At 36.4% G+C, this 60,948-nt stretch overlaps 8 protein-coding genes and 1 long non-coding RNA gene across 9 annotated transcripts; 8 read left to right on the top strand and 1 right to left on the bottom strand.

Annotated features, from left to right (window-relative positions):
- Positions 1-13,653: 13,653 nt before the first annotated feature.
- On the top strand, positions 13,654-16,482 carry LOC110690815 (heat shock 70 kDa protein-like). Its single transcript, XM_021867700.1, has 3 exons — positions 13,654-13,763; positions 13,975-14,199; positions 14,683-16,482. The coding sequence occupies exons 1-3, from the start codon at positions 13,736-13,738 to the stop codon at positions 16,203-16,205; spliced, it is 1,776 nt and encodes a 591-aa protein (XP_021723392.1). The 5' UTR covers positions 13,654-13,735; the 3' UTR covers positions 16,206-16,482.
- Positions 16,483-19,278: 2,796 nt separating this feature from the next.
- On the top strand, positions 19,279-20,406 carry LOC110690670 (non-specific lipid-transfer protein 1-like). Its single transcript, XM_021867526.1, has 2 exons — positions 19,279-19,734; positions 20,126-20,406. Exons 1-2 carry the CDS (start codon positions 19,379-19,381, stop codon positions 20,133-20,135), a joined length of 366 nt encoding a protein of 121 aa, XP_021723218.1. The 5' UTR covers positions 19,279-19,378; the 3' UTR covers positions 20,136-20,406.
- Positions 20,407-31,752: 11,346 nt separating this feature from the next.
- On the top strand, positions 31,753-32,575 carry LOC110690671 (non-specific lipid-transfer protein-like). The gene is made up of 2 exons (XM_021867527.1): positions 31,753-32,209; positions 32,489-32,575. The coding sequence occupies exons 1-2, from the start codon at positions 31,863-31,865 to the stop codon at positions 32,496-32,498; spliced, it is 357 nt and encodes a 118-aa protein (XP_021723219.1). The 5' UTR covers positions 31,753-31,862; the 3' UTR covers positions 32,499-32,575.
- A 3,182-nt stretch (positions 32,576-35,757) lies between these two features.
- LOC110690672 (non-specific lipid-transfer protein-like) lies at positions 35,758-36,839 on the top strand. Its single transcript, XM_021867528.1, has 2 exons — positions 35,758-36,205; positions 36,609-36,839. The coding sequence occupies exons 1-2, from the start codon at positions 35,859-35,861 to the stop codon at positions 36,616-36,618; spliced, it is 357 nt and encodes a 118-aa protein (XP_021723220.1). The 5' UTR covers positions 35,758-35,858; the 3' UTR covers positions 36,619-36,839.
- Positions 36,840-42,737: 5,898 nt separating this feature from the next.
- Positions 42,738-43,883, top strand: LOC110690673 (non-specific lipid-transfer protein-like). Its single transcript, XM_021867530.1, has 2 exons — positions 42,738-43,189; positions 43,659-43,883. The coding sequence occupies exons 1-2, from the start codon at positions 42,846-42,848 to the stop codon at positions 43,666-43,668; spliced, it is 354 nt and encodes a 117-aa protein (XP_021723222.1). The 5' UTR covers positions 42,738-42,845; the 3' UTR covers positions 43,669-43,883.
- Positions 43,884-46,952: 3,069 nt separating this feature from the next.
- LOC110690674 (non-specific lipid-transfer protein-like) lies at positions 46,953-50,388 on the top strand. The gene is made up of 2 exons (XM_021867531.1): positions 46,953-47,823; positions 47,946-50,388. Exons 1-2 carry the CDS (start codon positions 47,474-47,476, stop codon positions 47,953-47,955), a joined length of 360 nt encoding a protein of 119 aa, XP_021723223.1. The 5' UTR covers positions 46,953-47,473; the 3' UTR covers positions 47,956-50,388.
- Positions 50,389-52,342: 1,954 nt separating this feature from the next.
- LOC110690676 (non-specific lipid-transfer protein-like) lies at positions 52,343-53,709 on the top strand. The gene is made up of 2 exons (XM_021867533.1): positions 52,343-52,846; positions 53,492-53,709. The coding sequence occupies exons 1-2, from the start codon at positions 52,500-52,502 to the stop codon at positions 53,499-53,501; spliced, it is 357 nt and encodes a 118-aa protein (XP_021723225.1). The 5' UTR covers positions 52,343-52,499; the 3' UTR covers positions 53,502-53,709.
- A 93-nt stretch (positions 53,710-53,802) lies between these two features.
- Positions 53,803-60,066, bottom strand: LOC110690677. Its single transcript, XR_002505136.1, has 3 exons — positions 59,875-60,066; positions 59,060-59,159; positions 53,803-55,212 (listed from the first exon to the last, which is right to left on the bottom strand). It is a non-coding gene; the product is annotated as an uncharacterized LOC110690677 (long non-coding RNA).
- Positions 55,476-56,446, top strand: LOC110690675 (non-specific lipid-transfer protein-like). Its single transcript, XM_021867532.1, has 2 exons — positions 55,476-55,918; positions 56,162-56,446. Exons 1-2 carry the CDS (start codon positions 55,572-55,574, stop codon positions 56,169-56,171), a joined length of 357 nt encoding a protein of 118 aa, XP_021723224.1. The 5' UTR covers positions 55,476-55,571; the 3' UTR covers positions 56,172-56,446.
- Positions 60,067-60,948: the final 882 nt, after the last annotated feature.

The raw sequence follows: 60,948 nt of genomic DNA on the forward strand, positions 1-60,948 counted from the left end.
TGTTCCCTTCTTGTTTCGGGGTTTTCTGATGTCCTGCGGGAGAGTTACAATTCCGAGACTGGAACCGGACGCCTGTACCTGCAAAATAACGGAGACTCCTGGGAGCTCCGCCTCCAACGATCAAGTTAGTACCTGATTAAGGAGTAATTAATGCGGAAATTAAAGTAATAAGGTCTCTCTAGGTGAGAGTGTTTAATGTAGGTAATCTGCTTTGTTAGCGAGATCAGCCGGTTATTAGTGTGTTCCGTAATGTTTCTGTTCTGTTCTCCCCTCCCCTTAATGAGGATTAAGGGAGGTATTTATAACCTTGGGAAACGTGCCCATCCTAGGTTTAGGTAAACCTAGGGCCGATTGGGCTTCCCTCGGAAGTTGGGCCTGGGTGGCCGGTTTTCCCATTTGGCATGGGTGGACACGTGGCGTGTCTCAATTGGTCCGTAGAGGACGTATCTGTGATTGACACGTGGCAGGCTCCTATTGGCCTACGTGAAGGACACGTGGCGGAACCTGGTTGGTCCACTTGTCAGACGGTGATTGGTGGATAAAAATCCCCTAATCATTTTCCCCTCACAGGTGGCACGTGACTGGTCACGTGTCACCTGTGACAGGTGCCGCACGATGACAGGCGACGGCCTGCTACAGGTGTCACCTTGCAAATGGCCGAGAGATTTTCCCGCCCAAATTTTGAATTTGGAAGCGACCCTTCGCCTTCTCACTTTGCCTATATAAGGAGGTGCTGACTTCGGTCATTTTCACATTTGAGAACTTTGCGAGAACATTCGGACCCCTGAACTTGCTCTGACACTTTGGACTTTTGTTGCCTACCGCCTGCTCTGACAAGCCGTTTGCAAAGGATTTCAGAATTTCATCAGTCGTCACTCGTTCAGGTAACCGTCGGTTCTCTTATTCTTAATTTTTTTTTCTTATTATTATTTTTTGAAATGGCACCATGGAAGCACACGACACGACCTAAGTTAGTGATCAGCCGGTCACCGGGGACGGCTGAATCTAGGACTAGGAGTGCCGCCTGCCCTTTTCTGGACCCATCTTTGCCCTTTATACAAAGTCCGACTGTATCTGTGTCTATGCAGAACGTGATGGCCAGAACAAAGAAGACTGCTAGGATCTCAAACTCGGACGGCTCCTCCCAAAGGGTGCCCATTAGTGAAACATCTGACCAGGCGCCAGATGTAGATGGGAAACAAGGCGGCTGCCAAGCCGACAGTTCTGAGGGAGGGGTCAAGGTGATTCCTTCCCATTTGACCGTTGATATGTCTAACTTTTCTCCTGCTCCTTCTAAGGGAGAGGAGGCGGGCCCCTCGGGGAGAGGGGAGGAGTCGTCCTCTTCGGACTCGTCAGAGGACGAGTCCGAGTCCAGCTCTTCTGGCCACGCTTCTCCAGGCTCAGAAGAAAGAAACAGCCGCCTACAAGAGGCGAGGCTTTCTCATGCAGTTGAGAAGGGGGGCAATTGGGCGGAGCCGTCCGCCTCTTACAGAGAGGAAAACACCCCCTACTACTGCACGGTACCCCGGGGCCGGATCGCGGCCATGAAAGACAAAGTGGAGAGCTTTATAGCTAACCACAGAATGGGCCCCGGATTTTTACTGTTCGTGCCGGATCCAGAAGACACTGTCGTCTGGCCGGCTGGTACCAGCTATGATAGCGGCTGCTTTGGCTGCTATGAGGCGGCCATCAAAGCTGGGCTGCGCTTCCCATTACATCCGGCTGTTCAGCGGATTTTAGACGGGTATGATTTGGGGTTATGGCAGTTAGCCCCCAACTCTTGGGTAAACGTACTCGGCTATGTGGCCGGGTGCGAAATGTACGGGGTGGAGCCAAACTTTGAGGCTTTCGCCCACATGAACTATCTCAGCCGGACCCCTAAGTCGGGAGGTACCGGCTGGTATCAATTAACAAGCCATAGGGGCTACCTCATGACGAGAGGTAAGGCGAACAAATGGAAGGATTGGCGGAACACCTTCCTTATCATCGAGGGTTCAGACACGGAGCTGAACAAACGCTTTAACAAGTGGAATAGGGATCCGCCTCTTCTCGCAGGCGGCCGCAGCATGCCGCCTGTTCCCCCAACGGCTAAAAAAGAGATCCTAGACAAAGGACTCTTCAAAGTAGAGACTAGGGTGAACTCTACTTCAGGGGTACGAGAGCAAGTACCCCTGAACTGCGTCCCGAGCTTCAAGTGGCTCTATGACGAGTACTTTTTGGCCGCCTGTGGCCTCAGCAGTCGGTGCTCTAGAGGTAGCCGGCCTGACGAATACTCTGTTTTTCACGCCTTGTTTACTTGGAATTTTTACTAACTTTGCTGTTTATTTTTTGCAGCTGACGCCATGAGTAAAATAACAGCATCCAAGACTGCGGCGGCCATGTTGCGGGCCTCTCTCATGCAACAGTCCTGTACCGACTCCCCCAACAAGGGGGCACCCTTGGTAGGCCTCGAAACTCTTCCTCTTTTAGGAGTTGTTGTCTTATGCATATACTAACTTTTTTTTTTTTTTTTTTTCAGTCGGGCACTCCAAGAGCTTCTTCCTCGCAACAGCCGGACCCCAAGGCCCGGAGGACGACTGTTGCTAGCTCTCCTGGGTCTTCCAGGAAAACAGTGGCGGCTGAGAAGCAGCCGGCCACTTCTTCTAAAACTCCGGCGGGGCCGCCTAGAAGTATGGACAATTACTTGTATTAACTTTCACTTGCTTCCTTCTTGAGTAGGTCTAACTTGCTTTTTTACGCTTGATGCAGCCGCCTCCTCTCCCTTAGAGGCGGCCCAGAAGAGGAACAGCGAGCTGGAGGCGACCGTCTCCAATCTCAAGGCCGAGCTTAAACCTCTCCGCCAAAAGATACTCTCATACGATGCCATGGAGAAATCCTTGGCTAATGTAAAGGAACGCCTGGTGACCCAGGAGAAGAGTCTAACTAAAGAGCTCTCGGAGAAGGCTGAGCAAGAGAAGAGAGAGCTCGTCCGAGAGATGATTGAAGACTCTTCCCAGATCCAGCGCATGACCTGGAGCCGCCTCTTCCCCAGTGCCGACTTTGCCTCTTGGGAAAGAACGTACCGTCAGTGTTCGGAAACATATAATCAAGAGATCCTGACGGCTGCTGAAGAAGAGGCGTTGGGAGAAGCGTCGGAGGAGGAGGAGGAGCCGGTTGTGGCGCTTGTGCCACTTGGGGGTAAGGCATAAAAAAAGGATGCAGCTGAAGCCGAGTCCAGCAAGAAGAGTGCTGACCAGGCGGCAGCTGCTAATACCGTACTGCCCCCTTCTTAAGCTTAATGTATTCTTTCCACGGCCTGCGTGCCGTTTGCTTTGTATTTACCCGGCCAGGGGTTCTGAATATTTTTATCTTCATTAATGAAATCATTTTTTGCTTGAAATTTGTCTAAGTGTTGAATATTTGATATTGCATTGTACACTATATCGACTGTTTTGCATGGCCGATTGTAGACAGGTACGGATGGTCCGCCTATGCCCCTGGACGACTGGTTGTCTGTTTCCAAGCTGGGCGATCAGTCGGCCATTTGTTCAAACGGTTTTGGTCCCGTTTAAGACTGGATTGCCTTTAGGCAAGCGGTCCTTTTATTTGTAAAATTAACCAAGGATTTTCTTTCTTGTATTTTGTAGGCTAGACTTGTTACAAGTCTATGACTGGGTTACCTTTAGGCAGGCGGTCTTAGTCGCCGAGTGATTTGAGTAGTAGAGGTATCAAGCGGTGGGCACCGGTTGTTCCTCTTTATTCGCCAATGTTTGTTGGCGATTAACTCGAAAGTTGTTAACCTAGCAGGAGTAGTGGTTGAGAGCCCCTGTTTGCTAAAAACAGGCGGACGACTCATACCTTTTAGGCTCCATACTAAGTTTGAGAGAGAGACTATGAGTTAACTTTGGTGTTACTCAGTTGCCGTCACTCCTGCTTGAGTAGTAAAGGTACCAGGCGGCGGAGGCCGGCTGAATCTTTTGATTCGCCAATGTTTGTTGGCTATTAACTCAAGAGGTACCCCCTGCATTTATCCCAAGGAATACAGGCGGTAATCCGACTCAGATGTCAACTGTTACCACTAGTTTGGTTAGTGATAAAGTTATCCTTGTCTCAAAAACGGCTACGTGGTTGCCCTTGGGGACAGTCGTATAGGTGCCGTGTAATTAGTTTATAGAACAATGTTCCACCCAAAAGGGAGCTGCTCTCTGCGACGAATTTCATCCGGAGGGATGCCGTCGGACGCCTGCTATGATGTTGGGACAGGTCGTATTAGTTTTGTAGATTTGATCAGTTGGCTTGGCGCCTGGTCTGATCATTCGGCCTGTGGCCTTGGTAAAAGGAGGGTAGCCGCCTGTTAGGCACAGGGTCGACCAGGCCCTAATCTTTTTAGCTAAGTATTAGGGGGGTGGCTATGTGTTTGGAACCAGTCGGCCATCTTCTTATGGAGAGTAGCCGACTATATGTCCATACGACATGCCCCTATTGTGAGTGAAATACTCAATGGAGAGTAGCCGACTGTAAAGGTACAGACGGCATGCCCCTCTGAAGATAGAGTGTAAAACTCAATGGAGAGTAGCCGACTGTAAAGGTACAGACGGCATGCCCCTCGTAATACAAAATTGAATAGTAAGTGCAAACTTTTATTAAGTAGCTCTTTACTTTACATCATTCAAAAGAAATATTTTTTAAGATTATCTACATTCCAAGTTCGAGGCAACGGTTGTCCATCTGGTGTTTCCAGACGGTAGGTACCGTCCCTGACTTCCTCATATATTCGGTAGGGTCCTTCCCAGTTGGGAGTTAGTTTGCCAGACTCATTAGCCCTACCAACTGCTTCCATTTTTCTAAGTACAAAGTCCCCTACTTTGAGTGGACGCCTGTGTACTTTTTTGTTGTATGATCTAGTCATTCTCAGGCGATAGATCTCATGGCGCAAGACAGCATTGCCCCTCTTTTCAGGAAGTGAGTCTAATGCCAGGCGCATGGCTTCCCAGTTTGCCTCTTCGTCATATAGCATTACTCGAAGAGTCGGCTCGTAGTGTTCTATTGGAAGAACAGCTTCCGCACCATAAGTTAGGAGGAATGGAGTTTCTCCAGTCGCCCCTTTTTCAGTCGTCCTAATGGCCCAGAGAACATGTGGTAGTTCATCCGCCCATAGGCCGCCTGCTCGTTCAATCTTTTTCTTGAGACCGTCTGAGATGATTTTATTAAAGGCTTCTACCTGGCCGTTTGCTTGTGGACGGCCGACAGATGCAAAGTAGTTTGCAATTCCTTGGTCACCCAACCAGCTTTTGAGAACAGGCGTCTCAAATTGGGGACCATTATCAAAAACCATAGACATGGGAACCCCGAACCGAGTGATGACATTTTTCCAAATGAATGAAATTACATCTTTCGTCTTGATTCCCTTTACAGCCTCCGCCTCTACCCATTTAGTGAAGTAGTCGACGGCAACAAGTATGTACTTCCTGCCGCCTGTAGCAGGCGTATATGGACCCAGAATGTCCATGCCCCACTTAGCAAACGGTAGTGGGCTGTGAATGGTAGTGAGGTCAGTAGCCGGACGGTGAATTAGTTTGCCAAACCTTTGGCACTTGTCACATTTTTTCACCATCTCCATTGCATCTGCTTCCAAAGTAGGCCAAAAGTAGCTCTGCCGCCTTGCCCTTTGAGCAAGCATCCTACCACCTATATGAGAAGCACAGTAACCAGAGTGAAGATCATCTAGTATCTCTCGTCCCTTTCCTGGAGTAACACACTTTAAGAAGGGTTGAAGGTACCCCCTCTTGTGAAGTTCTCCCTTTATCATTTCAAAACAGGTGGCTCGTTTTTTTCAGTGCTGCCGCCTGTTGAGGATCATCCGGCAGTGTACCGTTTGTCAGGTATGCCCTGATTGAATCCATCCAGGTTGAGCTTCTGTCTAGGATTCCAATAGGGTTTTCCTCGATGCTTCTCTTCTCCATTACTTCCCAAAAAAACAGTTCGAGGAGTATCAGAGGAGGCGGATGATGCTAATTTTGACAGTGCATCCGCCTGGTTGTTTTATGATCTCGGCACTTGGATCAGATGGAAATCCTCAAGAGAGCCGACTGCTTGTCGGACCGCCTGTAAATACTTGATCATGGCCGGATGGGTTGCTTCGTATTCGCCATTGTACTGACTCACTATCAATTGTGAATCGGAACAGGCGTCTATTTTTCTTGCCCCTGCCGCCTTGCACATGCGGATCCCGGCTAGTAAAGCTTCATATTCTGCCTCATTGTTTGAGGCCTGAAAACTGAAGCGTAGAGCATACTCGAATCTGTCGCCCTCTGGCGACTGACATATGACGCCTGCTCCACAACCATTTGAAGTAGAGCTTCCGTCCACATATACCTTCCATACTTGGTCTGGAACTTGAGAGTCAGGAGGACGAGTCATCTCTACAATAAAGTCAGCAAAGGCTTGCCCCTTCACTGCTTTTCTAGGCTCGAAAGTAACTTCGAGGCTCTGTATTTCTATGGCCCATTTGATCATTCGGCCTGACGACTCCATGATGGTAAGGGGCCGCTTGATAGGTTGGTCTGTATACACGACGACTGCATGTGCCAAAAAGTAGGGCTTCAATTTTTTAACAGCCATGAAGAGTGCAAGACCAAATTTCTCCACTAGGGGATACCTCAACTCGGCATTTTTCAGTACGTGACTGACAAAGTAGACCGGGAGCTGACAGCCGTCCCTTTCAGCAAGGAGAACAGCGCTTAACGCATGATCAGAGACGGCCAAGTACATGTAGAGAACCTCTTTGGGCAAAGGGCTGACCAGCCTCGGCAAGGAATGCAAGTGAACTTTTAATTTCTGGAAGGCGGCCTCAGCATCCGGCCCCCATTCAAACCTTGCCTTTTTCTTAATTGCCTGGAAAAAGTATAGGCATTTGTCGCCTGATCGGCTTAGAAATCTTTCCAAGGCCGCCAGACAACCTGTTAACTTCTGAACCTCTCGGATGGTACGAGGCGACTGCATGTCAATGACCGCCTGCACCTTCTCAGGGTTCGCTTCTATTCCTCTCTGATTGATAAGGAATCCGAGAAATTTCCCAGACTCAACTCCAAATACACATTTCTTGGGATTGAGCATGACATGGTGCCGCCTGAGTGTGGCGAAAGTTTCTCGGAGGTCCGACAGATGATCTTTCTGAAGTTTAGTCTTGACAATCATATCATCAATATATGCCTCGACATTTCTCCCAATCTGATCAAAGAACACTGTGTTTATCATTCGTTGGAAGGTAGCCGGGGCATTCTTAAGACCAAACGGCATGACCGTGTAACAGTATAACCCTTGATCAGTGACGAAGGCCGTCTTCTCCTGATCTTTCTTCCATAAGGGAATTTGATGGAAACCAGAATAGGCGTCCATGAAACTCATCAAGGCATGGCCGGCTGTTGAGTCGACCAGGTTATCAATTTTAGGCAGAGGGTAACTGTCTTTGGGGCACTCCTTGTTTAAGTCTGTGTAGTCTACACACATTCGCCAGGAGCCATTCGGCTTTTTAACAAGCACCACATTTGCAACCCAGTCTGGGAAGTAACATTGCCGAATGAACCCTGCATCAAGTAATTTTTTAACTTCGGCAGCTGCCGCCTGACTTCTTTCTTCGCCATGGTTCCGCTTCTTTTGCCGTACCGGCTTCTTTTTCGGATCCACGGCGAGTTTATGTACCGCCAGATCAGGACTAATGCCTGGCATTTCATGGACCTCAAATGCAAAGATGTCCTTGTATTCTTTCAATAGGTTGTGAAAGTCGTCACCAAGGTTTCTCAGAGCATTCGTCCCAACTTTGACTGTTCGGTCAGGACGTGAGTCGTCTAAGATCAAGTCCGCATGCTCACCAGCCGGCTGAGGGCGGAACTCATCCGGCCGCTCCTCTGCCAATGATTGCTATTTTCTTGCTTTTCTTGCGGACTCAGTCTGGGACGCCTTTCTCTTTTTGCCGCCTGCTTCTTGAACAGGCGCACTCTCCTTGACATTGTCAAGGTCTGTTTTTTCACCACTTGACCCAGTGGCCATAACAGTGGGCTTGACATCCGAGAGATAGCACTCTCGGGCCATCCTCTGATCTCCCCTTAGGGAGCCGACTGTCCCATTATCCCTCTCAAACTTGAGCAACATAAGAGACGGGATTATAACAGCCTTGGAATTATTCAGGGTTGGTCGACCCAGAATCATGTTGTAGGCCGAGAGTTCCTCTATTACTAGGAACCGGACTACCATGTGTCGTCCTTCCCCTTTTTCGCCCAGGCGAATGGGTAGATCCACTCGTCCCAGTGGGTGGACGACTCCTCCTCCAAACCCTATTAAAGGGTGGGAGGCCGGATGTATGCAGTCTGTCTGATATTTCAATTTCGACAGACATTTGCTGCTGATGAGATCTGAGGAGCTCCCGGTATCTATGAGGATTCGGCCAACTCTCTGGTTGGCCACTTTACATTCAATAACGAGAGGGTCGTCATGCGGCCCCCTTACCCCTCCTAGATCCTCTTCAGTGATGACAATCTCAGGAAATGTATATTTGGACGGCCGTTCTTGGTGAACGGAATTTACATCTAACCGCCTTATATTATCTTTGTTGCCCCTAATAGTGGGACCGCCTCCTGAGAAGCCGCCTGCAATAGTGTAGACGACTGCATCATCTGTATCAGAGCTGTCGGCCTGTTGATTCTTTTTGGCCGACTGTTTTTTCGAGGAAGTGCTCCCCTTGGATTTCTTGACAAAAGAGTCAAGATCACCTTGCTCAGCCAGGCGGTCTAGGTACCGTATGAGACTGATGCATTCGTTGGTGTGATGACCAACGTCTTCATGATAATCACAGAATTTATCTTGGTTCCGGTTGCTTGCAGAACCCTTCATGGGGACCGGCTTCTCAATAGAGATCCGTCCCTTGATTTCTTTTAGGATAAACTGGCTATCCTTGCTAAACGCATACTTTGGGGAGTACGGTTTGAATTCTTTTTTCTTCTTCTGGGCCGGCTGTTTAGAGGAATCAGCCGCCCAGACCTCTTTTCTCTTCTTATCTTTGTTTGACGACTGTATCTGTCGTCCTTCTTTTTTGTCGAACTTTTTTCCGTCCGACTGTTTTACTGTACTACAAAGGTCAGTCGCCTGTATATAGGCTTCTGCTTCAATCAAGGCCTCTTGAAGAGTCGCCACCCTTTTTCGAACCAAATCAAATTTGAAGGTAGACCCGTCTTTGAGACCTCTAAAAAAGTCGGTATAAGCTACCTCATCCGGTAACCCTTGAATTTGTATTCTCATCAGGTTAAACCGCCTGATGTAAGAACGAATCCCCTCCTTCTCGCCCTGCTGAATTGTTCCCAAATCAAGGGTCGTTTTCTTCGCAGGGATGTTCATGGCGAAGTTGGAGGCAAATAAATAAGCAAGCGTCCTGAATCTATTTACACAACCAGTCGGCAGGTTGCCGAACCATTGCTGTGCGATTCCTTTGAGAGTCGCTGGGAAACACTTGCACCAAGTGGGATCATCCAACCCTTGAAGGTACATCAGGTTGGTGAATGCCATCAGATGGTCTTCTGGGTTAGTAGTGCCATCATAGGCGCCTACTAACACATTTTTCACTTTGGCCGGCTGAGCGGCTTCAGTGATTTCCTAGGAGAAGGCCGACGGCTGTTCCCCAAGTCTAAGCAACCGTAGCTGCCAGTCCAAAGGTTGGACATGTTTAGCTGTGTGTCCACCAAATGGAGGTGGCTGCATAAAATACTGTTGTTGCGGCACAAATGGTAGGTTTGGTACCGCCTGGTCGCTATGAAAGCCTGACCGACGGGAGGTGCCGCCTGACTGACTCTCATGACACGACTGGGTATGCCTCATCGAGGTATTTCGCAGACTTTCTTGAAAATCTGAAGTAGAGGCCGACTCTGACAGTCGGTCACTCTTCTTCTGCTCTAACAACAGACGAGCGTCTGTGTATGTTTTCTTCGACCCGTCCGCTTGAATGTGACGAACAGGTTTCCTACTTCCTGTAGGAAAACGGAATTTTGCGAAATCAAGAGCAGGCGGCTCCTGCTTCCTTGATTTAGGATGAGGAGTCGCCTCCCGCCCTTGAACTGGCTTCCTCTTCAGTGAAGTGGAGGGTTTCTTGGCCGACTGCTCCTTGACTGAAGCAGGCGGCTTCTTGTTGATCAACTCTTGAATCTCTCCCTTGAAGTCCCTCATGAAGGTTATGAGTTCGTTCCTTGTGATGGGAGCAGACCCATCAGTCGGCTGTTGCCGAACAGGCGGTGCGCCTGCCGGCTCGCTTCCTGTTTGAAGATGCTCCCGTTCCCTCCTTTCGGTATGACGGGTACGTCGGGCCCTTAGGGTCCCGTCTGAAGCTGTATGAGTTTCAACTTCAAATTCACTTTCGGTGTCATGGTCCGACTGAACTTGAGGGTCGTTTAGGGGACGCCTCTCTTCAGGAGTCGGTACAGACTTGGATGCCATCTCTGAAGTACTCTCCCCACAGACGGCGCCAGATGTTTCGGGGTTTCTGATGTCCTGCGGGAGAGTTACAATTCCGAGACTGGAACCGGACGCCTGTACCTGCAAAATAACGGAGACTCCTGGGAGCTCCGCCTCCAACAGTCAAGTTAGTACCTGATTAAGGAGTAATTAATGCGGAAATTAAAGTAATAAGGTCTCTCTAGGTGAGAGTGTTTAATGTAGGTAATCTGCTTTGTTAGCGAGATCAACCGGTTATTAGTGTGTTCCGTAATGTTTCTGTTCTGTTCTCCCCTCCCCTTAATGAGGATTAAGGGAGGTATTTATAACCTTGGGAAACGTGCCCATCCTAGGTTTAGGTAAACCTAGGGCCGATTGGGCTTCCCTCGGAAGTTGGGCCTAGGTGGCCGGTTTTCCCATTTGGCATGGGTGGACACGTGGCGTGTCTCAATTAGTCCGTAGAGGACGTATCTGTGATTGACACGTGGCAGGCTCCTATTGGCCTACGTGAAGGACACGTGGCGGAACCTGGTTGGTCCACTTGTCAGACGGTGATTGGTGGATAAAAATCCCCTAATCACTTCTTTTGCAACATTTAAACTCGAACTTCACCAAAAACATTCCTACAATCATTTCTTGTTAACTACTTTCTTTGTGAGAGAGTAAGATATTGAGAAAGGAGAATTGAGAATTAGGTTTTTTTTAAAGTTTATATATGAAAGGGGAAAGTGGTTGGATAATTTGAAAAAGAAAATGGGCTTAAAGTATTGGGTCGAAATTCGATTTGTAATTCGTTTTTTTTTAAACTCCAAACCGAATCCAATCCGTAATCCATATTTTTTAATATTTCCAATCCGATCCAATTCAAATTCAAACAAAATCCAAACCGAATTACTAATTCGGTTTGATTTTCGGTTCGGTTTGGTTTTAATTAGAATTACTTTCACCCCTACTCTTGATAAAAATTTTCCTGCCTAAATGCAATGATGATGTCATCTCTTTTTTTTGTTGGTAGAGCTATCCTATTTAACATTTTTGAAAATTAAATATTAGAAGTTTAATTTCCATCTTACAACTAAAACCTATCATTTTATCGTAGGAAATTGAAACAATTTTAAATAGCACACTAATAAATGAACTCCTACATTAAACTAAGAATTAGACGACATCAAACAAATACTATATCATAATTTTGATGATGATAAATGATTTTAAATTACAAAATGTACGTAATTGTTATTTATATTAATGTATAATAGCGATTTATTATTAAAATGTACAAATTAAAAATAGGTTTTATATAAACCGTACATTGCACGGGTTCTAACCTAGTATATACTAAGGGGCCGTTTGGTTCGCCCAAGGGAATCAGAATGGAATGAAGAAAGGTAATCAAAGAGAATGGAATGAAACCCATTCTTTTTAACATGTTGTTTGTTTTAAAAAAAATACCCAAGAATCACACCACCACAACACAACCGCAACACCTCCAATTTCAACAGTTTTAGCTACCCACATCCTAGCCGCCGCCCCTCCCGCCGTCGCCGCCCCTGCGGAAATTGTTAAATCAAGATAATTGCGTCGTGTTCAGTTCATGAAGGTGTTGGGAGGACGTTGAAAGGGAGAGATTTGCATAAGGTTAGGAGTGCAATTTGGGAGAAAACTGGGTTTCAAGATTAGATTGAATTTAAATTTTTGGGATGAGAGAGAAAATAATTTACCGGCGATATTGGTACTAAGGCCTAATGGATGATGAAAGGTTGGTACCAAGAGGGGTGGCGTGGGTCAAGGCAAGGGAGGGGTGGAGAATTGAAAGAGCGAGATCTCCGGTGACCATGGGGGGAGGAGCGACAATCTCCGGCGACCATGGGGGGCGGCGGCGACGACGGAGCAACGATGACTGGGGAGAGGCAGCAAGGTGGCTGGACGGTGGGGTAGGGCAGCAAGGTGGTGGTTGGTGTGAGGTTGGTGGTGTGGTGGTGTAGTGGTGATCCGGGGAATGGGAATGCAAAAGGGGAGGGGGGTGGGGAATGAGTGTAGAGGGAAAATGGGTAAACCCAAAAATAAAAAGGGGTAAAGGGAATGGGAAAATGTGGCAAACAAACAATAACAAAGGGAATGAAACCCTCTCATTCTCATTCCCTTTATTTATTACCCCCAACCAAACGCCCCCTAATTAACTTGAGCAAATTATTATGAGTTTTGTTAATTAGTTTTGTTATTGTCATTTATTTTTATTTATATGAAGAGAGTTGATATTGTTAATATTATTAGTGTGTTTTTTTTCTTTTTTTTTTTACATGGGCTTAATTAATATGTATATTGCCGTTCAAAATTCATTAGCAAAGCTTTTGGGATAACTAATCAACTTAAATTTAAATTATTTACCAAAATTTTATACATTTTTTTTTGTCTAGGGGCTTAATTACTAGAGATTGATCGAAATCAGCGTCGATTGAGTAAGTCTCGGTTTTCTCGGGGAATCAATGATGTAGAGGTGGAATATGCATCGGATAAGAAACGTAATAACTCGGCATTTAAGCTGTGGGATTGGTTGTTTGAGGGTAAGAGAAGCCGATTAGGGCAATTTCGGTGTGGGAGCAAGGTGCTGGCGTGGGCTGGCGTAAGGCCGGGGACCTAGGCTAGGTGGCAGGCCTGATGCCGATGGTGGTTGTCGTAGGGGCTTGGGGTTGGGAATTTTGTTTTAGTTTTTTTTTAAACGCGATGACATGTGTCAATTAGCTTAAAAAAAATCGGTCACATGAGCCTTGGTGTGAGTGAATATATTTCAAAGTTGGGATTATATGAAGCGAAATCCAAAATTGGGATTATTCAAAGCGAATACGTGAATGTTTGGATTATTTTATGCAATTTTTTCCTTTTTAAAATAGAAATTGAAGTAATTATTACTAATCAAACCAATTTATGCCTTTTGTAATATGTACAATAAAGCGTCCCTATTCTTTATAATTATCCATTTATACTTGATCATGTTTAACTACATATTCTAAGTTTCCCTAAATACCGTTCTAAGGTGTAACCAAACTCCAAATTTGAAGTATTATTGTATATTATAATATCATAAAACCCTCGAAAATCTCCTTCAATTGTGCTGAATTTCTAACTTCCCTTTAGAATTGCAACGAACCTCTCTTCTAAACTCGACTACTATAAGATAGTTTAAAATGTGAGCGAACTAGTAAAAAAAATTAAAAATCCAGTGAGATAACACAATATTAGAGAGAAAATATCCTACTATTAAGTCAATTGATTAAGAAGAATGAAAGTTCATAAGAAGAATAATAAGGGTATAATCATTATCCTTTGTTAATTGTTTATATTATACACGCTTGCTTAATTAACGTAGTACAATTTATAGATTTATAATTGTGATTTTCATGTTCAATTGATTATTGTTACATAAAGTTTTATGAAAAACTAATTCTTTGATCTAAATCCTTATGTTAAATGCTGAGTGTCACAATTTCTAATCAGTGTTATGTTTTTGTGTTTCCTTAGTTATACCTGTGCCAAAAAAGGAATACTCGAACGGGGCGATCGGGATTGATCTAGGTGCTACGTACTCTTGTGTGGGTGTATGGCAAAATGGTGGTGTTAAGATTGTTCCTAATAACAAAGGCAACGGAACCACACCATCCTGTGTCTCTTTCACCAATGGCGACCCCCTCGTTGGTGATTCGGCCAAGGCTCGAATGGGTTCACACCCTACTAGCACCGTCTACGGTCCGTTTAATTTTTGAATGATTTACAAGTATTTTGGTTTGATTCTAAGAGTTATCAACACTTTCACTTTATTTAGTACATCATTGACATTAATATTGTTCCAATATTCCCTTTTACAATGTGAATATATATGTGATCATAACATAAATCAAACATTGCGTTACAAAGTGTCATAAATAGTTTGATAATAATAGCATTAAATTAGTGATACATTGTTAATGTTATGCATCAATATCATAGAGTTTTTGCATTCTATATTTTATAGCGTCATATGGATTTTCAATTTACGCCTGTCAATGCTGGACTAATTATATATGCCTATATGGTCAATAATTCAGAGTAGATTTTATAATTACGAAGTATATAAAGTTGAAAATTTATATATATAAATTGAGAATTTAAGGAAAATTGTATGTGCTACTTTATATATATGAGTTGCACTTTTTTGATCTAGTATTGTTTCTTGTATGTGATGTATAATAGGTGTAAAAAGGCTGATTGGAAGGAAATATAGTGATCCAGTAGTAGGTTTGTACAAGAGATTCTGGCCGTTTAAGGTTGTTAATCATCAGTCGAAGCCTATGATCATCGCGGTCACCTACAATGACGAAGAGGTGCAGTTTTCTGCAGAGGATATCTCTGCTATGGTGCTAAAGAAGTTGAAGGAGAATGCAGAGTCTTATCTTGGCTCGAAAGTAACAAGCGCGGTTATAACTGTCCCGGCAGACTTTAATGTGTCACAAAGGCAGGCAACCAAATCCGCTGGGGAGCTTGCAGGACTTGAGGGTATTCGTCTTATCAATGAGCCAGTTGCAGCTGCAGTCGCGTATGCTTTTAACAGAAAAAAGCAGGACATAAGGTTGTCTGGGCATACTGTTGTGGTGTTTGACTTTGGCGGGGACTGTCTTGATGTGTCAATGGTTAGTATATGCTCGAATAAATTCGAGGTCATGGCTACCAAAGGTGAAGCTTGCATAGGTGGAGATGATATTGACAAAGGACTGTTGGAGCACTTTATGGAAGTGTTTCGAAGGAAGCATGGTAAGAACATGAGTCAGAATGCTAGGGCTGTTGCGAGGTTGAGAGCTGCGTGTGAGCGAGCTAAGAGAGTGCTGTCATGGGCTCTTGTGACTACAATTGAAATTGATTGTCTCTTCGAGAACACTGATTTCTATTCTCTTGTAAGTCGTCGACTTCTTGAGAAGTTGAGTATGAATGTGTTCAAAAGGAGTATAGATTGTGTGGCTAAGTGTATGGAAAAAAGTTGTACAGAATTGAACGATGTTAACTCTGTTATACTTGTTGGTGGATCGTCTAAGATTCCGAAAGTGCAGCAAATGTTGCAGGACTATTTTAAGGATGTTAAGCTCTTTAAAGACATTAACCCTGATGAAGTAGTTGCTTATGGAGCAACAATCATCTCCGAAATGCTGGCTACTAAGCGAAACGCTATAAGATCTGAGGTGGTTGATTTAGTCCCAACAAGTCTCGGTATTGAGGTTTATGGTGAAAAAATGAGTGTAATGGTTTCAAAGAATGCAAGTTTACCAATCGAGGTGTCTAAGGTGTACACAACTGTCTTCGACAATCAGAAAGCTGCAAAATTCGCGGTGTATGAAGGTGAGAAATACATGATCAAGGATAACAATTTCTTAGGCAAGTTTATTCTCACTGACCTTCCTAAAGCACCTGCAAAAGAGCCTAAATTCGATGTTACTTTTACTATGAATAGCTCCGGTATCCTGACCATGTCATCCAAGCTTAGAGGTACCATCAATAGAAAAGAAATCGCTCTTGCTAGTAGTGAAAGCACGAGTCACGTAATCCAACTCGAAAGGATGGTTGCTGATGCAAAGAGGAATAAGAGTGAGGATGTATCATATGATGTTGTGAAGGTGAACATGTTCAATCATAGCTTAAAGGTGTATGCAAGTGTAACGTTGAAGTGTATTCGTAAGAAGTTGAAGCAGATTCGCTTCCTCAACTGTTTCGATATTCGAGATTGATCGATCAGGGTAGTATGAGAGTCTTCCTTTGATGAACTATATCGATCTGCAGGGTGAATAATAGTTTGATTAGTTTTCGACATTAGTATTTTTTTATGTTGTTTTTCAATTTGTTTTTGTTATATCTTGTAGATTTTACCTATTGCATTTGTTTGTTTATGTTGGTGTTTCATTTTGTAGCATGTATCGTTTTGCATAGTTGGATAAAATTTGCTTTGTAAGCAATCGAGTAAGCTAAGGAATTCCTTTCTATGCTTTTTTTTTTTTTTTATATTTTTTTTTTCATTTTTTTTTCGGAACTTGTTATTATATACTTCCTCCATTCTTTTTTACTTGACCCGCTTTGACTTTTACACTATTCACCACACCTTCTTTGACCGTGTTTTGTGAATAATAATAAAAGAAAAACATATTCATGTAAGATATTTTTAAATTCGTCTCAACAAGTACTATCATAATATATAACTTTTATAATTTTTACTTATCGACAATTAAAGTTATTGATCGTTAAAGTTTTGCATTGGCAAGCGTGATAAAAGAAACAGGTCAAGTAAAAAAGAACAGAGGAAGTACTTTGTAATGTGGATCGATAAAGGTGCAGACCAATAATTGGCAGTAAAATTGGTGATTCATTTTGAAACTGATAGAATGTATATCAGAAGAATTGCACAAAATTTAAATATTTTTAGTATAATTAGGGCAATGAAAATTTTACATAAATACTACAATACGTATTACGTACGTGGTAGTAACAATTTATACTACCTCCGTTACATGTTAAGTGCAACAAAGAGGCTTGCACACTTCCCAAGAAAAAAAATGAAAAAGTTGATTAGCAAAAATATGGGCATGTGATTATGACAGGATTAGTAAATTAAAATCTCAACCCAACCATCATTATCACCCACTGCATCACCACCACCACCCATTTTCGCCACTATCAACAGATACACCACCAACCACCGTACGAACCACCAAAAGTACCATACCAGCCGCCGAAACCACCATACCAACCCACCACACTACCACCAAGATCCTAAAACCCACCTTAGAACTACCGAAAACCCCGCCATAACCACCAAAAACCACCACCCATCCCGAAGCCACCACAAACCCACTTATAAAACCGGTCATAATTCCCCCAAATTCACCTCCCATATTTGCCAATTTTGCTTTAGATTTGAGTTTTCAAACTTAATATTTCATTCCGATCCCCTTTTGGGTTTTCAATTTCTAGGGTTTTAATTTCAATTTCGACAAGGGGGGCGGGGACTCTCACGAGGAGGGGCAGCGACTCTAACGGGAGGGGTTAGAGGTCGAAAGGGCGGACTTTGGTGGTCGTAGTCGCAGCGATCGATGGTTGTGGTGGTCGTGGTGTCGGTGGTGAACGGGTGGTGTTGGTGGTATGGTTTCGATGGTGTTGATGGTAGAATTGATGATCTTGGGTTGGTGGTGTTTGCGGTGGTCGTTGATGATGATGGTGGTTCTGTTTTCAGGTATAAGAGAAGAAAGGGGGTAGGAGAGAGAAGGGGGTGATTATTTGATTAATTGAATTTGGGTTAGTAAATTAAGTATTGTTATTGATTTTAAATTGGGGGTATTGTGGTAATTTCATTATAAAAAATTTACCTAAAAAGGAAAGAAATTTTTTGTTGCACATAAAGTGTAGCATCCGTTTTTGAAAAATGTTGCACAAAACATGTAACGAAGGTAGTATTTATTTAGAGATCTTACACATCGTTGGATTTACTCCAATATTTTTAGAGTCGGTGAATCATTAAGGTAACAAAATTATGATTTAAGAGGTTAGGTTATCAAACTTAATCAAAATAATATTTATGTCTCGTTTAGTCTTATTGCAATGTAGCTTCCTAGTTCATAGACTTCTTATGCATCTAAAGAGCTCATTAAATTCTACTATTGCGATATTGCTGTGTTAGGTGACATAATACTTGGACAATGTAGAAATATTTTTAAGGAAATATGAACATCATCATTAATAAATCGGGATTGTTACAACACCAACCACAATACTTAATTCTAAGTTAAAATCTACAACAACAATATGAAATATTTCATCCAATTTACAATGTGACTAGTTGATCAAATTCAGTTACAAGCTTTTGCAAGTGATTGTTGTATGTAGTGCACAAAACACACTCTTTTTAGCATAAAAAACTAGGAAAGGTGTAATCTAAGTTTCTCCTTATCTTCTTGCCGAAAGAACGAATTTACAAAATATATTTGCAAATTTATTGTCAAATCTTCCACAAAAAATAGTTAAGTGAGAACGAAAACACACAAAAGTTATTGCGAAATCTTAAAATCAATAAAATACCCATAGAGTAAGTGATATACTACTAAAGAAGTAGTCTATTAAAAAACTTAAGTACAATCCAACTCGATCAATACACAAGATATCATACCACTTTAGGCTTAGCACACTTTTAGTTACTCATTTCATCATTTCATATACAAGTATCCTCTTGTGTAACTACCACTTTTTAATTATCAACCACTTTTTAATTTCATATACGATTATCAACCACTTGATGTTGTGGTGTTGACGTGTTGTACTATCATAGTAAATGTATTTTCTATTTTCATATCACATTCTTTCTCTTGTAATATTGCAATAATTAGACTTTTTTTACCATTCATCACGCTTGTTTCGCTGTACATTATGATTTATATGTAAAGTAAAATATAGTCATGTGAGATCTTGTTAGATTCATCTTGTAAAATTTTTTCACAATATCAACTTTTTTATTTTTATTTTTCCTCTTATATAATTATAGATATTTAACATAGAAAATGTGCTTTGAGATGTGTAATTTCATCTTTGTTGCAATATTTGTGAAACAAAGGAAGCATACAATATTTTTCTAATTTTTTTTTTAAATATATATATTTTACAAGGTGACACTTACCTACTAAAAATTATGGTAGCACCAAAAATTATAACCAGCATTGATTAGTAATTTATTATTGAACTACCACAAGTACTCTCAATTCACCACAATATTTCCTCCATTTTTTGCCTATATAACCCCTAGACCTTTTCCTTTCAACCCCATTCAACTTACCAAATCAAACTCTCATTTTCTTAGAAAATCATAATTCACATTTCCAAAGAAAGTTTCTCATTAGTCACTAGCCGTAACACACACACTATGGCTAATTACAACCACGTAGTTTATGTTGTTTTATTCATGGCTCTAGTGGTTGTTACACCACGGGCTACTAAGGCCGCGGTCACTTGTGGGACCATGGCCACTAGCCTCGCTCCATGTCTTGACTACCTCGAGCGTGGGAGCGGCCAGGGTGCCCCACCTGGTGGTTGTTGCTCCGGAATTAGGTCCCTTAACTCCGCGGCTCAAACCACTCCTGACCGTCAGATGGTTTGCAAGTGTCTCAAATCAGCGGCTAAGGCCATGCCAAATGTCAACCTTGGGTTGGCTTCTTCTATTCCTTCTAAGTGTGGGGTTAACATTCCATACAAGCTTGACCCTTCTACTGATTGCTCCACGTAATTTTCCAACCTCTCATTTTTTTTAAGAAGTTGTTTAGTAAATTAAAATCTCTTTTTTTTTTCCCATTTAAATTTTTTTAAATCATCTAAGTTCACTATTTTTAATCGTGAGATATAAGAAAGGTTAATGTAAATACTGTACATTACGTTACATGTACAAATAAAAAAGGATATTTATATACTACATTACTACTACGTAGGACATAATTTATCAAGGATATCTATAACATATGTGACAAAAATGATGACATTAATTACTACTCTTACTCCATTATAATTAGCTTGATGTTAATCATGTTATAGACTTACACTTATTTTATGTACGTCGTCTAAGACTTACACTTAACTTAATTCTAATGAGTTGTGTATATAATAAAATTTGATGCAGGGTTCACTAAGAGAAAGAAGAGCAAGCCAATTAAGGTTCGATCTAAAACTCTAGAAATGTCGCGAAGATGAATAAAGTTGGATTGTTAGGGATGGATCGGAGCCAGATTTCGTACTAGAGTATTAAGTTTTTATTTGAATTATGTAATAGGTGTTGAAGTTTAGTTTGATGTATGAGGTTGTTATGTAGTAAAAATATATCAGTTAATATATGCTCCGGTCTAAGGAGTATATATATTTTAATTAAGCATATTGAAATAATCATAGAAAGCTTTCTTTTTATGGTGTCTTCTTAAATTTTAAGCTAAGTTTAATTTTATTACTAATCAATGATTATTACGCGAAGTTAGCATTTTTCTGTATATAAGAATCATATATCAACTAATAATGTACTTTGTTTCATCTTAGGGCTTTGAATATCATCCCCAAGATATTACAGTAAAAAAATAATTAAACTTTGTTTAAGCAAGTTTATAAATTAAAACTTGTCAAATTGATTGCACAGATAAAACTATATTAATTATCCACCCATTAAATTTGTAAAATGACTTTACATGTTGCATTGTGACAAGCATAGCTTAACAGTACATAGTATGTACGTAGGAGTGAACAAATGTAATTGACTTGGGTTTTTCCTTAAATGTTATTAATTGTTATATGAAGTTATACTCAATTGATTTGCTTATGTTACATGGATCTATGAATCTATCAATTAATAACGAAAAGAACAAATCTTTTTCTTTTGTTATATGGATTAATATTGAAAAAGAACAATTCTTTTGCCGTTTTAATTTACTTATTATTTTATCTTATATGGATTAATTTCGAAAAGAACAAGACTTTTGTAGTACCACCTCAACTACTATCTACTTTATTTTGAGTATCTAGAACAATTATTATTATTTTTTTTCTCGAAAGAAAATTTTGTAAAGGTATGCATGATTTTTCTTATAAATTTTGGGGTTTTAAATGAGTTTTTAAAGTTTTATCTAGCTTCGTACTTTTCAACCAAAAATGAACCATACAAACAATTATACAAAATAGCAAACAGTTACACGTTTATTGACAGCTAATGTCCAATTGTCCACCATGAATTCGGTCTTACTCTCAAGTGTGGTAATCTAAGAAGTATTTCAAGGCTACAATAAAAGTAAGTAATAAGATCGAAAAGTTGATCTTATAATAATGGAAAGAGTACAATGTGTCGTGAAGCAAATTCACCGACTTGAAAACGAAATTCCGGCACAACCGGGGTGCACAATTGTATTCGCCGACACGTTTAAGCTAGTGTTTGATGGTTATGTTCAAGTGTATATAATCTGAAAATGAATCGCCGACACGTTTAAGACACTTTTGGGTGAAAGGTTGGAGCCAAGTAACTTATGCCCAATATATGTAGAGTATGTGTTTAAGCTAGTGTTTGATGGTTATGTTCAAGTGTATATAATCTGAAAATGAATCTTAGCTTCCATTTATAGAGAAGGAAGGAAGAACATGGAAGATCATTAAAGAATCTCAAGTATCAATGAGGGGTGAATAAATATAATAAACAGGAAGATATAATCACCTTAATCCTCTTCTTAAATGTGGGGGTTACAGGGAATCAAAAGAGAACAAGAAAAGAATCCAAGAAGAAGGCAATAGACATTCAAAAACTCGGAATCCCACAGGGCATGACCACTCCCGACCGGGCGAGCAAGCTCAACCAAATGATGTTGCTCGCGCCCGAACGAGCGAGCTTGCTTGGTTTGCTCAGGCACTTGGGTTTTTTCCATTTTCCTTGAAATCGAATTTTGCCCCCTTCCGCCTTGCTAGGGTGGACTTGCCCAAACAGCCAGTGCAACCGAGATAATCACAAAAATACTCCTTCTTGATAATTAAGAATATAACCTTAGTTTTCCTTCCTTTATCACAACATCAAGCACCCCCCCAAAAAAAAAATACATACATCAATATTTTTTTATTTTTAAAAAAAATGAGTGGGATGAGATTACATTAGATTAGGATCCACCAAAGTATAATACACTATTTGCTACCTGCTTAGAAGATTCTATTCCAATCTATTTTGATTAAGTATTGCAATTCTCAACTAAATGTACAATATATATAGTCTATTTTGGGGTTTTTTCTATACCTCTAGTTTTGTATAAAGATAGGATGTAGTAGATCATCTAACTTTGACTAACATTAGATCTTTATGCACTAATGCACATACACATTTTGTCGGTGGTGTGACTTTGAAAGTGGTCTACAAGTGAATGTGAATACCTCGTCTTTCTCGCACATTAGCATATGCAATTTTGCTACCTCTTCAATTCATCCCAATTAAAAAATGTATGTTAAGTGCGATGGGCTTAGACATAGCGTTGGTCCTCATAGCAAATTGGAACTTCGTAGTTAGGTAAATAGCCCATGGGCCTAGTTCTATTAATGTAGCTAATTTTATTTATTTATTTAGTTAAAAAAACATAAAGTAAAACATATATTTAATTGACCAAATCCAGTGATAAGTACTTTTCACGTCTTTGATTATCGAGTAAGGTGAAAAGTTGAAGAGTATTTTTGAGGGATAATGCATAGTTGGGATTTTTCACAGTAAACCATCCAAAGTTAGGATTTTTAAACTCAAATTTTCCTAGGATTTATCATAAGGTTGTTTTGAATTTAATATCGGATAAAACATGTATTTTAATAAATTTAATTAAATAAGGGATTCGACTAACCCTATTTCATTAAAAATCGAATTCCGTACAAATCTTATCTTTTGAAAATCATCGTGCAGCGATGGAAATGCCGCACAACGATGTAAAATATTGTGTAGCGATATAAGCATCGCGACACGATGAATCCATCGCCATGCGATGAAGCGTTTTACTTTTGAGTCGGATTCTAAATTTTTTATGATTTTTCGGTAGTTTTTCTCTATAAATATGAGACGATTTGCTCCGTTTTCATTCACCAACAATCATCATCTTTCTCCTTTTTAAACTAAAGCTTATTGATTTTCTAAGCCTAGCCACAACATATCACAAACAAAACACCATACGTCCTTTGCGAGACTCGAATACTTCTAACCAAGCTCGAAGTAGTCTTAGACCTCGTCGTGAAAGATTGATAATTCTGAGGGTTTGGTTCCTAAATCCATATTTCAATTATTATTTGATGTAATATTTTCTTAAAGTTTACTAACGTGTGTATTCTTTTTATAGAAAGAGGTATGACGTATGAAGTATCAAAGAGAGTAATTCAATTGCTCTATTCCTTTAAAAAGCATGCTTAGATTATTATTATGATTCCTAATATCATGTTTAGGGTGTTAATTGATATTTTTAATACTACCTCCGTTAACAGTTATTTGCAACATTTACTAAAAACGGGTGCTAACTATTATTTGCAACATTTCCAAATCTTTCCATTTTTAGAAACTTTTTTTAAAATGAAATTACAAAAACACCCTTACTTAAAACTGTATAACATCAATTACATACTTAAAACATAATTGATTAAAAACTAATCTAATTTAATTAAGTTTATTTTACCTTTCAATAATCATCAATCCATATTCATCTATTCATCATCTTCCCCATTATCTTTCTCTCTCCTCCTCCATCATCTTCTTCCTCTTCCTCCTCTCCATATTCTAATATCTTTATCTTTATCCTCTTCAACATTAACTTTCTCTCTCCTCCTTCAACCACTTTTCATGAATGGAAGAAGAAACACACTTAATTTAGATCTGGGAAAATGGTCTTTGTTTTGCGGGTTTGGGATCTGAATTTGTGGATTGTGGGTTAGTTCGTCTTGTGATTTTGGTGGTTCGTGGGGGTGATTTTTGTGGTTGGGTTCACTGAGTTCGTGGGGTTGGTTTTAGTGGTAGTCGAAGGGTTTCGGTAGCTCTTCGTTTATTTTGGTGGTTCGTGGGGGTGGTTTTAATTTGGTGGTTCGTCAAAGGAAAGCAGTCAGGGGTGGTTTTTGGTGGGTCGGGTTTCGGTGGGGGTAGTTTTGATGGATCGTCGAAGAGTTTCAGGGGTTTGTCGGTGGTTTTTCTGGGTTCGTGGTTGGATTCCGGTGGTTTTGGGTTGTGGGTTTCGATGGCTTTGGTGGTTCCGGCGGTTGGTTGTTGGTGGTTGGTAGTTTTGGGTTTGGTGGTTCTGGGTTTTTGGGTAATTGTGTTTAATTTTTTTTATTTTTTTTTTGGTAGTAGCAGGATTAATACTTAATGCCTTAAGCCCATACCCTTATTTTTCAATAATCATACTTAAAAACTTTTGCCTAGGAGTCCGCGTAGACCCCCTTTTTTGCAAATAACTGTTAACGGAGGTAGTATTATGTTTCTAGAATCGTGTTCTGCTTATATATTAAAAAGTGTTCCTAAAAAATTAATTGTGTTTTTTTATCCAACAAAATTATAATTAACTTTTTTTTTAATAGCAAAAATATTTCATTAATTAAAAGTCATACGACATCTACAATATAGGTTCGACGTTAACAAATACATAAGATATTGAATCAAATAGAATTTTCCTTCATAAAAACTACGATCGTCGAGTAGATCTTGCACTGCGGAGCATCTCCCGCTTATATCGCTGAAAATTACAGTCTTGTTGGAGAGACAATCTAACGATCCTTTGTAGTCGTGAGGGTGTTTTCCTTCTGATTTATCTGTCCGTATTCGAAAACTTGATAACTTTTTCACCAACGAAATAATTTCACGACAATCCATTAGATCTTCTACCATGGATTCAAAACTAAGAAATTTCTCCCTCGAAAAGAGGAGATAAACCTTGTCTTTCGAAGGAGGTCGAAAAACCCTTGTCTTTCGAAGGAGATCAGAAACCCTTTCTTTCGAGGGAGAAAATTTCCTCCCAAAAGGAGGAAGCATTATTATAAACCTTAAAAACAATAAAGAAACAAGGATTGGGGCTTTCCACCAATTAAAATCGATGGAAGCCCCTTCAAAATTCAACAATGGAGGCTAGGGTTTTGGAGAGAGAAAGGAGCAGAAAAAAAAACAATTATAATTAACTTAAAAAGTTAATTTGTGTCTTATTTTACTATTTGTTTCCATTATGTAATGATTGAGATTGACAGCTAAAACATGTTTATAGCAAGAATTAAACTCAAAACCAACAAGTCTTACTATCTAAACAGTTGAATTTGATTAGCAAATTAAACAAGTACAAACTAGCAACTCGGGACATCGCTCGGGCTACACACTAGTTTGTACATGAAATCACGCTTAATAAGATAATTAATAATTTGATTTAGACTTAATATGATTTTAATTCAAGTGATAGTCAATAATAGATTTATTTGTGCATTAATAATCAACCAACGTAGATTAAATATGCGTAGGATTAATTTATTGTATGTATGTTGATCGGAAAGCACACATAAATATCATAAGAATAAAGCAGAGACCTATTTAGGGTGGGTTCAATCTCTTTTAGGTTGGATTCGTACCATCATCCCCAAATATCCAGCCATGGTTCATGACCATTATGAAATTAGCGATCTATGTGATCGTGAATGGGGTGTAACCTTCACACCTGTGGACGGTTTAAAACTTGTTGGCAACTTTTTTGCTATAACTTCGTTCCCTTGGACTCCACCATACTTAATTGCATGAACACAGTGGGGCTCAAAGTTTAGTGTTGAAATATTCCCTATAGCATGATATGAGGTCTAAACTAGTAGTAACATAAAGCTATGTTCACTTCACCAATCTACATACATAAATAATAAATGGAAAAGAAAAAGTTAGTTTTAGTAAAAATAAGTTATGGGCCCTTTTCACTTTGCATTGAAAAACCGTTGGGATATATTTTGTGAAAAACCAATTTTTTTGAGAAACCAACTATTATAATATATTTCATATGTTGTAAGAAACTATCTCTAAAAATATGCAACATGTTGTAAAACTACCATTGGCCGGAATCTTGCCATGACTTTTTAAACCGATGTTCACCAAACCACGTGACCTTTATTAACCCCTCTACCACCCCATTTTCTCCATTAGCTTTTCTGTCCACCTCCCCTCCCCGCCCCTACTTCCATTTCGGACCACCTCTCCTCTACTAACCTCCCTTCACCGCTCCCCCTTCAATTCCTCACCCCTTCCCCCGATTACCTCAAAACCCCTCCCCTTTACCTCGCTTCTTGCTTTTCGGCCACCCCACAAAAAAAAAATTGATTTTTGGCCAAAATTTCACCCCACCCTCGAAATCCCGCCCAACCTCCCTCATGCAACACCCTAAAAATTGCAATAATTACATATTTGAAAAATAAATATTAATATAAATCGAATAATAAAACTTCAGAACAAATCAAGCAATAAATAGGTCAGATCAGATCTAAAAAAAAAATGTTTAGATCAAATCTATTAAGCAAAATAAGTTGAACTGATCAAAGCCTCAAACCCTCTATTTTTTTTGGAGAGAAAGGCCCCCTATCTTTAATACTCTTATGCCTAAAGGTGTCAAATTACGATTTGACTCTAAATCGACCAGAAAAAACTTAATTTAGGTTTTAACTCACTTGGACACAATAATTTAACATGCTCTAATTTAAATCTAGATCCGACCGATCCAACCTCAACTCTTATTATGCTAATACCTCATACCATAGGTTGTTGCCATGTAACCTATGTTGAAAACTACAGTAATAAATACAAACCAACTATGGTTGGTTGGTTCAATCAAAATCTTTGGCCAACCTACAACAGCTCTACTAGTACTCGTACTTAATGTGCATATTACACGTATACGTAATTGCATATTGCTTTCTTTGAGCCTCAAATTCAAATAATGTAGACCATGACATGAAAGTTGATTTGCTCTCATGTGCAAACTTATTACATGCATGCATGCATGCATGATCCACAATAATACTATTTAATTTTTTATTCAATGAAATCCATATATATGTTTTTGGACTACAAGTCTACAAATTTATGACAAAAGATCCGAGTGTAATAAAACCCTGGATTCAACATGAAAGACCTTACTCTAACTCCAATTCAATGTATATATACATCTTTGTGATGAATAATAATTGGATCCTATAATCAAATTAAAGGGCAAACAAAAGTAGTACGGAGTATTTGATTATTTCACATGTTTGAAATAAATATATGAAATCTCATGACGAATATATTTTTTGATGATTTTAAGATTGTTTAGTTATGTCGTGTATGTTATCTTTTCATAGTCACCTTAATTGATAGCACTTAAGAAAATTAAAATCATACATGTATAAATTTAATCTTGAAATTTACCGACTGTCATCTTTTACAAGTGAATAAATTGAACAAGGTATATATAACTGGAACCTTAATATTCAATTGCGTTCATATTATAAAATTTCTAGATCCAAATTAAAGCCCCACAAGAGAAATCTAGAAATGGGTAATTAATGGCTCTTGGACAGTTGAGACTACATGCCATCCTATTAATTACATTAGACAATGACACTGCCGTGGTTTCTTTACTTTTGTTCCTATTTCCTATCAGAATTGAATTGCCTTCAACAACATTGCATTTTCTCAAAACAAGAATTTAATCTTTCAAATATGCTATGTACCCTTAAGAGTTAAGTAATTAATTACGGGTAGTTTTCAACTTTATATTAGTAGGTCCAATTGAGGAAGCATTACAAATTAATTAACAATTTAATCAACACTAGTAATGACATTATGCTCATCAAATAACCCCTTGGAAAAGACCATGACATGATTAACAATTGATGCCTTGATGGTTACTTTGATCAAACGCTAGGTTACACTTGTCACTTAACTTGTTTGTTAATTGTATTCAAAAAATTTCAATATGAGTCAAAATTGTTTAGGTTTCTTAATTATTATTCAGAAAAATTATTAAAAATACGGTAATAAAAGAAACAAAAGAGTACAATTTGTCACTAAAGTATTTGACCAAAAATAAGATCATCTAGCTTCTATAGAGAAAATACAAGTTTATCTTAATAAAAGTGTTTATCTAGTGACATTTTCGTAAATTAGTCAACAATTTTTATTAAATGTGGTCCTACAAATGTTGATTAATTTACAAAAATGTCATGCTGACTTGGATATTTTGCCGAGTTTTTTTTTTTTAAAAATTTTTTTTCACCAAAGAAGCGATTTTTGTTTATCATCAAGATAAACTGCGATTCCCTCGTTCCTATATACGAGTATTGGTAGAATGAACTTATCACTAAAATATTATAACAGTACACTAGAAGAGTAGAAGGGTATAGGACTAAATAGAGAGCCTACCTTTCTTCTTTACAAGTTTGTTTTCTCTATTAATTATGTGAAAAGTGTAATATGTTACATTTCTTAATCATAAAGGTATAATCTTCCATATTTTATGGTAACTAATTAAGCAATGTTTAAGAACAAATTAATTCGAAAAAAGAGTCTACGCTACAAATAGAATGGATATCTAAATCAATGTTTCTATTAATAGATAGCTAGCTCCATTGATAAGTTAGTAAATATAGGATGTATCATGAGTCACTTGAACACTAATTTAAAGCGCCATCTGTTTCAAAATTTTAACAATTCAACTCGGTTTTGCGAATTTGTTATATACACCTGGATGCACCATGCATACCCTCTACTAATTCAATGTTAGTTTTTACTCTTCATTTGATGATTAAATGAAAAACAATCATCAAAATGATTACAAAATACTCATAGGTATACCGTACATCCGGGTGTATATAACAATCTCTCGCTGTCTAATGGTATAGTAATTCTTGGGTTGTAAAGTATGGACAAATACAAGTTTATCTGCTAGATAAACAAATTTTTGTTAATCTAGTGGCATTTATGTAAATATATTGAAAAAGCGTGGTTATTTATTCAGTACTTTTAATTTGGTAAGCTGTCCAATTACTGTTTACAACTTGCTTTTACTAGTACATAAAAAGACGCATGTACCCCTCAACTAGTACATAAAAAGACGCATGTACCCCTCCACTGGTACTTGAAAAGACAATTATACCCAAAGATAAACAAATTTTGTTTACATGGAGAATTAACTGGATACAACTGATAAAGTATAGTGATAATAATTGTAAGTTTCAAAGGGTAAAATCCCTCCTTTTCAAATTAAGTAAAACTATACTTAGTATATAATAACTCAATAAGTGCGTGCCAAGCTTAAGCATCATTATCTTAAAATAAATTTATGAAAAGAATAATAATGGAAGTTATAGCAACTAGCTAGCAAGGCTGCCACCAGTTGTTTTAATGAATCAAGAGGGAGAGAAATGGTAATATGGTACTAGCCTTTCTAAGTAACGACTTTTCAGTCTTTTCTGTTTTCAAACTTTTTTGTAACACTTTTACTTTAACTTTATTGGCCTTAATTACAGGCAGATTTTCTTTAATTTAAAGAATATAATAAATCATATGAGAAAGTATTGTATGATCAAGTATAAGTAATTCCTAATTAGACATTTTCTATGAAATACAGTGTACAAGTATATAAGCATCTCGACTTTTGAGATTTAAGTATAATTTTTTTTGATATTTCATGTAGTTTAAGTATAATTTTTTTGGATATTTCATGTAGTTTTGAAAATTTCATAAAAGTAACTAGACATATTAGTTTTAGAATATTAGTTTTAGAATTTTATGTATTGTGTGAGGGGCTCATGGTTGAATGGACGGATGGACTCACCCAATACTTTGTGGTGTTTGTTTTTATTTATGTTGAAAATACGTATACCTCACATAACCAAATCAAGAAAAAAGAGCTATTGAATCCATATATGATTACTCCTTTTGTTTCTTATATATTGTAAACTTTTCTCCTTTCATCTGTTTTTGATTAATTAGTGGTTCGTATACCCGGGTGTACCATGCGCATGGTACACCCCGATTAAAGCATAATGAACATATTATATAATTACAAGAACATTATGAATTTATAAAATAACATATCACTGAAATATAAAGAATACAGTAATTTACGATAAACGGTATTAAAAAATATAAGAGATAATTACTAACTGAGTTTTACCAAAAATTTTATGTCAAATCATTTCAAAATATTCAAATTTCAAGATTTTGTCTATCTAAAATTATTTTTTACCCAAATATAATTCAAAATTTCATTTTTAAATTTCAAAAATTCAAAATTTAAGAACATATTATTCAAGTATAAAGAACATGCTTAATTTATATACCCTAAAGAACATTGAAAAAAATGATAAAATAACATTCATTAGAATATGAAGAACATCATCTTCAACCTTAGAATATACTACCAAAACAGGAAAAATAGATAAAAAAATGAAAAATACCTTCTCTTTAAACAACGAATTCGTTAGTTACATTTTTTTTAATTAAAAGATTCATTGGAATGATAAAATCAACTCTGTAATAACATTAAATCACTTCAAAATCCAAAATTTATCATGGTTTCTCTCTATATAAAAACTCAAATTTTCTTTACTTGAAAAAAAAAAATCAATTACTCTCTAATAACAAAAATATGAAATTCTATTTACCAAAAGTAATATAGTATGTAAATATAAATCAATTTCATAAATCCAGGAAAATAAAAAAACAAATCAATCCCTTAAGTCAAGGAGAGAATTGTTTTGATTTTTTCACTCGTGTACTTTGTATTTGCACTACACGATGTTCTTTCCACGTTTTCACAACGTAATCTTGTATTTTAAGAAGATGTACCATGAGCATGGTACACCCGGGTGTATGATGAAAATTTCAGTTTTTAATTAATTCCAATCTTTTACTTACTCCTTTTTTACTATGCTATATTATTTCCCTCTCTCACTAATAATTATCTATACCTCAATCGTCTATATTTTAAACTATAAACTCCTCACTTTGATCCCTATCTTATATTTTTTCTTAGACTAGCTTTGATGTTACAATTTATAAAAAGCGAGCGAAGAAATACTCGCTAATCCATATTATTAGTCTTGTCTTAAATTTAGGACTGCCTACCTGCTTACTAATTTCGTATGGAGATCGACCTAATACATGTTCTCAAGACCCTTTACCAAATTATGTTAGTACATACCCAACATAATTTATAAAGAATACTTTAAATGTGTATTATTACACTTTAAATATAGTAAAGTACTTAACTCCAAGACTATAGATCGACTTATAGAGTATCTTTAAAGACAATTATTTATTAATCTAGTCGTACTTAAAAAGATATTTGAAGTTTATGATAGTTAAAATAAAAAAAAAAATTATTTTAATCTCCAAGATCATCATATCAGCTCTCAACTCCCATACCATGATACCAAAAATTGCTAAAGTAGAAATTAGAAACATAGAAGCTCAACAAGTAGTACGGAGTATTATTTTCTAAAAATTGGTAAATCGCGAGAATTGGAAAAAATATCAAGGTGGTAGTAAGACTAGTAACGTAGATGATCATTATGTATGTTTTAACGGTAAATGTAAGAAAAGTACACTTGGCCATCCAATAACCAATCAATCAAGCAGAAATACAAGCATTCAATAATCAATTAACCAACTACCAACTTGTCCATTTACAATAATTTTCAACCAATAATAAGACTAAGTTTTTTTTTAGTTCACACTCCCTAGAAATTCTCTATAAATAGACCACTCAAATAAGCTTCTAAAACCATCTAGCAAAAGTGCAAAACAAAGGAAAGAAAAAAACCAACCCCTCAATACTCTTGCATTCTGTTAACCAAATTAACAAATTACGTAAAACTATATTATGGCTAACTCAACTGTTGTCAAGCTAGCTTGTGCACTTGTAATGTGCATTGTAGTGGCCGCACCACTAGCCGAGGCAGCCGTTACATGCGGCTTGGTTTCTAGCAAAGTTGCCCCGTGCATTCCCTACCTAAAGGGAGGCGCTGCCCCAACGTCGGGTTGTTGCGGTGGGATTAAGGCTCTCAACGCAGCAGCTGCCACTGCTGCTGACAAGAAAGTTGCATGTGGTTGCCTGAAAAATGCTGCTGCTGCCATTTCCGGTATCGACTATTCCAAGGCCGCTGGTCTCCCTGGCAAATGTGGTGTTAGCATTCCTTACGCCATTAGCCCCAGCACCAACTGCAATGCGTATGCCTCAATTCTCTCTCTATTATAGTATTTAACTAACCAATCAGATGCCTGATCACTACTAAAAAAAAAAATAAAAAAATCTATTATCTCCGTTAATTCTTAGTTGCAACAAAGAAATATTTTATGTCTCACAAATAATACCTTTTTGTTTCAACTAAAAGTTAACGGAGCTAGTACAATTTATTTTAAAGGTCCATTATTTATTCTAGATTTCTATTGATGATCTTTTTAATACAGTAATCTAATGTGTTTGTTTGAATTTGATTTGTTTTGCAGCATCCACTAAACGGCTAATGTTATAGCAAAACTAAAAGAGTAAAAGAAGGGAGCTACCTAGAAGTGGCCTAAGTAGTATAATAATAAAAAAAGAGTCGATATTGGCGTCGATCTTTGGCGAGTCATATCACGTAGATTGTTTAATTTTTCTGTATTGTTTTGCATGGTACTGTACTTTTAAATTTGTGCCTTTGTTTTCTTTTATGAAAATTCTACTATTTCTACGATCAAATTTCGATTGTGAAATTAAAGATGGTTGTACTTTTTATATTTGAATTGAATGGCTCCATTTCTTACAAGTTACAACATTTGTCACAATCTCATTGCAATATAAATGCAATGTTCTTATTTTTTGTACTGTCTACTTCAACATAATTATAGTCATGAAAATGGTTATGCCTATTAATGGCAATTAAAAGTTGACAATTTAAAATAATCAAATGAATAATTATAAATTTATAAGCTCGAAATGGCCAATATTGACATTAAAATTTGAAGGGAGCTATGAGTACATTAAATTACTTTGAGGAATGTAACACAACATAAGAGAGAATATTGAGTGATGAGGTATGAGGTCATGTATCCAAAATAAACATTTTACTTTGCTAGGGGAGTAATATATTCGTACTATAACACACGTCTTTAACACTATCTTCATTCACTCAATTCAAACATGAACTCGATATTGATTTGTACCATTTTACAGATGTATTGACGTAATGTAATTAAACATTTCGATTTAGCACGATCCCTTCCAAAAGAACACAACCTCCATCATTTAATGGCCTGCTAAGAGTCTAAGACCATGACTTTTGGTTATTGATTGGTTTATGTAATCTTGCAATAATCTCACCTTTAACAAAAACGTTAATAATAATAATATTAATAACTTTATAATCCTACCATGCCTTGAAATTAAATAATATGACTTGCGTTCGATATGATGGCATTTGATAATAATGTGATAGTGAGTATATGTGAATGTCTAAGCGATCAATTAAACAGACATTACCTACAAAATCAAAACTTTCACATGTACTCCATCACTAGCTAGCCATTATGGGTATTAATAACCAGTCCACTCTCCGATCCAAAATTTAAACCCAATGAAAACCTATCCTAGATTGGATTGATATTTAAATTTAGGGCTTTTGTCAAAAACTACCTAATATAACCCAGATTTTGCGAGAAACTACCTAATAAAAAAAATGTTGTAATAAACTACCTAATAAAGGTAAAATGTTGTAAAAAAAAACTACATAAGAAAAGGTAAAATGTTGTAAAATACTACACATATCGGATTTCCACTGCTGATCGATTTCAAAACACTCCCGAAAGCACCGCTTTAATTCCCAAAACTAACACACCTTGCTTGAATCCGCCTCCACCACATATAAACCACCTTTCAACCCCAAAACCACCATTTCTAAGCCCAAAAACCACCATCTTGAAGCACTAATAAACCCTCACCAACTCGGAATATCCTCCAACCACCTCGAAATAACTTTACCACCTTGAAAACCAACCCTCACGTTGGTTTCGAGGGTGTTTTATGATGGATCAACATTGTGAAACAAGACAACGGTGGAAATTCAGTCAAAGATAGTATCATACAACATTTTATCTTTTAGTATGTAGTTTCTTACAACATTTTTTTATTAGGTAATTTCTCACAAAATTTAGGCTTTACTAGGTAGCTTCTCACAAAAGTCCTTAAATTTATGTATAAAAACCTATAATTAATTCATTTCTTCCTTCAACATGTTGGAATATATTTATATTATATGAGATATTTTATGATAAAATGCAAAAGGGCAGTAAACATAATACTTTTTTCTTATATTTTTTTTCCATGTATTGTTATAATAAAAGGACCGATTAAAATGTTTTTCAAAAAAACAAAAGGACTAGTTAAAATGATAGGGGAAAAAAAAAGTCTAGAATTGGTCCAAAAATGTTCACCCCTTGCATAGTCGGTCCAATGTTTGGATCTTGAATTAATTTTTTTTGTATTCAATTTGATTTGAGTTGAGGTGTCAATTCAATGTTTTTTGGATTTTGGCCAAATCCAATCTGAAATAAAATTTAGTTTAAATGGTTAACCCAATTTGATCTATCAAAAGTTTCCTATTACAGCTTATCCAAACGAATGTAATAAAATTCCACATAACTATACTTTATGTTAAAATAATTAATCGAAAATGGCTATCACTTCAATGCCGTCCAAACAAATAAAATCAGATTGAACATGGCTGGTAGTAGAACTAGAGTATGGGTCGTCTATAGACTCGCACCGTAACACTAATTGCATACGACGCCGACACTCGTATTATTTCTGTCTATTTTGGCACATTGGCGATTATATTAATGCCCTTCAAACACAAGGACAAAACTGCCACGGAAACAATTATAAAAATCAACTACATATCAACAATAATGAGTTTTCTTATCTCTTAAAAATTACGATGTTCCATAATTTCAAATACACCGTATCCTCTCTATGCCTAAATTTATTACTTTCTCCGTTTTTTTATAATCACACCGACATGACTATAATCTTTTTTTGCATGTCGGTATAAAACTTGATTAATTTGATTTTATTTGAGTTCTTTACCATCTTTCTAAAATTATACCTCTTTTCCTTTTGCTATTAGTTCTGGTTTCGAGCAATAAGTTTGATCATTAGTAACTACTTAAAACGTCTAAAACAAACAAAAATAAAATAAATTTGATAATACTTCGTAATAATTATAATAGTTTAATATTGTTCATTTGTTTGATCAACAAATTTCTTAACCGTAAGTCACTAACAAGCTGGATCTAGCTAATTAAGTAAGCTAAATAACTAGCAAAGAAATTATATATCAGATGTTCTTTTGCGTACGAATTTAACAATAATCTCGTATCACTAAAACATTAGATATATTGTATCATAATAGGTAAATTCAACTAAATCTTTGGAAACACTTAATTAATGAAACATCTTTTATTAACTTGATTATGCAAATTTACATCAAAAGCGTTAGGACTTGGTAGCAGCCCATAGTACCATGACTTATCGACTAAATGTACTACACCAATGAGCAAGGCAATAGGGCATCCAATTAGCCAATCAAGAAGCAAATGTATTTGTATTTAATAATATTATGGGCCAATGTTCATCTACCAACAACCTACTTGCCCAATTGATTTAAGCATCAACCACAATTTCATGTCCCATATTTAGTTCACACTTCCAAAACATCTTCTATAAATAGACAACTTTAGTAAACTATCTTATTCATCAAACAAAAGCAAAACCAAAACCAAAGACAAAGTCAATACTTCTTAATACCTATTTTCCAAACAACAAGAAACTTAGTAAGCAAGTATGGCAAGCTCAGCTATTGTCAAGTTAGCTTGTGCACTTGTGATGTGCATTGTGGTGGCTGCACCACTCGCCGAGGCTGCAATAACTTGCGGCATGGTTTCCGGCAAAGTTGCCCCGTGCATTTCCTACTTGAAGGGAGGCCCCGGTCCATCCGGCCCTTGCTGTGCTGGAATTAAATCTCTCAACCAAGCAGCTGCCTCCGGTGCTGACAAGAAAGCAGCATGCATTTGCCTGAAAAACGCTGCTCATGCCATTCCCGGTATTAACTACGGAAAGGCCAACGGTCTCCCTGGCATGTGTGGTGTTAGGATTCCCTACTCCATCAGCCCCAACACCAACTGTAACGCGTATGTTATTCTCCCTCGTTCTTTTGCCTGTGTTTATTTTCTTAACGTACTCCATTTATTCCTTAAAGATTGTCTTATTTCTTTTAACAGTCTTTCTTTAAAACAATTCTATCTACCCACACAATATAAATAAATCTTTATATATAAAGTGAAGAAATTAGACAAGGCAAACTTTAATGCACCATTCTAATATATACTTTTATAGCATATAAAAATTAGTTACAATTAGTTAGTTAACAATCATCACAACATCGCTATTTGCCCATATTTAGCATATGCACGATATTTAAAACAATGTAACAAACTACGTATTGATGCATTTTAGTAAGTTAAATATACGAGTACTAATCATATATGTTGATTATGAACTTAACATATTTGTTTGAATTGGTTTATTTCGCAGCATCCACTAAACAGCAAACGTAGTAGCAGATCAGAAAGATGGAGCTACATAGGAGTGGCCCAACAACGAACTCATCTAGTCGAGTGTATAATAAAAATTGAGTCCTAATACGAGCCGGTCTACGGCGAGTAATCTGTATTTCTTGTTTGATGCATTGTCACTTTTGTATTACCTTACCTTCCTGGTTATAAAATCACTAGTTAACTACTACCACTTATGTAGTATTTACTATATTATGTGCCTCTTCATAGCTCTATTTTCGCTTTGTGTTAAAGAGTAACCGCGTTATTTCATAAATTATAAATATTGAATAAATCACTAAGCAACATAAGCATCTAATGTGGTAAAAGGGGTTCAATCCCAACAAGAAGCACTACTTTGAGTGTAAGTACTTCCCTTATCCTCCCCTCCACTTGATCTCAAAGTGCTTAACCTGTAAACTCGACAGGATTGACCTGTAAAAGATTTTGATCCGACAAAACGGTTCATCTAACCTAGTTAAAAAGGATGTAGTATAAGGACATGTACTGCATGCATTCGGCTAAGAACGAGCTTCATTCAAATTTATGACCAAATAATCTTGTCTATCAACTATATTGGCTATACAGCCGCCTTTCTATTAAATATGATGAGATCTAAGAATAACTTCGATTTAATCCATCCAATCCCCTCAATCCTTCATAAATGTAATCTACTCTTTATTGGACTATAAATCATAATCCTCGAGCTATATATTTGTGCTTATTAAGATAAAGATCGTACAAAGGTACGGCACTCTACAACTTTCTTAAAAATTAGCATTAGTATACGTTGATCGGATTTTATAAGTACTAATCTTATTATCTTAATCAGTAAACTTCAATTTCTATCCACAAAAATAATTTTTTACTTAATATGATTGAATTGCTGCATTGCATGCATATGAAAAATATAACACTATTTTTCAGTAACAGTAAATTACTTTGACGTGAAAGAAAGTCATAGAAGTAGTAAAGTGTGCATTTTCACCTCCATTGGATCAATTATTCAAAAAAGGCACCTTATTTTTTTAGGGGTTGCTCCTTCAAGATCTTAGATTTCATTTAACATAAAGCACCAAAATATACTCAACCAAAAGAGTGTTTGATAACTTTTTTTACGTTTTTGAATTAAGAGAGTGAGTGATACCTCAAGTGGTTAGAGCTTTTTTCCTGATCTTAAAGTCTTGGCATATATTCTCGTCACCTGCCCACCCTGATGACTCTCTTAAAAATAAAAATTACGTTTTTGAATTTATAAGCGAGCTTTTGTCTATTTCATTATGTTTAATTATATTTCATTTATGGCAGACCCCATATTACACACCATTTATACGACGATTAACAATTCACTCTCATACTTATGCTTTATAATACAGAGTATGACAGCAAACAAGAGTGACAAATTCATTAAAACTATCAACTAAAGGAATGGGACCATTTTTAATTTGTAATGCAACTTCACCTCGAAGGCATAAATAGTGATAGAACCAATAGGATTACACCTTTGTAATCTATCGTATTCATCAGTCCACCTACTACAAAATTTCCTATGACTATTCTAACTATTGTGTACCTTTCTTTCTTATTATTATATACGGAGTATTATTTTTTTAAAAAGTGAAAGTCATATTTGCTCAAAGTTGTACCTTGTACATATATAGCACGCTCAAGATACTTTGGAAAAAGAAGACAAAACCCAAATTAAAACTAATATGAGTTTTTTTTTTTTCAACAATTAATGAGGCCATGAACATAAATAATTCTAGTGCTCTACTCAATCAAAAGTTAAGCTAATGATTAAGGTTCATTACTCTATTATGCCCCCTTCCACGAGAGCGTGTTGGGTTTAGAAGGGTAGATGACTAGATACAACATGAACCCTCTTCATACCCAACGCTTAATATTCCGCTTGAAAGTGGAGGTGGATGAGATTTGAGCCCGTAACCTCTGTATCAAGTTGGATCTAATACCTTGTTAAATGACCAACTTAATCAAAAAACTTAAATTGATAGTTGATACCTAGAAATATATTATATAATTGATGCCTAAGGCTTAAGAATATGTTTTATACTCTATTTAGCTTCATGGTTAAGGGTAAATTAGGGTTAATTTCAAGCTCAATTTAAGTTAAGGGTATGTTCTCTTCAGATTATTTTCAGTTTAGCTCCAATGAGTTCATTTCAGTTCAGTTTTTAATTTCTTTATCTCATAAAATATTCAGTTAAGTTCAGTTAGTTCACTTCAGCTCCAATAAGTTCAGCTCGGTTCGGTCAATCAAAACACGCCCTAAGTCAATTGTTAGGCGTTCTTTTGGATTGTGAAATTCTTTTTTTTCTTTTTTTTTAAACCCTTTTTGTGGACTTTTTAAATCTAAGAGGGTGTTTGGTATAGATATTGTAAATGAAACTGAAATAAATAAATAAATTAGAGGGAGGAAAGAAATTATCAGAGGTAGTATGTAATTCCTTAATAAATATTATTTAACCTAAAATGTTTTCTGTGAAAACAAACGAAACCTGGCCTACACAATCGAAACATACATGAATTTCCCTCTAGCTCTTACAACAGCACACTTGGCTTTTTTTTTTTCTTGATTGAAACAGACAACACACTTGGCATATGTTGAGTGAAGGTGTGGACTTTTCTAGATTATGTATGGAATAAAATAACTATATATGTTGAAAAAACATAACAAGAAAATCAAACATAAAAACTTTGGATCTGAAATTAAATAAATAGCCCCACCAAAGAATACCATCCCAATAAAGAAGGTGCATGTACAAAGTTAGATGGCTTTCAAAGAAATCATACCACGTTGCTAGTAACGGGTGTAGTAGTAACAGTGTAGTAGGCATTCTCGCACTTATTACATTTCTCACCGACACACACTGCTAGTCTGCTGCCTTGTTTTCTAAATAGTTTGGCCGATTTACGACCGAATTATTAGGTTTTAATGCCCTTCAATCATAAGATATTATCAAAGATGCATCATAGGGTTATCATACATGTATTTATAATGTTTATCAAAGATATTATCAGGAAGTACGTACTAAAATAGAGTTGTACTCCGTATATACTTTGTACTCTATCAGTCGATCTTTATTTTATTTTATTTTTTTTTTTTTTTTTTTTGAGAAATAGTCAATCTTTATTTTTTGTACTAGTAATTATTTTGTATTTGTGTGCATGGACATACCAAGTATGTTGAAATGATGGAATTTATTTTGTTCATGGAGAGTTCATAATTAGAGCATAGTAATTATATAAAGCTTAGAATATTATTGGTATTTATATATATTGTAAGAAAATAAATTCCATGAACAAAATAAAAAGAGAAGTGAAAATAGTGAGATACAAGTATTTATATATAAATTGTAAGAAAATAATCATAAAATGGAGCAAAAGTTTAGAATAAAAATAATAAAATCATGTGGATTATATCCCAAATTAGAAGGGAAAACAAAATGTATCACCATTATTTTAAAATGAATAAAAAAAAAATTAATTTTAAAACGAAAAGAGTATATCAAATCCTATTATATGTAAATAGTAATAGAAGTACTTTTTTTGTTTCCTCAAAACAAAAGTACTTTATTGTGTAAATAAGAAATTAATTTTCTTATGGGGCAAGGCTATTATAAGTATAAATAATAGATGTGCCATTAATAAGGGACTGTCATTCAGAAATCTAACTAGTAACAACTAAGAAGTATAACATACACTGTATGTGAAAATTTGAGTGTAACTAGCAGCCATCTTTTGTGCTCCGTAATAAGCAAACTTATTTACATGTGTGTGATATGAGTGAGTTAAAAGAGGCCAGTATAATCTTTTAAAATGACACGCGCTTAAAAATAGCACAATTTACAAGTTCCTAGCTAGGTCAAGTCCGTCCATGGCATCATTGGCATGACATAAAATAAGCTTGACATGATATTAAGCGTGTCAGGAAAGACTATGAATTGAATTGAACCACATATTTTTTGGAAAAACAAGATAAAGCACAAAACACGACCATGCGCATCAAAGCACGTTGAAAATATAGTTATAATTGGCTTAGTTTCATGTCCTCAAATATGGTAGTTGTTCGGGATGTTCTTGAAGGGATGCCTAAGAAGTGGTTACGAATGCTCCCAAGGAGAGACTTTGGCGACAAGGCTAAAGAAGAATCCCAATGTTTGATTGTATGCATTACCTAGCAATTTATTGTATGTTAATGGCTTGGGATTTGACCGTCACTCACTATGGGCTTTTTCCTAGTACACCCTCAAAAGTAATAAAAAAAAATTGTGTTTTTCGATCCCAGGATGTTCTGGTATTGGGAGGAAATTTCTAAACACTTGAGCTATCACTCACGCTCATAGAAAAATTGTGTGCTTGTGTTTGCTATCGTTATTTCCTTGTGCAAATTAGTGTGTGTTTGTGGTTGGTCTAGATAATGTCTACACACCATCACGATAACCTCTTGCGTTTGTGGGTGGTCTAGACTATGGCTCATGTAATTGAAAAACATCGCGACACTTGGGCACACAAAGCATGGCATATCAAGATTTGGTGGCTCGTGAACTTGGACTACCTTTTGAAAAATTTAACACCACATGTAGCTAGATGGTTGGATAATAGAGAGAGCCTGGCCATGTTTACAAGTGGCAATAGAGGACACAAGGCAATTAAAATTCAATCAAGATTAGAAAGCTTTTAAAATATGTAATTTCAATATTCTGTTAGGGTTGTTTCTGAAAATAGAATGTTAACAATTTAAAACACTTCTTCTAAACAACAAAATTTATGCATAACCTTAATCATACAATATCTCAAACACTTGAATAATAAATACATGATTCTTAAATATAGTATGTATATAAAGTTCATCATAAACTGGTAGATTAGTAGCAAAGACAAATTGGGCCCCAAAAATTTTTCACAAGTATTTATAGTAATAATGGGCTGAGTTTGTTAAAAAAAAAAATGAAGACTATCCATCTTCAATGATAGCAATTTTACAAGCCCAATTACCAAAATAAGCATATTTTCGTACCTCATCGATAGGTGGTGTCATTGTGGCCAATTTTTCCCTCTCTGGTAAATGTGGTATTAACATTCTCTAACAGAATTGTTATTTTAAAAGCTTCCTAGTAAATGTGGTGTTAGCATTCCCTACCCTATTAGCTAGGGTTCCCAACCACATTTTCAATATTCTGTTAGCATTCCCTAACAGAATTGTTTCATTACAATTGTTATCTCTTCTCATCTATTTCATTTGTCCCCCCACAGTTGTCCGATTGTCCCATTAGATTGAGTATGGTCACTCTCCAAGTTTAAGGTTTCATTGGGTGGAATCCATAAGAGGAAAAAAACCTAACGGAAAATAATAAGTGTATGTTGTGAGTAAAATCGCAATTATTTATAACTACTTACTATGTATTTCCTCTATCCCTTTTTTTTGTCCCATTGCCAAATTTTGAGTCAAAACTCATTGTCTCGCTCGATGGAATATAATGTCTCATCGGAACATATTTGTTTGTCTTCCTTCCCCCAAAGTCTTGTAACTTTAACGGATATTAATTTGTGTTAAACAAAATCCCGTAAAAGGTTAAGTTAAAGAACAAAAGCCAAAAAGAAAACTACGAGAATTGAGGTAATACAAGCCTTTAGTTTCAATTCAACCAAAATAAACTCAACCAAAATAAACAGACATTATTTACCTATCGGGTAAATATTCACCCCTAATTGAATTCAACTACCACTAATCTCTATTAATGGCGGATAATTTACCCAATGGATAGACAAAGTTTTTTCTGGCTCTCGGACCTAGACAGCCAAATAGCCAATAGATGATGAGAACATGTAAGCAAATCTCACCAACGGTTAGAAAATACAGGTACCTGTGCCTGAGGTTGTCACTATTAAGAGGCTTTCAAAAATACTAAAAACTTAAGACCTAAGAAGATGACTCATTGTACTACAAATCAGCACAATAATTCATTCCAGCATTCAATGATCATCAACTATCAACTAACTACTTCCAACCCCAAAAAATAGGGACATGTTTTTATTTTCCAACACTTCATTCTACGTACTAATTTCCCTATAAATAGCACCAACAATGCAACTCCTAAACCATCAAAAACACATACACTAGCATTCTCATTCTTATTCTCTAAGCCAAGCAACAATCTTTGGTCGCTCTTAAAGCAACAAACTTAACCAAAAAAAAATGGCAAGCTCAGCAGTTTTCAAGTTAGCTTGTGCAGTTTTGATGTGCATGTTAGTGGCTGCACCACATGCTGAGGCTTTAACATGTGGTCAGGTTACTACCAGCATTGCTCCATGCATGACCTACCTTACAGGAGGTGGCAGCCCATCGCCCTCTTGCTGCGGCGGGGTTAAGACCCTTAACAGCATGGCTTCCACCCCTGCTGACAGGAAAGCCGCTTGCGGTTGCCTAAAGTCTGCTTCTACTGCTATCAAGGGTCTTAATGCCGGCAATGCCGCCTCCCTCCCTGGTAAATGTGGTGTTAGCATTCCATACCCTATTAGCACCTCAACTGACTGCTCTAAGTAAGTTCCTTCTCCTCTTTTTCTGTCTTTCATAGAAATGTTTCAAGTTTTTAATTAAAGGTCAAGTGGTAAGGGAAAAACAAAAAAAGGTGTTGTAACGATTATATTGAGTACTTAAAGGTTACCACGTACCAAAACTTGGGTAATTAATCATATTGACAAATGACAATGGGTACGTGTCTAACTGTCTAAGAGTATGACTTTGGAGTTTATATCTAGTAGGACTACATGCTGACTTTGTTGAGTAACTATCATGGGTACGTGTTTAAGTATACAACTTTGGTGTTTATATATGGTACGGATACATACATGTTAAGTAGCTGTCACAGGGGTTTTGGGAAAACAGGAAAAGGGTTTTTCTTTGAATAACAGAACCAATTAATGTCTATATATAAAGTCCAAAGAACAGTTTTTTTCTTTTCTAGCAAATCTGACTTAGTCCTGATTTCTTCAACGTTTGATTTTACAGGGTGAACTAAGCGGCCATTTTCAGGCTAAAGAGAAGTATCTAGCTACCAATCGTATACGTAGTAGTGTGTATAATAAGACTGAGTCCTGATGAGACTCCTTCATGAGTTTACTTGAGTCCTGATGAGACGTGCCTACGAGATGCTTGTACTTGCTATGTCATGTATTGTATCTTTGTATTTCTGAGTTCGGTTTTCTAAATATAATTTAGTGCTCTTACCTGATACGAGTAACTGTTATGTGCCGGTTTCTTCTTCTATCCTCCATAATTTCACCTGTCTTCAAATATCCAATGCATCCGCCTAAGAAACCAATAAACGATAAGTATTGACTATGACTTATGATAAAACTTTAGAATCACTACAGCAACCATTGACACATCTAATATATAAGATACTTTGACATCTTTAGTGGCGCAACCATGCAAGCAAGAAGCAAACAACCTTTTAATTAAATCAAATTTCTCGAACCATTGATGTGGTGCAACCGTTGTATAAAACTTTTAAACAGCTATATACATGCTACAGACTTCATCAATAATAGACATCAAGAGAACATGTTAAATCTGGACTAGACACATGCTAGAAAATAAACCTTGAAATTTAAAGTAATCGTATTTGCAAGAACTATACAGCAACAAAAACTTAATTATTCGTCCAGAAATTTACAAGGGGAAATATAGCAGTGATTGTGAGAATTGAGAACATGAAAAATGGTTAATAATTGATTCATTTAATTCCATTAAAACACGTCTAGGAGGTAATAAAGGATTTAGTAAAACAGAGGGAAGTAGATGTATCAATTCAATCAATCAATAAGTACAAAACAAATATTACAACTTTAACCAATGTTCTGTAGCTATAGGAGTAACCTCTATTAAAGTGTCCACTTTATTTAAAACAACCTTTTAATTTTTTTTTTTTTTTTTTTTTTTTTTTTGCAATTTCAGACCACATTATAAATTTTTTTTATCAAAGACAACCAAATGTTACTTTCCGGCGTTGACTCTATTTTCCCGATGTTGACCACAAGTGTCATTAGTAGAAAAAAAGCATTAGGCACCCCCCATATGGCACCGGTTCAGCCTAAACCGGTGCCCAAAACCGGTCTAGAATTGGGCGGGTTTTTACCAAAAGAGAAAAGGCACCGGTTCAGCCTGAACCGGTGCCTAAAAACAAAAAGGCACCGGTTTGAACCGGTGCCATTCCTTTTTTAAAAAAAAACCGGCTTTTTTTTTATTCCATTTATATATAAGGTAAGTCAAACCCTAAAGCTAATTCACTCACAAAACACTCTCTATGTTCGCCACTCATCCTTTCTCTCTCATCCCTTTCTCTTTCATCTCCTCTCATTCTCATCTCCTCTTTCAATCTCTTTCTCGTTCTCTTTCAATCCCTTTCTCGTTCTCTTTCAAACCCTTCTTTCCATCAAATTTGATTGCATTTTTTTTATCGATTTCTCGGTTTTTTTTTTTTTTGTTTAAGATTTCAATTTTTTTCTGGGCTTTTGATTTTTCTTTCAATTTCAATTTTTCTTTCGATTTCAACTATTTTGATTTCTGGGTGTTTTCGATTTGTGGGTTATTCTGGGTTAATTTTTTTGATTTCGATCTTGATTTTTTTTTTCTATTTCTGGGTTTTTTTTTTTCGATTTCGATTGTTTTTTTTTCGTTTTTGATTTTGTTTTTGATTTCTGGGTTAATTTTCGGCTACAATAATCGATTTTGGGTTAATGCATGCGTTTTTGGGTGTTTTTTTTTATGGATTTGTTCGAAATTGATTATTTTGGGTTAATGCAAGTTGATTTGGGTTTGTTTGAAGTTAATTTTGGGTTTAATTGATTTTATGAGTGTCTTCGAAATTTTTTATGGGTTTCTTCGAATTTTTTTTGGTTTAATCCACCACGAACACATGCATGAGCAAGGTTAGGGTATTATTTCTTGATTTTAATTCGATTTATTTTTTATTTTCTGGGTTTTTAATTGATTTTCGAATTTTGTTTTATTTTAATCGATTTATTTGTTATTTTTATCGATTTTAATTTGTTTTTTTAAGTGATTTTCAATTTTCTGGTTTGGTTAATCGATTTTTAAACTTATTTTAATTCGATTTTTTTTTAATTTCTGGGTTTTTTCTCTCGAAATTTTTTAATTCTCTGGGTTTTTTTTCTTCTGATTTTCGATTTTAATTTTTATTTTAATCGTTTTTTTTTCTGAGTTTTTTTTATATATTTTTATTTTTTGATTTTGATGTTCTGGGTTTTTTTCTAGGTTTTAAACTGATTTTCTTTTCTTTTTTTTTCCCGATTTTCTGGGGTTTTTATTTTTTATTTTTTTCGCAGCTAAATCATGTTAATCGATTCATTTTGGTTGTTTTAATTGGTGCAGGTATATGGATTTAGATCTTAAATTGAAGAATCAAGATACAAGTATATTGTGAAGTTGTAATTTTTTTTTTGTGATTTATATTGTAATTTTATTTATTTATTTATATGTTGTAATTTTTTTATTTTGATTTATATACTGTAATTTTTTTATTGATCTATGCTATAATTTTTTTGATCATATATATATATTGAATAGATTGAATTATATTGATTGTGATGTTCGATTCATATTTGGTATTCTCATTTAATTCTAGTTTATTTAATTTAAAAAAAAAAATTGGTTATTGGGGGGTTTTTGGCACCGGTTAACCGGTGCCAAAAACTTTGAAATATTTTTTTGTGGGCCTTTTTGGCACCGGTTAACCGGTGCCAATTTCAATTTTTGGCACCGGTTTGAACCGTGCCTTTTTGGCCCCCTTTTTGGCACCCTTCACATAGGCAGCGGTTCAAACCGGTGCCTTAGACCGGGTTTGAACTGCTGCCAAATGCCTTTCTTCTACTAGTGTGTGCGAGTCACGTGACCTCCTATATTGCTTAATACACCCCTTTTCCCTCCAATTAACTCCTATTAAAACCCCTGCTTCTCTTTCATAGTTTCATCCCTCTTTTAGTACGAGTGAATTGGAGGGAAAATTGGTGTATTAAGCAATATACGAGTTTCATATGCGTTGCACACTAGTGGTCAACATCGGGAAAAATTGAGTCAACTCCAGAAAGTAGTATTTGGTTGTCTTTGATAAAAAAAATTTATAATGTGGTCTGAAATTGCAAAAAAAAAAAATTAAAAGGTTGTTTTAAATAAAGTGGACACTTTAAAAGGTTGTTTCTAACAAATTTTCCTAATTAAATTATGATAAGAGTAAATGAGGATTACCATAATTCAATTATGCGACTAAAATAAGTTGTAAGAACGTATAATAATTCAGATAAGTAAAAATTGGCTTAATTAATATAATACACTGTGAAAACTTTCATAAGGGCATTTGTCTATAGGATTGGATCATGCCCTATACATCTGCTATTGTGTTTATGTAAGAAATGAACCAATATAAACACTTATACAACACTGGTTTAAGGATTTTATTCTATACATAAAAAAGTATCAAAGAATTAAATAGTATTGTTCCACAACAACCCATCTAGGCTTGGTAATTTAAGGTTGACTTGTACGAGATTTAAACTCGATAAGGCCTTTGTTTTGCACTCAAAACACACTTATATTAAACAATTAAAAATAAATCAATTAAAACACAAGCCATAGTTCACTTTCCAAAAACTCCCATCTTCAAAACAACACTATAAAATAGAGCCACCTAGAAAGCTCCTAAAGACCTAAACCATCACTTAGCCAAAAAAATCCTCCCCCCCCCCCCCCCCTCCTCTCTCTACATTCTTTAGCAAATCCTCTCTCCCTCTAAAAGCAATAAACCAATGGCTAGCACAACTCTTCTGAAATTAGCTAGCGCAATTTTCATGTGCATGATGGTGGCGGCGCCGCATGCTGAGGCAGCCATGAACTGTGGCATGGTGTCCACAAACATCGGCAAATGCATCCCTTACCTAACAGGCAAGGTAATATCACCACCCACTGCTTGTTGCGCCGGCATCAAGACCCTCAACAGCAAAGCTTCAACCCCAACAGACAGGAAGACTGTCTGTGGCTGCCTAAAAACAGCTGCTACTGCAATGAAGACCTTAGACTTCGGCAAGGCAGCCGGACTCCCTGGAAGATGTAATGTCAGAATTCCCTTTGCCATTAGCCCCAAGACAGACTGCTCCAGGTCTGATTTCTAAGTTATAGATATTTGTACTTCAACAGAATAACAACTTTTTGCTAGAATTAGGGAATGAACTGTATATACATCTAACTTTGTACATTCTATACTCTGCTTGTCTGATGCAGGGTCAAGTAGAAGGGTGATTTTTCAGTAAAAAGACATATCGAGCTCGTAGCAGGAAGCATGAACAATAAAATAGGGTCTCCAAGAGTTCAAGAGACTCCATTCAACAAGCTTTCTTTACTAAAATGTCATGCATATTTGCAACTTTTTTTTTTTTTTTTGAGACTCATGCATCTTTGCACCTAATTACTGCTCATATGTTACTAGACTTACTACAATAATACTACTATCACCAAAGAGATTGTATGCTACCTCTTACTATATAAAAGACTAGTGTCCTTTCTGTCAGCGTAAACTGCAAGAGAATGTGATAGGGATCTTGGTTCAATATGGTTCATTGCTTTGATTTCCATCCTAAAAAACAGATACATTACTCAAAATTCTTCACTTTGATACAAAGAACAACATATACAGTTCTCCAAAATTTTAAAGTTCATTCATATATGGATGAATTGATAGACTACACAACAGCAGGGATGTAAATAAAAATAACATTTGTGGCCAGAAATAAGAGACTAAGGCGGTAAAATTGGGTTTCAGTGGCCTCTTTGACGTTAGACTCCAAGCTAAGCATACTAGTATTACACTACAATCTATCTAGAATGGAAATGTACCCTTGTCCAGATTGAGTATGAAGTAGATATATATCGTAACTGAAATTCTATATTCACTGGCCTGGTTTGCTTGACCATAATTTTTCCATTACCATAGCAAAAACGAACATAACTCAAAACGTACAAACCTTAGTCCACAGATAACTTAAGGCTATAAGAAGCGGACATCTACACATTGGATAGACTAAGTTTTTTTTCCATATAATAAAAGAAAACAATAATAATAAGAACTTGGAACTTGACATTGATGCAGAAGGTGTATCATCATTTATAATGCATTGAAGTCTTAAAAGACTGAATCACATGAACCAACTGGGACCGCCATAATGTTAGATGCTCTTGCATGTAAAGAAAATGGAATGGTCCAATAAATACTTCACACAGAAAACTTAAAGAGACATATCTCAGCTCATCAGCTACTAAGCCTACTATAATAAATTAAATAGAAATTTTCGTTTTAACTATTGTATGTAACAATTGACAGCTGATGGTAAGCAAACCTTTCTAAGCTTAGGATAGTCCAAACACAAATTTGATTGAAGTTTGAATGAAACATCAATTTGAATTTTTGAAACTGAAATAAGTCAAAATGTTAGAGGTTGGATTTGTGTGGGAATGTTTTAAATGGTAATTAGGCTTAATATTCCAATGTTTTACAAGTATCCAATTTTGACAATAAGCTACTCCGATCCCTCCGTTCCCCGACCTTGTAAGATAGTTATATTCACCATTTTGGGCATTCCAATTTGTTGGTTACGTTTCAATTTCTACCTAGATTAATATAATTGTTTCATACATTTTCAATTCTCTCATACATACCCATTTTCTATGCACGCAACTATTCCATTTTACCAAAATCTATAACTACACCCAAAGCAACTATTTCTATTTAATGTAAAGATTTTTTCCGTATATGACATTAAGGGTGCGTTCTATTCACCTGATTTATACTTATCTGAACTTGTCTTAACTTGTTTGAATTTATCTAAACTTTTTGACAAATTGAACTTAGGTAGCGCTAATTAACTCTTACTCTATACTTATTAACCCTTATATGAACTTATGCGAACTTATTTTTCCAGAAATAAGTGGAAATAAGGTGAACAAAACTGGGCCTAAGTCATTGTTTTCCACTATCTTATTTTCCTTAATGAATGCATAAAATCACCAAACGTAACGAAGGGAGTTCAACATTACCTTTTTGTCTCTAGATTGAAACCTCATCTGATCCAAAATCTTATCCAACTTAAATTTTTTTCCTCTAGTGTCATTTTATTCAGCACAAATTTTTATACATGGCTCACCACACCGTGTGCCCCCTATAAGTAACTCCCAATTGAGTAACCCCTATAAGTAACCTCTCACTGAGTGAAGTTCCCGTGAATGAGTAACCTTTATAAGTAACTCATGACCAACTGATTAACCCCTAAATAAGTAACTCCGACCTTAGAAAAAACACCGTTTATTCAAATTTCATTGGTTAAACTAGGATATTTTTTTTTGGATGTTTATCATTTTGTTTTTGGACAATGATATATTATACCCTTAAGGAAAAGATTTCCTACAATAGAATAAAGTTGAAAATTTGAGATAAAATCACGCGTAAATCAGTGTAATTAATACATTCAAAATTAGAAATGTGAAAAGGAAATTACTCCCATTAATCTGAACTTTGCCTCGTCCGCCGAAAATAATCCCAACTTTCGTTTATTATCTATTGCACCCAACTTTAGGGGGTATTAATTTTCGTTGCACCCAACAGGTCATCTAACCTGATGTAGCAGGTTACCTAGCCACGTGTTAGCGTATGATTGGCTTAAATTTATTTATTTATTTTTTAAAAAAAAATAAAAAAATAAAAATAAAAAAACAATCAAACCCCAGCCACCAGCAACCCCAAAAACCACCGGCCAACCCCAACAATCACTAGTCTAACCCCAAACGGCGGCGCTAATTCCCCTCCCCCTACGTCGGTTTCTTCTCCCCCTTCCCCGGCGACGGTTTCCCACTCGCCGCTTTCCCCTTCCCCTCCCCCTGAGGCGGTTTCCCACCTCCGACCATTCCTCCACCTCGCTCACCGCCTTCTCTCCCAAACACCCTTCACTCTCTCTCTCCTTACCACCCCTTTAAACGCCGCAAATCTCCGCCGTCAATCCGACAACCTCAACATCATCGAACTCCCCTTCACCAGCACCGACCACGGCCTCCCTCCTAAACCCGAAAACCCCCAAAAACTCCTCCCTTGAATTTCCGATTTAGGGTATTGGTTGCTGCGAATTTTGGGATTTTGGTGGCTACTCTAACGGGTTTTGGTGGCTGCGAAAAACCACCACCACTCGAAACTCTTTTTGGTGGTTGGGGTTTTGGTGGCTGGGGTTTGATTGGTTGGCCGGTGGTGATGGTGGTGTTGGTGGCTGGTGGAGAAGCTAAGGGTGGCTGTTGGGGTTTTTTTTTTTAATTATGTTTTTAATTTTTTTTTTTCCTATTTTTTTTCAACCAATTACATGTTGACACGTGTGCAAAAAAAAATCAGAAATGTTTACCTGATTTACCGGTTGCAGGTCATTTGGGTGCAATAGAAATTAATACCCCCCAAAGTTGGGTGCAATAGATAATAAACGAAAGTTGGGATTATTTTCGGCGGACGAGGCAAAGTTCAGATTAATGGGAGCAATTTTTCCTTAAAAATATATAAATTAGTTGTTTTGTTGAACAAAAAAGAGGAAATGAAAATTCATGGAAAGTTAGAAATGGAATGAAATATGTAATAATTGCAATTTGCAAATTCAAAGGAAATTTCAATGCCTATAAAATGTAGGAATTAAACTGTGAAGGTCCCTTGGTAACTCAAAAATTCTTATGGATTAGCAAATACCTTGATAACAACTAAACGAATTTGTGCAATTCATAGAACATTGAATGTATGAATTTAATTCCAATGAAATGCATTTAAAACCAATTGTTAGAAGTTTTTTATATGTAAAACCAGGATTGTCAACTCTTCACTAAAATAATTAAAAAGATAAAAATTATTCCATATAATTAAAAAGAAAAAACTATGTGTAACATTATGCTCATTGACTTCACAAATAATAGCACAAAAATGGACAACAAAAAAACTTGTAACCATATCAAACCCAAATTTTATGTCATTAACGACACAAAAACAGCTCCATATCTTCAAGAAATCTATATACAGTCCAAATTATAAAATATTTTATGTCAGACTTACACAATTAAATTAACTTGTAACTCAAGACTTGCTTTCGTACGCTTAAAAGCTTCACTAATATTCCAAAAAAAAAAATCACCAAAGTCTTACAAATTTAGGCCAACTTCGTAGAAGAATAATGAATCAGCCCATCAATGAAACAAAGACAGCACTTTTATCAACTGAACAAGTAACACGGGTATGCCACCAACTGTATTGGGCCTGAAATTTATACAAGTATCTACACTCCCTCTATCCACGGATTAAATAATGGTTTATGATTAGATTTCTAAACATGTCGTCATTACTTAGTTCAAATAATTTATGGAACCTGTATATACATGGCTCGACTAAAAGCATACAATATACTTGTATTACTTTGTATAGTATATGCTTTAAAATAGTTGAAACAATGTGACAACTAATTCTTAACAAAATAATTGATCCTATAATATATCCAATAACTTTTATAAAAGTTTGTTTAAGGGTTAAGGTTATACTCTCCTATTTAATTCCAATCAAAGATGATCTAAATCCAACACATGCAACAAGAAACTACCAACTATTCCTTATTTCCTTGCTGAAGTTACCAATCAACAAGACCTGTTAAACTCTCCTATAAAAACAACCAACAAGGTACATATCAAACCATCAATTGCCAGAAAGATCCTTAGATATCTCCACATTCAGCAGATAATCCCTTCTCTATCTCTCTTCCCGAAAACCAACCAATGGCTAGCTCCGCGTTTCTCAAGTTAGCTTGTGCAGTCTTAATGTGCATGGTGGTAATAGCACCTCATGCAGAGGCAGCTTTGACCTGTAGCACAGTGACCAAAGATATTGCACAATGCATTTCCTACTTAAAGGGCGGCGACAGCCCATCAGATGCTTGCTGCAGTGGGGTTAAGACCCTAAAGAGCTTGGCTTCCACCCCAGAAGACAAGAAAACTGCTTGCAACTGTCTGAAAACAGCAGCTGCCTCCGTGTCTGGTCTTGACGCAACGAAGGCAGCAGCTCTTCCAGGCAAATGTGGCGTCAGCATTCCTTATTCCATTAGCCCCCAGACTGACTGCTCTAAGTATGGTTCTAACTTTTATTTCTCTCTTCCATCCCTCATCTACTTTATAATAAATGACAACACCTCTAAGTAAAATTATATGTCAACAAATCGAATAAAATCCACTACATATACAGTCTTATTATGAAAATTTTCAGTACTTTCGGCTAAGCTAATAGAAAGCAACTATGAAAGAGAACCTAGATACACTTAGAACATCATGTTCCCAAGTGATATGACACTCTCAAAAGACAAAATGGTCTCCAATTTTATACCCATCTTTAATTTTTTTTTGCTAAATTAATCAAGAGTTAAGATAGTTGTGGGTCGTGTCTCATTCCAAGTCCACATGTCTTGGGCCAGGCTAGACCCATGATTGAACCTAGTCGCTACGTGTTGTGTGGTTCCAGAATCTCAAAAGAGTGGCCCGTGCATCGTCTAAGCTCATGTGCCAACGTTCTATGTTTGCGTGTCAAATCTAAACAACTTATTTTAGAGTGTCTTGTCATGCTGGTTTACAAAATGTGTTTATGTGTCATGTCGTGCCTACCACAGGCTTTACTCAGGAGCATGACTGCATGTACAAAAAAATTTAATTGAGAGATTTAGTGTGGATTTTCCCATCCAATATACTAACTTTCATGTTCCATATTTCTCATGCTGCAGGGTGAACTAGAAGGATGATATTCCAGCTAAAGTTATCAACATTACCTACCTATTGGCTAAGAAGCTTGAAAAAAAAAGAGATGGAGTTCTATCTTGATCTACATGTCCATTTATTTTTATGTTTAATGCAGTACTTTACATTATACTTATAATTATCATTGTTGCCTATAAACTATTTACTTATTATAAATGAGAATATTGTGCACCCCATTTCTACATGACTACATGTGAATATGTGATATATCAACAAGTAAGCAAGATAAATAAGTACATAAATCCAAGTATAACTCACTCTAACCACACACAGAAAACCCACTTTGGCCGAATAGAGATTTGTAGGAGGCTAAAAATTCCATCATGTATCCAATCAACACGCCTACAAAATAGATAATTCTTGGTATGCCATCAGTTTTAAATGAGAGGTATTTACATTCATAGGATTAAATCACAGAAAATTTTAAGTAAAAATTTCAATAAGCGACTCTATGAAGCTTAAGGTACGATATTCCTTATAGTCCAAGCAGGCCAAAAATGCAACATTATATTTTGATACATATATCAATTCAATTTTATGCTCTTGCATTCATTGAAACAGGTAAGAAAATGACCGCTATAACTATAAATAAGATTTTCGAGCATTAATTCTCCGGGCTATAAATCATTCATAATCAATGAGCCTACTCCAATGGTCCATTACTTCATGTGTGCTAAACGCCCTTGTCTTTGTTGACATGAATCTCTTCACAAAATTCACACCCACGAAAAAAAAAATTACCCCAAACATGGATTTAAAAAAAGGTAACACTAAAGAAAATTCTAGCACAAGCTTGTAAAGGGGGCTCAAGAATCGGGTGGGCGAGCTTAAGGGCTTATGCAAAATGGGTTCATACTACAAGATCTTAAGTGGAACTTGGCACTGCAAATGTTTGGATGACCCTAATTTTCCAAGTTCCAACCATAGTATGGGAGAGGCAGTATAAGCAATTTCTGAATGTAGCCTAGAATTAATCACAAAATAATGGTTGCTAACCATCAAGATCAATACATTATTGCCCACCTAACGGTTGACACCCATGTGCATGTTTGGCCAATTGGCTCATAAATTATACTCCTTTGGCCCTACGTCCTAATATAAATAGCATATTATTCTAATAATAACAATACATCAAAACTAATTATAATTTACTATATTTGAGTGTAATATTTCATTCAGTTACAGAAGAAAGCCTGATGTAGGTGATGTGGAAATTCAATAGAAGCCGTACTTCTAGGTGAGACGTTATTATGTGAGGATAGAGGTGGTTGGCAGAAACTTAGATAGGTAAAATTCTAAGAAAAGCAGAAAACAGTAAATCAAAAATTCAGCCAACGTATAAATCACTGTACTCGTCATTGGTCAATCAGTACATTCTTTACATGCTCATCAGTAAGAGCACAACAAAGTAGACAGAAAAGATAACAAACATGGGACATATGAACATCAAAGAGAATGTGTCTATGTCAAATGTGTTACGTTCCTCTTGTAGCAATGTGCAATGCAATAAGGATAATAATTTAACACTTTTCTTTTCTTTTCACGACAATTATAATTTACTCACCCAAGCGACTTTTTAAGCAAGTGATACTCGAATCACAGATTAATTTGTGCTCATATAATGAAACTTCAAAGGAAGGAATTTGAGGCGCTCAATAAACATGAAGTGATTGATCCCCTAGGGGTCCTGTCAAGCAAGAATACATTAAAGTTCCACATTTAAGCATCAGACATAAGATCTCAATTTCTCAACCAGATTGCACATTAGGGTTTTTCTGAAGTGAACAAACAGTTCAGCAAAGAAAATCAACCAGAAAATAGTAGCACTTAGAGCTGTCATTCAATACCAACTGCAATCAAGACTCAACTGCAATCCCCTGACCTAATTATTCCCCATTGAGAACTTCCCTGCTCTTTTTACTCTTCTATAAATAGACCAAATGGAGGGGTACATACCATCTACTTCCCATTAAACTCTTTACCTCTTTTTCTCTCTCCCTAAACCTCTATCTTAAATTTTGAGATCATTTTAGCAGCAGTCTGAATATGGCAAGCTCAGCTATCCTAAGGGTGTTATGTGCAGTTATTGTGTGCATAATGGTAATTGCACCATATGCAGAAGCCGCCATTAACTGTGGTATGGTCTCTCAGCATCTTGCACCATGCATTGGATTCCTAGAAAATGGTCAGGGACCAACAGCAGCTTGCTGTACTGGTGTTAGAGCCCTCAAAACTGAGGCTACCACAACCCAAGACAAAAGAACTGCTTGCAGATGCATGAAATCAGCTGCAACAGCCTTTCCTGCTATCAACCAAAAGAACGTAGCTGCACTTCCCAACAAATGTGGAGTCAGCATTCCAGGAGCTGTTGGCCCCCAAACAGACTGCTCTCAGTACAGCTCTTTCTTATTTCTGTTTATTTCTTCCAAGTCAGACATACAAAGCTAATATAATCACTCCATTTAATAGAATTATCATGTCCAACACTTAACAATAATAACAAAATTTTTACTAGCTTACAGTCACAGAATATAGCATGCACTAAAAATTAAAAGGGTTCTTTCAAGGCTATGAGTAATTATCATTTGATTATTTTGATACATCTAACCTTTTTCCTTTCATTTGTTATGTTGCAGGGTTCAGTAGACCTAAAGTCTCCAGGAGTAGAGCACTTGCAAAACCAAACATAAACCTAATTGGGCTCTGAAATCATAAGAAAAACAAGTTCACTAGTATTTCTCTTCAAGTACAGGCTTAGGGAAGCTTAGCTTTCAGCTTTATCAAGTGATTGTTACACATACATTATGTATGTTATGTATATCTTGAGTGCTACATATCATCTTATATTCTATATTTCTATGTGACAGATAGAAAGAAAGATTAAATATTTAAATAAAATATCCTTTTTTTTTTAGTTCTTACTAACTGATTGCCTAAAACAAGTAACACTGCTGCAATCTGCATAACATTTCCAGAGGAAAGAATTGTACAACTCTTTGACATGCTAAGATTGGAGCTGTCATGATTAAAAAGTCGAAACATCTTCCTAAATCCTAACATCAATAGTCTTTAAAGGCAGAGTTAATACACTAACTATCAATAAGATACAAATTGATCTAAGATTGAGGGCCACAGAGCCCACAAGAACCCCTAGAGGCAGTTCTGTAATGACTATCTGTCATAGGCTTCATCGAATGCAAAAGAAACAAATGGATGATTTCAAATGGTTAACAGGATTCTAAGAAGAAATTCAGAACAGAATCCAATATAAATAGCTCATGATGAATTTAACACCATGGAAAACCCACTCGTTAGTCATTACATTTCAAAACCAAAAAGGATACCCACTTCAAAGGCCGTTTAATTTCTCTGAACGCTTGTGATAAAACAAAAAATTACTTCTTACATTCTACATTTTAAAAGGAAAATATTCATGATAGTTTTGAGCAAAATGGATCTTAACACCCACAATAAAGGTCAAATATAATTCAACACAGCATGGTCAGAATTAATGAGTGTACTCCACATAATATCTGAATTGATCCATCGGCTCCTCTCATTTGTCCAACAAATTGAGTACAGGCTTTGATACAGAAATTCATTGTGTTGCCTAACATCCATGAAAAATTGTTTCAACACATTTAATGGATTAGCTATAGGATATTGATCCTCCAAAATTCTTAGACCAGCTAAGAGAGGGTTGAAGAACCCATGTCGGAAGCTTCTAATGATTCCAATTACAATGTGTCAACAGAGTTCAGTAGAAAAAATTGTACGAAAATAGAAGAAATAAATTCTACAATTCTTATTCACTCCACTTTTCTGGTAATCGTTAGAATTAGTAGGAAAACATTAAAAGGAATTAAAATACTTCAACTTACGAGATGGAAAAAATAATGTGAGAGAAAATCTGAACCCCTTGATCAAAACTCTGACGAAAAGAAATACAGTCTTTATTTATTCATGGCTTTCATTGTATGAAAGAAAAGGTGATCTTAAGTTCAAGCCTCTCCCATACTTCACACTAATTTTCACTACAAATTCCCTTAATGAACCTTCTGCGGTTTTGCTACACTCAGTCATGGCTCCATCTTCTTTACCCCACCAAAACCACCATGTTCAAAGCTTATTGAATTCTTGTGCATATTTTTTTTTTTGATACAGCCAAAAGTAGAGTCAATTCAGAAGCAAAAGATGCTTGGTTTAGGTCATGACATTCTATCAAATTCAGGTAAAAAAATATAAAAAGGGATTCCCATGTTTCATCTCCAGTGCAACCAAACTATTTAGGATAAGTAATAATTTCACCTTTAACATAAATTTCAATGACTTTTTACGGCTGCATCTCCAGCTTAACTAATATGCATATTTGTTCCCTCAATGAAATCTCCATGGACTCCTAGTCTCTCCACCATTATCAAACAGAAGATGGATCCTTTATCATATATCCATATTCCATACAACATCATTTGTCAGTTTGTCATTTAAACATTTCATCTCCACCAAACTAACAAGTGATCAAGGATGCACTTTCAGCTTCTTCAAAGGGTTTCAGGCCTCTCCACCATAAGCAAATGGAACCACATGTAAGACCAGCAAGTCATTAAGAGACTATCTCGATGAAACCTGGCTGCCATGATTAAGACTAGAGGTCCTGGGTTCAATCTTACCAAGTATGGTACTTACAGGTAGGAAATCCCTTACCTCCCCCTCTTTATATATCACTCCTCAACATATATGCTTCCATTACAATTCACTTATTCTTTCTTTTGGTACAACTAAACCACGAACCAATCTCAAGAGTTCCACAAGCATTGCAAATCCCTGACATAAAATGTTATTCCTACACAGTCAACCATCAAAAGCAGCTGGCCCACGAAAGTTATTTGGCATACTACGATCTAAATGGCACATGCATGCAGAGGCTCCTATATTGATGCTTTAGCACATTTGAAATGGAAATCGCATGAATGGAGATGACAGATCATCAGGTTTGCTCGTTTGCCACAGAATTTGTCTATCCACTCTATGTCATAGGGTGATGGTTCCATTAGAGACCTCACATTATAAAACATTGATAAGTTACAGCAAGTAACCGATGATTTTACCCTTCAACTAACTCTTCATGCCTCATGAACTCTGTGACTAGAATAGCTAGATAAGCAACCAACTATTTGGTGAATCCTGGCACATTCAGAGGGGTGCCACAGAGGTAGCCAATCCACTCCGTTATACAGAGTGAAAGTTCTAAAAAGGACCTCATACAGGTGAGTTTTGTCCTTGAAACTCAATAGACACTATGTACAATATAAGCAACGAACAATTTGGCAAACACTAGAACATAACACCAGCATGCACTCAGTTTTAGATGGAAGATCTAGGAAAAACCTATACTCGGATTCTTTAGCATCAACATATCTCAATTGTCAAAGCTTGCAAGAGAATAACATACTCATATCAAATACGCTCAATAATAAAATAACCAAATGAACGGCACAAGTTGTAAAATTGCAGTATCCAAAACTAGTTCATACCTGGAAAGAATCAACAATATCATCATCTCTTTTAACCCAGGCAGTGCTAAGTATTCAGTTGGCACCGTGCTCATCCAAAGCAAAAGTTAATTACAGGCATCTGGTAACAACAAGAGTCGCAGGACTTAATAAAAATAATCATATATCAATAAACAATAAATAAAAAAATAAAAAAATTGAACACATAACACAAAATCATGATATACAGCTCTAGTATCCCAAATTTCATGGTATCAACGCTCCGGTGGACAAAGTAGACACATCACACATGTATACATATAACATACTACCTCCGTTTCATATTATTTGCAACGATTAAGTACTTGAAAGCTGCAAGATGATGCTAACCACTCTAGCGCTCACATAAACTCCATAGAGAATTTTGCCATTACCAATAAAAACATGAATCCGAACATACAATGCAATGTCTCAGTAATTGATTCAAAAGCAATATAACGTACAATTCTACCACAAAATCGTATCAATTTTGCTTAATAATTCAAAATAACAAACACAATTTCAGATTGAAAGCATAAATTATCCAGTAAATTCTAAAACAACTAAAAAAGTTTGCAGGAAAGAAGCAAATTAGAGCCATACAAACTAATTTCATTGCATTTTCTGTGGCATTTGAACATATTTTCATCAGAATTTCCCAATTTTTTTTACATAAAATCAACAAATTCAAAGAATTTAGAATTCAGGTGAAAGTAATTTCTAGTATAAGAAATTCATTTTGCATCAATCCTTCGCAAAACCTAAACATGATCAACAAAACAAACACCAAAAAAATCGAATTAATAAAGAAAAATTACTTGAAAAATAGCCGAATGTTGCTTGCTCCTGCAATTTGATGATGGAAACTGACTTCTCACGACCTAAAATTCGGGTGACAGTTTTTTCAGGTAGCAAAAAAGGGACGTCAGATGACGATATTTTTTTAGTGTTTCTTCAAACTTTTGGCGCTTCAAAAACTTATACAGGTGAATTCCGCTTGAATTAGCAATCTCAACCCTAGGGAGATCTCACTTCCTTATAGGCTAGTGGGTAATAAACCCCCGGCCCCAATCTAGTTCGAAGGGCTAATATTTAGGGTCTGTTATGATTTACTGAAAATAATTGAATTGAAATTGGAACTAAATTGAACTAAATAAAGCTGGAATATATTGTTTATGAAAGAAGGAAATTAGGAGTTGAATTCAACTGAATTGAATTGAAATTAAGCTGAAGAGAACATGCCCTTAATTATCATTTATCAAGTCATTTTGTACACAGTCGGGTGCATATAGAGTTATATGCGATCAAAAATGGCTTTTTTTTTACTCGTTTAGGTATTTTTTTTTTTAATCCAAGCAATATATGTATTCAACACTAGTTTTGTGCCCCGTGTACCCGGGTTGTTTATGGATTTTTAAGATAAAAGAATATTATGATTCAATTTAATTGAAAATAGAATTCTGAATTAACTTTTTTTTACTACAAAGTCTATCTATATTTATCCAACGTGGTACGACACTTGGTGCGTGAAATTTGTTATCCATACACTTAATTGGTTTTGATAGAGGGAAATTCACCCAGAAAGAATAAATAGAAAATCATATTTACGGGTATTGTATTCCTATATTTGTTTCAAACTAATGTTATTCTCTCTATAAATACTTCCTTTATTTTTTATAAGATGCATCTCTTTATATAAAAGTTTCAACTTGGATGCATCACATTCCCTTTGTCAATAAGTTAACCTCTCTCATATTACATGGACCCTCTTTATTTTTTTTTTATCTCCATCTCTCTCAACTCTAAAAGTTGCCTACAAGTTCCAATTTCAAAAGTGATGCATCTAAAAAAAACGGAGAAAGTAAATGTCACACTTAGACTTTTTTGCACTA

Source organism: Chenopodium quinoa, unplaced genomic scaffold (genome assembly GCF_001683475.1).
Source record: "Chenopodium quinoa cultivar QQ74 unplaced genomic scaffold, ASM168347v1, whole genome shotgun sequence".
Classification (NCBI taxonomy): Eukaryota; Viridiplantae; Streptophyta; class Magnoliopsida; order Caryophyllales; family Amaranthaceae; genus Chenopodium; species Chenopodium quinoa.

What these genes read in the sequence shown, in the direction of transcription:
- LOC110690815 (XM_021867700.1), top strand. Translation starts at nt 13,736, where the DNA reads ATGAAAGTTCATAAGAAGAATAATAAGG. An exon ending in TCATAAGAAGAATAATAAGG is followed by an intron (nt 13,764 to 13,974) that starts GTATAATCATTA and finishes GTGTTTCCTTAG; the next exon opens with TTATACCTGTGCCAAAAAAG. An exon ending in CCCTACTAGCACCGTCTACG is followed by an intron (nt 14,200 to 14,682) that starts GTCCGTTTAATT and finishes GATGTATAATAG; the next exon opens with GTGTAAAAAGGCTGATTGGA.
- LOC110690670 (XM_021867526.1), top strand. Translation starts at nt 19,379, where the DNA reads ATGGCTAATTACAACCACGTAGTTTATGTTGTTTTATTCATGGCTCTA.
- LOC110690671 (XM_021867527.1), top strand. Translation starts at nt 31,863, where the DNA reads ATGGCTAACTCAACTGTTGTCAAGCTAGCTTGTGCACTTGTAATGTGC.
- LOC110690672 (XM_021867528.1), top strand. Translation starts at nt 35,859, where the DNA reads ATGGCAAGCTCAGCTATTGTCAAGTTAGCTTGTGCACTTGTGATGTGC.
- LOC110690673 (XM_021867530.1), top strand. Translation starts at nt 42,846, where the DNA reads ATGGCAAGCTCAGCAGTTTTCAAGTTAGCTTGTGCAGTTTTGATGTGC.
- LOC110690674 (XM_021867531.1), top strand. Translation starts at nt 47,474, where the DNA reads ATGGCTAGCACAACTCTTCTGAAATTAGCTAGCGCAATTTTCATGTGC.
- LOC110690676 (XM_021867533.1), top strand. Translation starts at nt 52,500, where the DNA reads ATGGCTAGCTCCGCGTTTCTCAAGTTAGCTTGTGCAGTCTTAATGTGC.
- LOC110690675 (XM_021867532.1), top strand. Translation starts at nt 55,572, where the DNA reads ATGGCAAGCTCAGCTATCCTAAGGGTGTTATGTGCAGTTATTGTGTGC.